Source organism: Lontra canadensis, unplaced genomic scaffold, assembly GCF_010015895.1.
Source record: "Lontra canadensis isolate GAN:19392208 unplaced genomic scaffold, GSC_riverotter_1.0 scaffold22, whole genome shotgun sequence".
Classification (NCBI taxonomy): domain Eukaryota; kingdom Metazoa; phylum Chordata; class Mammalia; order Carnivora; family Mustelidae; genus Lontra; species Lontra canadensis.
The window spans coordinates 7,335,424-7,407,512 of NW_022631016.1; the positions used below are offsets into that span (position 1 = coordinate 7,335,424).

Here is a 72,089-nt window from a genome sequence, read left to right on the forward strand (position 1 = left end):
GTTAGTGATGACTTCATCAAGATAAAAAGCTTCTGCACAGCAAAGAAAACAGTCAACAAAACAAAGAGGCAACCCACAGAATGGGAGAAGATATTTGCCAATGACAGTGCAGACAAAGGGCTGATATCCAAGATCTGTAAAGAACTCCTCAAACTCAACACACACAAAACAGATAATTATGTCAAAAAATGGGCAGAAGACATGAACAGACACTTCTCCAAAGAAGACATACGAATGGTTAACGGATACGTGAAAAAATGTTCATCATCATCAGGGAGATTCAAATCAAAACCACATTGAGATACCACCTTACACCAGTTAGAATCACCAAAATCAACAAGACAGTGTTTTGGAGAGGATGTGGAGAAAGGGGAACCCTCTTACACTGTTGGTGGGAATGCAAGTTGGTGCAGCCACTTTGGAAAACAGTGTGAAGTTTCCTTAAGAAATTAAAAATAGAGCTTCCCTATGACCCTGCAATCACACCACTGGGAATTTACCCCAAAGATACAGATGTAGTGAAAAGAAAGGCCATCTACACCCCAATGTTCATAGCAGCAATTGTCACAGCTGCCAAACTGTGGAAAGAACCAAGATGCCCTTCAACGGATGAATGGATAAGGAAGATGTGGTCCATATACACTATGGAGTATTATGCCTCCATCAGAAAGGATGAATACCCAACTTTTATATCAATATGGACGGGACTGGAAGAGATTATGCTGAGTGAAATCAGTCAAGCAGAGAGAGTCAATTATCACATGGTTTCACTTACTTGTGGAACATAAGGAATAAATAACATGAAGGATATGGGGAGATGGAGAGGAGTAGCTGGGGGAAACTGGAGGGGAAGACAACCCATGAGAGACTGTGGACTCTGAGAAACAAACTGAGGGTTTTGGAGGGGAGGGGATGGGAGGATGGGTGAGCCTGGTGGTGGGTATCATGGAGGGCACGGATTGCATGGAGCACTGGGTGTGGTGCATAAACAATGAATTCTGGAACACTGAAAAGAAAAAAGAAAAAAATAAAAGTTAGGGATGGTTTCCTGTTATTTTAGAGCAACATTGACCCATCCATCCTCAACATCTCACTTGATGGAATGAGCAAGATGATCGTCAATATGTGGGCTCAGTGACCCCTCTGCCAAAAAGTGAAAAGTGTATCATGCTTTGATTTACAGTATATTGAGCCAAATTAACCTTCTTTTTTTCCCTTTTTTCTCACCTTTCATGATGACACCCATGAACCTTGTCTTATAATTTTATGTAATGAAATTGTGTCAAATGTTCTAATGGTGGACTGGTAGATAAAGGAGGAAGGAATGCAGAAGAGGAATTCCTAGGAGAGGAAATTAAGAGTATAAAAATGTATATACCAACTCCTTATTTCTATTTTTTAAAGGCATACTGTGTAATATATCAAGATCAAATCATAGTGTATAGTGGTAATGGCTGCTATTCTTCTGCGTATGTCTTTAGGTATTAATTTTGCAAAATATGGAAGGATGATTTCAATGCATATGGATTCCAAATGTCATAGCAACATGAAGAAGAGGCTCAAAGAAGCCAGAGAAAAATTCTACTTTAGGTTCTTTTATCCAGAGGGGGTTAGGAATAGGGCGGCACCATGGAAATGGGGTGAGGGTGGGGAGGAAATATGTTTCGGAGACAAAGACAGGAGGCTTGGGTACCTTTGAGGATTCCAGTTTTAAGAACTTGTGCACGCTGGTACCATCTACTTAGATGGCAAAGATTGTTAAAAGAATGGATGGGTGGCTGGATGGATGAATAAACAAATAAATATGTAAAGATAATAACTAGTAAAGCAGAATGAGTCTTCAGGGTAAGAAATAATGCAGTAGGCATTTTTCTTTTAGATCATGCAGGGTTCTCCAGAGAAAGAAATCAATAGGAGATATATCTATGAATTAGCTCACATGACTGTGGAGGCTGACAAGCTTGACATCTCTAGGGCAAGCCATTGGCTAGAAACTCAGGCATATATTGCATTGTTGAGGCAAAATTCTTCTTCCTAGAGGGGTCTCAGGGTTTTTCCCCTCTTCTTCTTCTTAAAATCTTCAACTGATTAAATGAGGCCCACCCACATTATTGAAGGTAATCTCCTTTACTAGCAATTAACTGGTCATAGATATTAATCACATAAGACAGACAAAATGCTCTTCCCAGCAAAATTTTATTAGGGTTTGGTTAAATAACTGGGCACAAAAGCCAATCCAGGTCAAAATAATAACCATCTAAGAACCCCTCAAAATAACGATCACAGCCAATAAAGGAAACTCCAAAATCACACTGGTTCCTTCAAATGTTACTTATTGGAATTCTTTCACTGTTCATGTATCTTTATTATAAACTTTATAGCAAATGTAAAAGCAGATAATCTGAACCAAGCATATGTACTGTGTTTGCCTGTCAACTGGACTTAATAGAAAAAATGTTATCATTTTTTAAGCTTCCCATCATTTATGTTACTTTCCTCCCAACGGTGAACCTTAGCAACAAGGAACTTGATGGGCCCAGGCCAGTCACCCTGGTACCAAGGGACAGAAAAAATAAGGGTGATCAACAATGCTTTCTGAGGAAAGATTATCGATCAAAAAAGGGAAATGATAAAGGAAATTTTCAACTTTTTATGTGTGTGGGCTCTACTGTTGGGCTCCCAGGGAAGCTACGCGTCAACACTGACCAAGGTCAGAGTGACTTAACCAAACTTCAAAGCATGGGTTCTATTTCTGCCAAGCACACATTGTACATCTGCTTGGTTAGCAAATAACCTAAAAAAAAAATTTCTAACTAAAGATAAGAATGAAAATATCCCTAGGTTCCATTGCCATACCTCCAAAGCCTGCAACCTCGCACATACTAGAAGCACAAGATAAAGTTTATCATTTTCTGGAATGTGCTTCATCATGATGATTTGTAGCTCTCAGTGTAACGAAAACCATGCATAACCCATATAAAGCATTCCTTCTCTGGGGCTCGCTCTTCTTTGTGAAGATTATGTGTCCCAGACAGCTGTCCTCACGTGAGCTTGAATGAAACTCTCTTCCACTTCTTAGAAATTCTAAGAGTGTCATTCATTTCGCATCCACAGCTCCAAGTAATTGTATGATGGAAACCACTATATTTTACCAACGGTGTAACTCAAAGGTCAACAAACTACAGTCAGTGGGCCAAATCTTGCCCACCACCTACTGCTGCAAATGGAATTTTCTGGAACACAACCATGCCTGTTCACGTGGCCATTGTCTATGGTGGCTTTTGTGTGACCAAGGCGGAGCTGAGTAGTGGTGACTGCGACCAAATGAGGCTCCCAAGGCAAAAATATTTACTATCTGGCCCTTTTATAGAGAATGTCTGTGGAGTTACCCCACCAAAACAGTGGGGCTCAGTGGCAAAGATTCAGGATTCAAAGTTGTAAGCAGGTCTGGGGGCGCCTGGGTGGCTCAGTCAGTTAAGCATCCAACTCTTAATCTCGGCTCATGTCTTGATCTCAGGGTCATGAGTTCAAGCCCCGCACTGGGCTTTGCACTGGGCATGGAGCTTACTTTAAAAAAAAAAAAAAAACCAGTAGGTAGCAGATCTGAACCCAGCGGACATCTGGGAAAACTTTAAAAGAAGAGTGAAACGTGACATCAGGGAGAAGAAACCCAAAACATCTGCATTTGGTTTCAAAGCAGATTAGCCTCAGGCAACTGTTAGCTTGCTGCTCAAAAAAGTCAAGCTTGGGGTCTCTGGACCTAAACCTGACCCGTAATAAAACTCAAAATGAGGATTTGCACATGCACACAAATGGCCGCAGCCCCTCTGCTTTCTCTTGCGAGAAGCAATTGGCCTTGGGTTTTTCACTCCATTTTTAAGCAGCTTATCATCACCTCCAAAAAGGGGAGAAAATAATCGTTAAAAGATTGCATTGCTAAAAACAAAACAAAACACTATCATTAAAAAGAAATTGCCTTGCGGGACACCTTGGGTGGCTCAGTACGTTAAGCGTCTGCCCTCAGCTCGGGTCATGATGCCGGGGTCCTGGGATCGAGTCCTACACTGGGCTCCTTGATCAGCACAGAGCCCACTTCTCCCTGTGCCTGGCACTCCCGCTGCTTGTGCTTTCTCTCTCTCTCTGACAAGTAAATAAATAAAATCTTTTTTTAAAAATTGCATTTTTTTTTTCTGGCAAGAGCATATTATGAAGCTTTTAACTTTAATGAAGTAATTTTGCCACATAATTATTCCTAAGTTTAGTCTGCCACTTGATAACTGGAAACGTTTTGTCATATCTATGGAAACTGCCCACTCCCCCAACCTCCCGCACCTTTCTTTGCTTGGAATAAATTTCACTGAAATGAACTGACTTTAACATCTCAACTCATTACCTTGTATCTGAACCAAAATAGTGCCTGAGGACTTCTGTAAGTATCGAATGAAAGGAAAGTTGATACGATATTTTTTATCTCCAAGGTGTAAGAAAATATAGGACCACAAAGACGTGGGACAAAATAAAATTAATTTTTTCTAAAAGACGAAACCCCCCATGATGCTTGGTCCACTACAATGAACGTTGGTGATTAACTGACCACGTGTGGTGCCTTTATGATCTACGACGTGCTAAGCTGTGTATCCAGCAGAAACAAACTCCAGCCCGATGCTCCCTACTCGAATCCCCGGGTGGAGCGGGGTGGCATATACTTTTATCTCGGGTTTGTAGATGGGAAGCCCGGCCCACCTCCCCCACAGCCCACACCCCGACGACGACACAAAGCCCAGGATGGCACAGATAAACACCGGCACAGGGCACTCTTCACCCCGATCTCCCCACCTAGACCCACGCTGCTCCCGCGGCTCTCATTCTTATGGTGTAGAGAACACCAATCATCCCACCACTCTGCCTGTCTCCTCTTTTCTGTCTCTCCTCCTGCAAGGTATGAGGTTTTTTTCTCTTTGGGATCTGGTCTGACCAGTCCATTTTTCTGCTTGCTGGGAAATGACTGCTTTTCCAGGAGTTACCTCTTCCCCTTGTCAGAGTTTCTAAGTCCAAGGATGAGAGCCTGATCCAAGCAGGGCCAGGCAGGAGTGGTGGCAGGGAATGAGAAGCCAGTCACTGTGTGCCCTGGGCTGGGGGGCAGGCAGCCCTCGACCCCCCAGTAGCTGCCTTGCTCCCTGATAAATGAATCAGAGAAGAGGAGGAGACAAATGGGAGAGAGGAGGTCAGGGGAAGGGACACCCCCCACACACACACCATTCCAGTCCCTGGATCCAAGTTTTCCTGAGGCCAAAGCACATTTCTCACTCTGGGTCCCCTGTGGAATCCACAGTTATTGTAATACTATCACATTTGTTTTGTCTCATTGAGAATGGCTTCCATCACGAGCCCACCTAGCAAAGATTATTACAGTCTTCAAACTTACCATTCATTTCCATTTCTTCAGGGCACTAGCTGGTGACCAGCTCAGGCTAAGGTCACAATGGGGAGTCCTACTTTATGCCCCAGCCCTTGTGATACCGATGTTGCCTTAATATCGCATGTCCTGGTTCAGAGGCGTGACTAACAAGCCAAACGCCAGGGGCAGCAGGGGCCGCAGAGCACGAGTTTCAGGGCAGCTGGGTCTTTGGACCCTCAAATACTCCAACAGGAGACTCACTGTCTCTGTTCGCATATGCCAAGGCTGGCATTTAATTTTTTTTTTTTTTCCTCACGCTATAGCGATAAGCTCCAGCAGTAATTCCCATGTCAAGCTGCTGGAAAAAGCCAATCTAACATCGCCATATTTTTCTGTTTTAACTCAATTCAGAAAAAAAAGAAAAAACACAAATTTTCTTCAACACATTTCTAGATAAAGCTAGAAGTTAGAAACGACAGCAGACTGCCCTCAGCGGCTATGATTCATGAAGCTTGTTCACTTCCATATTCTTCTTTTCCCAAGAGACTGACTCTTATTTGGAGAGCACATACCCCCTTGTCCCTGTGTGTTCAGAACCAGTTGTCTTTCCTCTGGGGCTTTTTCCCGGGGAGGTGGCCGCTCTTGCGGGGAACAGTGAGCGGCCTCCTGGCTCATCTGACTCCAGGCACCTTCTCCAGGTTGGGCGGCTGACGTTCCCTGGGAGGGACATTTGCTAACCTGCCCTAGGAGGGGCCATTTCTTGGACAGTAGGGCATCCAAATTCATGTCCAGAATCCAAACTTAAAGGTGGAATCAGTAAAATTAAGGACTGATACATATTTTTAAGATTTTATTTATTTATTTGAGAGAGAGCATGTGAGAGTGAGCAGGGGGAGGAGCAGAGGGAGAGAAAGAGAGAGACTCTTAAGCAGACACCACACTGAGGGCAGAGTCCGATGCGGGGCTCGATCTCACGACCCTGAGGTCACAACATGAGCTGAAATCAAGAGGCTAACATTCAACTGACTGAACCACCCAGGCGCCCCAATAAATAATATTTTTTTAAATAGTTATGACTATAAAGAGCCACGTCACCACATACCAGCATCCAAAAAACCACTGGAATTCACTCACTCTTGGTGCTACACCACCTTGTTATATCTTAGTGGCTTCATCCCTCAAAGGCCAGGAAGATGTCCGGCGATGCCTTAGGGTTATGGTGAAATTTACTCATGCAAACATTTTAGGTAGGAAATGCGAGCATAGAAGTCTTTCAGTGCATGAATCCCTCCAATGCCCTCGGCATGCTCCTTCTTACAAGCCTGGTGGCAGAAGCTTTCTCCAACTTCGATTCCACGAGCACTCCTTGAATTCAGGTACTTGAAGGTATCTGTAAATCAGGACGAGTCTTATAACCAAAACCATGTCACAGTTTAACTAGCAGCATTTTTTTTCCTTAGAAGTACATAAAATAACTGTGCCTTTTATAACCAGTGACATTTTAGAGTCTATGAAATACAGCAACTCAATGAGTCCTTCCAGAATCCAAGCTCTTTTTTAAAGCAGGTTAACTTTGGTTATTGGATTTAATTCATCTCTCTGTAGCTTTGGTCAAAATGTGCAGAAACCACACCCTCGGGACCCCCCGCATGGCCCTGAGAGGGATGGGACATGTTCCTCAGAGAGGTCCCAAGTTTTATGAAGTTTGGGAAATACATCAGTTTTCTCAGTCACTTCGATTTACTGAAATTAATGAGGAATCTGTCAACAGGGTGTTCTCCCACTCAGGATTTCCCTACCACAAAGCCTTTTTCCTAGGACCGATTTGAAGGTGAAAAGAAATGCTGAGAAAATGAAGCCCTGAGAGATTATGCAATTTGCCCCAAAGACCCAGAAAAGAAGTAATAAAGCCAGCAATGCAGCTGGGGCCTTCACACCGTAGTGCCTCGTTAACACACACTACTACTTCATGCACCATTTTTCATCGCAACTAGGGAGGCACCATGGTATAGACATCTCTTTCCTAATGCACTCTTCCAAGACTCTCAAAACAAACAAGTTAATGGAACCTAGTTAAAGACAAATTTACACTGGAGATCAACAACCACTTAAATTGTGGAATTTTCTAGTGTATGTGATATCTGTGGAATGTGTCACTCCAATGCCTTCCAAGACCCAAGATCAGCTTTTGGAGCATCCACACTTTTTGGAGCAAGTGGAGGTTAAGGGGCAGAAGCTAGAGACCCGTTAGTATGGGTCCCTAATGCTTTGAAACCTGGCAGAACTTTTGAGAAGTAATACCCACCAGCGGCTTACTGCTGCTGGCTTTGCGACTCCTTCACTTCTGATTATGAAAATATCCTTATTACACTGCACTGCACCATAATCATTTGCATTTTTATTGTTTTCACTCAAAAGCTCCTAAGTTATTTAGATAAGCACCATTAAACAAAAATTTGAGTAATTAGTTCTTTTGATGCATCCTGGTGGCAGCAGAGGAACTCAAAGACATTTATTAACAATACAATCTGTCCCAGGTGGGACTTATTATAAACAGAGCTTAGCCCCAAAGCAACCTCTCATTAAATCCTGAGCAGGAATTAGGTATTTGTCTCTTCCCATGCCATTCTTCATCAACCAGCCCCTGCCATTTGGGCAGGATCATTATATCTTTTCCTCCACTGAAATACCAGAAATCACTGCTAATCAGAGTCCCAGAGGGTGGCCGGAAGCCAACCACACACTCTTTCTGCACCCATGAACTCAGAGAACTTTAAAATCGGAAGGAAATCTCAGGGATCATCTTCCTTAATCTCCTCGTTTCACTCATCGGAGATAGAAATCCAAGTAAGTTAGGAGATTCCCCAAAGGGCCACAGATGGTCATTGTGACCCACACTTTCCAGCTCTTGCTCCAGTGAATTTTTCAGCCCACAACTCTCCAAAGTGTCCCACTGAAACCAGTGCCTGCTTGCCAATGGATTTGGGATGTTCCAAGTTGCTGATCTATGACAATACACCCACTCTTTCCCCAGGATGACAAATGTTATTAATGTCAAATCTTGACATACGTGCATTAAAATGAGGGTCTTTGTGGGATCTTAGAAAATCACCAAAAGGAAGATTTACATGAAAAAAGATAGTGGTTTTATTTTGTGTACATTGGAAAACAGATCTATGAGTTGACTGGCTTCTAGGGCAGACAGGAGACCTGTGCTGTCATCTCTCCTTAGCCGGTCCAGGGTACCCAGCGAATGCCACACCTGTCGGCCTCTCTGTCCCACATCTGTGAAACAGGCCAACCAGTTTCTGACTTGAATTGAGAGGGGCAGGGAGGAGGCGAGCCGATCAACTCCTGAAAGTTCCTCTGGCTGCAGGCACTCCTCTCCATCTTCAGATGCTCCCTCCTGTACGTGAGATTTCTCCACAGAGCAAATGTCATCATTAATGAGGCTTTCTGCCCTGTGTCATGTACCATATGGCAGCACAAACAATTTTTCAAAGAAAAGATTTCCTGTTAATTTCTCAGTGTTTTGTGAGCACATGATCTCTGATGAAAAGGCCTGGAAAGGGGGTACTCACTTACTGGCTGAGACTCACCCTCCCAAAATCTGAGCCGGGTGTCATAGAGATAAAGTCTTACCTGCATGCCTACTCCTGAAGCATGCAAAACACAGGCTGCGAGTCCCTCGCCAAACAGTTGTACTCCCCCCAGAAATACTTGTACACTTAACTTCAGTCTCCCTAATGGGACATTTGCCTGCTCTGCCAGCCACATGCTAACCCAGAAGAAAATACCAAGTTGGGGGTGGAGGGCCGATATTTCAGAAGGGACAAATATCTTTTAATTTGACCCTAAGTTCCTAGTTTTTCTCACTTCTATAGCTAAGAAAAACAACACAAGGTTTAGTGTTGATTAACAACAACAACAACAAAATACTTGGGTTGTTCTATTTTCCATACATGGACTTTATTTTCACTCAGATTCCTGCCATGTGACATTAATAACCCTGCAGGCTGAGAATACTTGAAAAGGAAACTTCCATCCATCTGGGGAGGCTTGGCTGACTCTCCCGGATGTCATTCACAGAGGAGCCTAAAACGTTTTATCTGCCTGAAGCTCTAAATGGCAGAGGAGGAGAAAACCCAAAAGATGAATGAAGGATACATGCCTAGATTAGACCCGAGAAGAAGTCGGTGAGGTAGAGTCAGAGAGACAGAGGGAAGAGTGGCCCACTCAACTGTGGGCATGGCCTGGGTGACATGATTAGCAAAAACAGGATCCTGGCAGGGACCAGTCAGAAGGGAGACCTGCAGTCACCGATGTGTGAAGACAACAGGTAATGCAGAGCAACAGCTGAGCTCATCCCACTTCCTTTTTCTCCAGCCAGATAATCCACAGAGGAGACTCCACTTGCAAAAAAGTTCCAGATTAACTTTACGGGCTATGTCATTTGTCTTTACCGTTAATTAGTGCCAGAAGCAACTCCCTGTTGTTCCCTCTTCTCTCTCGCCCTGGATTCCCCCTCTGGATGCTAATGAAGTCAGAGATTTTAAGTTTCACAGTCTCCGTTGAGACTTTTCTACTGGCAATGAGGAGAAAACAAATTAACGTGGAGGATTTCTTGACGGGAACAGTTTACAGTCAAACACCCCACTGTTGACAAAATCATCATAACTGTCACTTCACGCCTCTCTGCCAACTGCATAATCAGTATCATTACCAGGAAGTCATGGAAATATAAATGAGTGTGGATTAGACACCACAAAATTGCATTAATATGAATGTTTTACACGACCTAAGCAGTGTCACAGATCGTACATGACATGGAATTGGCACTTCCTTCCAAAAGGTCCTAAGATCTCTCCTTCAGACCAAGGAAATCCCATCAGTTTAGGGATCTAGACAGATATCCTGGGTGGACGTTACTAGAAGGCAGGTGAGGAGGAGCGCGGGGTGGGGGGGGTGGTGGATGAGAATATTCTCTTTGGAACTGATTTTAAAATACAAAAAATTGTTAGTGTCTTTTTATGTTGAGGATGTGCAATTTCCTTTTTATATTTTCCTAAATGGAATATAATTTCAAAAGAAATCATTGTTAAAATAACAGAGTTTAAAGCCAAATGCATCTAATTTGTTATCCCCTACTCTTCTGGGTCACTTGTGTTTGAATGCTTGGTTGAAAATCTTCCATCAGATGGCCCTGCAACCTGGTTCCACCCGGGATGGTCTTCCCTCTTTCTGTTGACCCAAGACCAGCTCAAGCCACACTGCTTTCTCCCATCTTTGAATTCAGCTTGGATTCTGGAAAGCACAAACTTTGACACTTTTTAGATTCTATAAGATATGATTATTGGACTGGTTTTGTCTGTATCAATTGTGCCTTTGCAATTTCCAGACTTCCACAGACCTTCTCCTTCTCAGTGTCCAGAACGGGGCTCAGAGGTCAGAGGGACTCCTTCAATATGTGTAAAGAAAATTATTAAATTAAATATCAGTTTAGTTTCTAGAAAATAAAATGGGACTAGAAAAATATGGGATAAAGCCTAGGTGTTGTTTTTAGCAGGGTGAATGTATCTGGATACATTCACACACACACACACACACACACACACACTCACACACACACACACAACAGTGTGTTCACTGAAACTTGCTGTTGGGGGTTGGGAAATACCTTCGTAATCAAGGAGATTATTTATTACAAGCTTGGACATACATTGAGGAGCAGCTGAATCTCACAGGGTATCACTAGATTCTCGGCGCCAGAAGGGAAGACAGTTTTACTTGATTGTTCACAGCGATGGTAGGCAGAATAATGATGCCCAACAACGTGCATGTTCTACTCCCTGGATCCTGTGACTGGGTTAGGTTATACCATCGGCAAAAATGAAACCCAAACACAACTTTTACACCCACATCAACATTCAGTGCTTATCATGTTTAAATTCTCCATTTTTGACTCAGTTATCATGTCTTTTAAATACTTGTAAACTGTCATGGTAAAGTTCCAGAGAAACTTTGAAATCTGTGTCTGCACTAGATAAAAGATAAAGCCACTTGTTCCAAGTTCAAAATATAGATTTCTGTCCAAGAGAGGAGACTAGAATGATAGAAGTTGCAAACCTCATCTCACAGGGAATTTTGTCTTGCAAGGTTTAAAGCAACACCGAGTAACCGACAAGATCACATCTGCATTAGTGGAAACTCCTTCCAGATGCAGTACAGAGAACAACTTGGATAAAAAAGGCTGTGAGCGGACCAGGTAGGAACTCTGGTGAGAGAGGCAGTGGCCTGGCCTTGGATCGTGACAGTGGGCATGGAGAAAAGTGGGTGAACTCCAGGAAAGAGTAGAAGGTGGTATTGATAGGAGTTGGCAACTGGAAGAGGAAGGGAAACAGTCAATGAGAATCACAATGGCTTTGGACAACTGGGTGGATGATAGCCATTCAATAAAGTACGGAGTATGAGATACTGTGGTTGAGTGTGAGATATGTCACAGCTGGGCATATAAACTGAGTCCTGATTTGGACATGTTGTATTTGTAATGGGAGGTGATTGTTGTAGATAATCATAAGTAATTAGATATATCAGCCTGCATCTCAAGGGAGAAATTTTGTTGGCAACAAAGATTTGCAGATGGAGGTCAGTAAGTATGATAGTGCCTGAGGTAAGTGCATGGATTGAGAATTTAGTGAAGAACTCCAAGGAACACTATTTTTAAGGAGCAGGTCAGCAGAGGAATCTACACAGAGACTAAGTCCGTAGCCAGAGAGAAAGAAAACCAGGAGAATTCAGTGTTATGATAGCTAACAGGGAAAATTTCAAAATGGTGGGCATAATCCAAAGTTCCAGAGGCTGCTGAGAGGTGCAGCAAGGTAGAAGCATGAGCCTTGGATTTTCCAAAACAGATACCATTGGGGACCTGAGTGAGAATATGTTTAGTGGAATAGTGGGGACAGAGATCAGCCCAAAGTTTGTTGAGGGGTGAGTATAAGGTGAGGATGTAGGGAAAACAAGTGAGACACCCCTCTCAAGAAGCTGGACTAAAACAGAGAAGCAAGAGATGGGATGGTAGGGAATTGTTGGAAAATTTGTTTTAAAGAGAGGAAAGTGTTAATCTGAAGAAGGCAGTGGAGAGGATAAAATTGACCATTCAGATCATCAAGGAGACAACGAGTGTCAGAACAGAGATGGAGAGACATGCTATGGATGGTGATACAAGACATGTCTTCCACTGTAACAGTGGGCAGGGGGAGGAAATGATGGATCTAGACGGTTGCAGGTGAATTTCTAGGTTTGATGAAGGAAAATGGAAGCAGTTGCTATCTGCCAGCTTTTTATTCTTCTGTTAAGTAGACGATAAAATTACCTAAATGGTTAATTTTGAAAAGAGAGGTATTCCAGAATATAAACCAAATTTTCAAAACAAATAAATCCAAGGGTCTCAGGTGATATCATCTCAGCATACATTTGAATTTTCAAAAACCATAATCCAGTGGTCTGATGTAGTTTCAAAGGGGATTCCAAACATATGGGAGATTCAGCATTACGGAAGAGCTCATTCATAACGCTCAGAAAAAAATTCTTAAACTCCTCTACTCCTCTGTAGATCTCTCATGCCCATAGCTTCTCCAGAGCTTCTCAAATATCAGACACTAAAAATGCCTCCCCTAATCCAGCCTGGGGCAACTTTCCTTAGCCTCCTCCCATTTCCTGCTTTTTAGCTTTCAATTATGAAAATAAACTGAAGCTCTTGAATGAAATCTTTCTTTCTCTCCCTTACTTCTCAAGCTTTCTTCTTTCTATCCATTCTCCAGATTCCAAGATCTGTATCATGGAAGGTTCAGGCACAGGTCTGACAGGTATAGAGTTTTTCCCGGAAGACTAGGATATGAATGCAAAAAGAATGAACAGAGAGAAAGAGCTCACACATTATTAAATTGTGGCCCACCGTCTGATCAATAGGACAATAGCTGCTCTTGTAAAATGTGATGTTAATGTTGGAGAACGGCCCAGCACGTTCATTCTCACTGGAGTGTAGACCCCAGTGCTGAAGGCTTCCTCCAAAGAAGGACCCAGGTTAAGTGGATAAAAGGGTGATCAATAACTCTGAAAAATTGACCATGGCACAGTGCTGTGGCTGACACTCGACAAAATTTGAATTATTGATCGTGCACAGAATATGCATATTTTAGGCATTAAATCTTCAGGTACTGAAAGGTTCCAAAAGGCATGAATGAGAACATTGACTGCATGACTCATTGGAGACTTGAGGTGTCATCGAGCCAGTAACAATAGCCCCGTGTGGGCTAATGAAGCTTTCGTAAATCCACAGAGAAACAAGGAGATGCATTTCACTCCTCCACCCAGGCACTGAAGGAATTCTTGTCTTTGCACATTAACAAGAAGAACATCAAAACTCCTCCCCAGTGAAGCACCGATTTGGAGAGGTTGGCTTAACAGTCAAGTGCAAACAACAACAAAATCTCGTTTGTTGAACATGACAAGAGCATTTCCTGCTCATGCAATGACATTGGTGGAGCCAGCAACCCTTCAGGACCCCTGTCCTGCACAGCGGGGAGTGGGGGGTGCTCAGCATTCCAGCTGCTGTGAACCTGAGTCCCCCTAATGGCTGCTGCAGGGGAAGAGGGCACCAAGGGTTTCTCTGCTGGGCATCTCCCTTTGCCCTTCCAGACCCCTATCCCAGAACCCTCTAGCCTGTTCTGAGTCACAGAAGTCTGCTCTGTGGGATCATGTCCTCATCAAACTTGACCAATGGGGAATGCCAGCAGCATATCCAAGGGCAAAACTTGAGAGACAGCAGGTGTAATTCCTCTACTTCCTCTCCATGGCGTCATAGTAGCCTTCTGCATCCCTCTTCCAACCACCAGACCTTGCTCTCTCTTTCCCTCTCTATGTTCTGGTAACTGCCCCCTTCTCTTGCCTCTTTAAGCCTACATGCTGTAATGCCTCCCCAACGTCACCAGACCCAGAGTGTACCACCATCCCTTGTTGCTTTCCTAAAACCCAGCCCGCACCTTTGCAAACACCATTGCAAACTTAAAATCCAGCCCACCCTTTATGGAACTCTTTTCCATTACCCAGATTTTAAATGCTTTGTTCTGAAAATGACCCTCGTCACTTTCTCTTGAAATCATGGACCAGACATGTCCTGCTTAACCCCTACAGGACTGGGAAGTTTCTTCTTCTCAATAACCAAGAGAAAAAAAGAACCTAATATTGGTGAAGACCAGAAGTCTCTACCACAGAGGCCCGGCAATAGATGTAACATAATTTACGTGATAATTAGGGAGAAAATGGTCACTTTGCCACTTTCATCATTAGAAACAACATATAACTTAACTCATCATAATTCCTTTTCGGTGTGACTGCAGACAGTTGGAGCACTTCCAAAAGCAGTGATCAAACACAAAATTACCAAATTAACCCCCTAACTGGCAATCAGATTGAGATAGTTGTTTCCTCTCAGGTTAGAGAAGATTGCCCATTAGCTCTTCAGAAGCATAAGCAGGACAAGTCACAGGCCTTATGCAATATTGATAGGATGTATCCTCCCATATAAAATGCCATAGCATAGCTTTCAATGAGCTATTATACAACTGTCACAGACAGCCAGAAATACATGCTATCTTTTTTTTTTATTATTCATTTTTAAAAATTTCTTTTCAGTGTTCCAGAATTCATTGTTTATGCACCACATGCTATCTTTAAAATATTTTGTCTGCTGATTCATCAAAACAACCCAACACCCAACACCAAATGGTCCAGAAATGCCGAGTGTGTGCTGGGTGACAAGAGTTGTGCTGGACTCCGGAACCCAGTCCATGCTCTTCAGGAACTGGCTGGGTGCCCGGGACCATATTGAGCTGTTTTCTTACATATAAGTTGAGGCAACTAGCTTAAGGGCTTTTTAAACCAAGATCTAGGAATATATCTCATGAGTTCTGGTAAAACTTGGCAAATTTTGGAATATGTTTGCATATGTATTTTTTTTTACATTAAAGATTCACAGTTTTCATAAGACGCCAAAATATTCCTTACCTCTCCCTCAAGAAAAAGCTTACAAAGTGGGATAGATGGTTTTCAATGATTTTTCCAGACCTAACGTTTGGTAATCCTGTGGTCATCTCTGGTCAATATATTTGTCCAATGAGAACACATAATACATTCTCCGGAAACAATGAAATTGTCTTAGTATGGAGACTCAGCATACAGTTGGTGCTCAGTAGAGGTGTGTAAATCTGAATCTGGATCTTGTTTCTCCTAATTTTTGAGTGTGTCATTTTAGAAGGTTATAGAAACATCCAATATAAATGGTCTTTTCTTGTTTTTTTTCAATTATTTACTCAATAACGAGCCCCTCACTTGTTCTACATTCTGCATTTTCATTTTATCCCTGTGCCTCTATACAAGTTAAGAAGTTCACAGTAATTTCCTACACATGAAGGTAGAGGACACATTCTAGTTAAGCAGCTCAATTTTGAGCCAAGATCCTAAAATGCGTATTTTAATAACTAGTCATTGTTCTGCCCAAACTCTTCTCCAAAGAACAAACTTTACAATGGTTATGAGCAACACTTAATGGACTAAATTTTCTAACTTCAGTGTCCTGCGGTCCCTAAGCCACCAGCTCTCAGTGTCACTGTCCAGTTGCTTTAATTAACCATAGGTTCAGTTTTGCTTACATTCTAATTGGGTCCTTGACTAATTGTGCATTAAATACTTGGCAGAACACCGCAGACAATCTTAGAAAGCCTTCATTCCTCCCAATGTCAATCTGGGAAAACTTCAGATGTCAGAATATAACAGTTTGTAGTTTCCCATGGAAACAAAGGAAAGAGGGTAAGATTTTAGGAGACTCCCACACAGGATCAGGACCCATGGGCATACATTCGAGACTGGAAATGCTTTCTTTACAGTCTCTCCTCTCTGGCTCGATTTTCCTCTTCCCTGTTTCTCTACTCACCACATGAATGTTGACCTTCCTGTCACAGCTTCAAGCCTTTCGTTTAATACCCTTTTGGAGGTTTTCTGCTTTGTTTTACTTTTTGCTTGAACACAGAACTCCCATTGGGGATTCTTCGTTAAAATATCATCTATAAAATCGTGTCCAGTATCGTCTTCCTGTAACTTCCACTTTATGTTTTAAAGTGGATCTGGATGAGCCATTGGACTGGTCAGGTGTGTTAATTCCAAAGCTGATAACTCCTTACCCCAATCCTGCAAGCCTCAAACCAGAATTATTGACAGAGTGCTCAAAGCATGGACTAACATGCAAATTCCCTGAGCTGGTTGGGATTGGGTGAGCGATATGAACCAGACAGAATCACCATCTTATGATTTAGGACACCAGACTCCTCCAGGCTGGCCTCTGATTCCCTGTACAAACAGCCCATTACCTGTAGGCCCCTGTTTACTTATAAAGGGCCAAAGGATCATCTTTCAAAAGGATCACTTTCAAATTCAAGAAGTCATAACTGTTGCATGAATATTAAATGGACAGGGTGTGCCTGGGTGGCTCAGTTGGTTAAGCATCTGCGTTCATCTCAGGTCACGATCTGCAGGTCCTGAGATCAAGCCCCACATCGGGCTCCCCACTCAGCGGGGAATCTGCTTCTCCCTCTGCCTCTCACACCACCCTCATGCTCTCTCTCAAACAAATAAATAAAATCTTTAAAAAAAATATGAAGGGATATATTTATCGGACTCAAAGAAGAATGTGAAAAACGGATCTATCTGAAACATCCAAAATACTGAAATGAATTTCTGATAGATGCAAAATGAGGCATAAAACGTAATCTTTGTAATGATGTTTGGATCATTTCTTTTCTCAGGGTAGAAATCAATTGTCTCACCATCAGACAAAATTAATTTGCATTTCTTGTAGTTTGGTGCAAGTAACAGAGCTGCGGTATAAGCTAGTAAAAAGGCAATAAAGGGACAGCCCCCTATAGAATGACATAACCCTGGAGGATCTGCCAGACAATTTCCAGAATTCTGTTAAAATGACAATCTGTAATGTACTGCCCATTTCAAAGGCTTTCAAAAATTTTCCCAATCAGCTTGCCCTGGAGATCATAAACACTGTCTCCTAGAATCACGCTCCATCACAAAAATGCTGGTCTCATTAGGTTTGGCCTGCTTATTTCCATGGCTGTTGTGGGAATGCTAATTAACCATATATTTGCTTTGTAAATTGAGACCCATGCCATTCTGAGTTATTACCAAGGCCACAGAATTAAATCCTGTGTGGACATTTTCATAAGGAGATGGAATTTTATCTTTTAAAGATGGAATTTATCTTTTGCTATCCTGAAGTCAGGAAACCAGGTCCAAGAAACTGTCCACCGGATGTCACTTACGGCACCTGCAAACTTGGGTGATTTCTGCCCTTCAAGGTCCCTCAGACTTGCCGGGGTTCTTGGCCTGACAGGACCTGACATTCCTCACCATCAGTGAGGCCTGGACCTTAAGCTACATTAACCCTGAAAAATATACTTTTTTCTTGAGAGTTAGTTGTTATTCCCAATTAAATCAGAATTCTTTTCAAACATGACACTCCTTCAGTGGCCTTTCTTGCCCGTTCAATTATTCCAGTCAGATGGTAGATAGCTTTATATTAAATCCAGCTAAATAACTATTTTTCCATGAGAAGTAAAGGGAGCTGATAAGAGATGGCAAATTTGGAGGGAGAAGTGGGAATCGGATATCATTTAAAAATGTCTCCCTTCCCTTTCCAAAAGAAGAGAGTTCTTAACTAAATGTCCTTAGGAATGATTCAGAAAGAAAGAGAAAGTGCTTCCTAATATACATACATAAAAAGAGCATTGAACAAAACATCAACAAAATTCTGAGCAACTCATCACAACAAAATTTTTGTCATTGGTTCCTTCGTCTTCTGGTTCTGTTGAATCAAGGCTGGCCAGCCTGTTTTCAGGAAGCCATCTGCTTCTAGACCAGGAAGAAACCAGGAGCCCCTGCCTCAATCTGGTGGTACAGTTCGATGATATCTAAACAATATCTGCTCAGAAACCTCTTCCTAGGTGTCTCTACTTAGAAGCATCCATAGTTCAAAGTACCTGCTATCCTCCTTTCCTCCAAAGATCTAAAACTAAAGACAAAACTGCTGGCCTGTACCTTATGAGAAGGCCTTCAAGCAGGCAAGCGCTGGAATAAAGCAAAAATTATCTACATTTAACAAATACTTAATGATTGTGGTTCATTTATTATTGTCATCAATAATACCAGAATATGGCAGGATAAACTCCCTATCGGAGTACAATGCATAATTAGTTCAGAAGGGTTTGATCAATGTGTCCCCTGAGAGTAAAACCAGCCCCGAGAGTCTTCTCATAAGGCACAGACTTTCTGAAATATTTATATTAATAACATCACACATCAACAAACGCAAGCAAAGGCTACACATCTCTTCTAATTTGACGAGTTTTTCCCTGTAGCTCTTGTAATAGCGTTGAACTAATTTAAGAGAGACCTAACACATTAAACAAACTTAATTATTTCTAGTATTTCTCTTTTTATATGGTAAAAACTAAATCTTCGTGATTGCTCTGAGCTTTTGGGAAATCTCAAAGATAGTTTTAGGTGTAAAAGATATCCTGAAATTTTCTTTTATTTTTTTTCTAAATATAGGATCCAGGCTTGGTGAAGGAAAGTCAAAAGAGTTGTCAGAGGAGAGCCGGGGCACTTGATTTTGGTTGAATCATTGGTGTCTGAGAACCAACTGGATGGTGACCTATTTAATCAAAGTGACAACAAAATATTTTGAAATACACATAAAAGGTAATACACTCATAAAAACCTTAGCTCTTTCACAAGTGAGAGAACTTTGTTCTTTGGATTCTTCTTTTTAAACAATCAAGGACATAATAAAGTCAACATAAAGCACAGAAAATTGTTCTAGTAGGCCCAGGTTCTCTGCTACGTAGACAGATTTTACAGAAAGTAAAGAATACTCTTTCATCTTGTAAATAACGGTATTAATCAGCAAACCGTGAAACAAACCCATCAAAAATGAGCCAACTTAGCTAAAATTTTAACTTATTTTAAGCCTTCTTTTCAGATTCAGCTGTTATAAATCAAGACGAATAAAATTTATTTTCCAGGCCTTGTCTTTCGCAAAGCTCTTCTGTGTTCTAGAACAAACAGACTCTATAGTAGAACAAAATTATTTTTTTCCTGATAAAACAAAGCCACATATCCACTTGCATTTTTCTATCCTTATTGCTTATAGTGTAGTCTCAACCATGTAAATTAATTATAATTTGGACCAATGTGAAAATTTCCTTCTTTCACAGAGAAAATTAGGGGGTATATGATTGAGAGCCGACTGTCATTTTGCAGTGTTTAAGCAGAATAACACAGCTTGTGAATATGTTTAAAACACTTTCTACACCCACACCCAACCCTTTTATACCCTCTTAAAGTGGTAAAAGTGAACCTGTTTAGTAACATGACCCAAAGATAGTATAGAGAAATGTGAAGCTTGAAGTTATGCTTAAACATTAATATTTCAGGATTCCATATTACATAGAAAATATCAAGGTATCCAAGAATTATCCATTAATTAGCTCAATTTAATATTAGCTTAAGACTTTAAATTACCTGAAGACCTTGGAAATTATGTTTAAGCTGACACACTACAAAACATAATTACTATTGATATAAAAAGTTTGTTAGAATAATGACTCAATTTAGTTAAGCACAAATTATTTTTTGTAATCTTTAACAATGTGTAGGAGTATTTTTAGCTTATTTGATCATGAAACCTTCAGAATTTAAGGAAGTTCAGACTGACTATTCTCCTCATGAATGAAAACCAACCAAGTAAAGTAACACATGTGCTTACATACCGTTAATACCAACAAATCAGACAAAACATAGATTTATTTTTGAAAACCATAACAAGTAAACCAGTCCAGTTCACCAAAGCTTTATCTTACTTATGTAAACATGGGTTCTTAAAATGTTTCTGATGCAGCAGAATAATCATTTTAGCTGTAACTCTTTTAAATTATTAGAAATTCAATTTCATTACTTTGGGGGAAGATTCAGGAATATTTTATCTATATAAGTGTATACTTATTTCAATAAATGATCAGAAGAGAGCTCTTTTAAGACATGGAAACAACCTAATTTGTTAATATCCTCTGGAGACAGGTGGTGGGGGGCGGGGAATCCTACTAACACAAGAGGAAGAAGCCCTTCTCAATTACATACTTGGGCACATAAACATACAAGAAACATCGAGAAGGTGTAACTTCGGTTCTACAATATCAGCCTCAGGTCTAAAGTAAACACAGCCACACAAAACCTCTGTGGCCTCAATCTCAAAGAGTTGTTCTCCTTCCCAGAAAGTCTTAACTGGTTAGAGCTCAGAATAGACAAACACGAAGGGTGAAAAAATGAAATCTCTGATTGTCTGTCACCCAGCAGAGAGAGATCCCTACCCTCTACCTGTAGAAATCAACAAACTGTAGATGGTAGAACCAAATTTCTGTCACTGCTGTCTCTCCAGTGGGGAGTAACTTAGCACCCACCTGGCCATCTGTGTGCCAGAAACGAAAACCAAACACTGCATCAGGGAAAAGGGATAAAATAAAACAGAACATCCACAATGGTAAAGTTTAAGTCACTTTGAACTCAGACAGGAAACGAAGAACAAATCCATACAGGTTTGAATGGGCCATGACGTTCACCACTCCACCAACAGAGTTTGTCAGGTAATCCTCATATCTAAATGGCACCTCCAGGAGCACCTGGGTGGCTCAGTCGTTAAGCGTCTGTCTTCAGCTCCGGTCATGATCCCGGGTGCTGGGATCAATACCCACATTGGGCTCCCTGCTGAGCGGGAAGCCTGCTTCTCCCTCTCCCACTCCCCCTGCTTATGTTCCCTTTCTGATTGTCTCTCTCTCTCAAATAAATAAATAAAATATTTAAAAAAATAAAAATAAAAAAATAAATGGCACCTCCAAACTAGTAAAGAATAATCCAAATGGTAAAATCATGACTCTCGTACAAACATAAACAGGAGTGAAAGAGTTGGTTTTTCTCATCAATTAACAAGGGAACTCTGAGAGTAAGTACCTATGCCTTGAATGTTCAGCCAGATTGGTGAGCCACAAAATTTTGCACAGTTTCATCTAGTTGTAGCTACTGGGAATGAAGATGTCAAAGCAGGCAGGGATAACCACATTCCCTTACCCTACCGATGAAACATCATATCTATTACACACTCTTTGCAATTTCAACAGTCATTGAAAACATTCATTATATAAAATTTGACTTGTACAATTGTCAAAATACATTCAAAACTTGACTAATAAGTTGGATGATCCAGCTGAACCATCATCACCAGTGATCTGAAGTAATGCGCCACTGTACTGGGGGGCTGAAATCCCAGGCTTGGTTTCCAGCACTGACATGGACCAACTCTGCATGGCCAACTCTAGACGTCCAGTATCTCATTCATAAAATGAAGGGTCAGGATGGATGGCCTCTGAGGGTCTTTCTGGCTCCAAGGTCAATGGCAATGTTGTCAGCGAAAGATCATTAGGCAACTGCATTGTATTCGTCTGGGCGCCTCTACAATTAATAAATTTCTGGCCTCCGCCACAGACACAAACAGAATTTGGGTGGGAACCAGGAATCTGTGTTTTAATCATCTCCACATTATTTTTACACAACTGAAGTTTGAAAATCTCTAGTGTATAGGGTTTTTTCCTGGGAAGAAAACAGCTATGACTAAAAAATAGTTATCGAATTGTTCTGGTAAATAGTACACTACCCACTGCCTTTAGAACAAAGGTCATCCACACTGAAATTTGTCTGAAATAATGTTGAGAATAAACCAAGTTGTCGCTATTTTAATAGTGGAAGTTTGGGGGGCACCTGGATGGCTCATTTGTTTAAGTGTCCAACTCTTGATTTTAGCTCAGGTCATGATGTCAGGGTGATGAGATCGAGCCCGTGTCAAGCTCTGTGCTGAGCATGGAGCCTGCTTAAGATTCTCTCCCTCCCTCTGCCCATCCCCTCCAACTCATGCTCACTCTCTCTCATAAAAAATCAACAAAAATGGTAGTTTTCTATGATACATGGCTCACTATACCTGTCATAAGATTTGGACTGTATGCTCGGCCCCACTAAAGAACAGTTGTGAATAAATGTGCAGTTCCCTGTGCTCAGCCACAGTGCCTTTTGCTTCCTTCTTTCTTAGAAATGGTTTTAAGACAATCAATAAAAACAAGTGCTGTTTTTTTTGAAAAGACCAATAAATTGGATAAGCCCCTCACCACACTAACCAACTCAAAGAGAAGACATAAATTGTCTATACAGAAATGAAAGAGGGGCCATCACTACTGATCCCGTGGATGTTAAAAAGCTAATAAAATCATGTTATGAATAATTGTATGCCCACATATTTTATAACTTAGGTGAAAGGGAGCAATTCCTTAAAAAACACAAACTACTAATACATATATGAGAAGTAGTTTGGGTAAGCCTATATTTGTTCTTAAAAGTTAGATTAATCATTAATAACCTTCCAAAACAGAAAGCACCAGACCTAGATTGGTTCACTGGTGAATTACACCAAGCACTTAAGGAAGAAATAATGCTAATTCTCTGAAAACTCCTCCAGAAGATAAAAGTCAAGGGAATACTTATTAACCCACGCTATGAGTCCAGCATTATCATGATAGCAAAACCAGACAAAGACGTTACAAGAAAAGAATACCACAGACCAATATCTCTCATGAACACAGGCTGAAAAATCCTCAACAAAATATTACCAAATAAAATCCAAAATTGTGTAAAAAGAATTGTACTCTACAACCAAGTGGAAATATTTCCATTATGCAATGCTGCTTTAACATTAAAAAAGCAATCACTGGAGAACTGGGTGTGATGCATAAACAATGAATCTTGGAAAACTGAAAAAATAATGTTTAAAAAAAAAAAGGAATCATTGTAATCCACCACATCAACAGGTGAAAGAAGAAAAATCATGTCAGTTGATACAAAAAAGCATGTGACAAAATTCAACATCCAATCATGATAAAAACTCTCAGCACACTGAAAAGAAAGAGGAACTTCCTCAACTTTATTTTAGGACATTTCCAAGTCAACAATACAACAAACCAGTAGCTAACATCATACTTAATGGTGAGAGACAGGATGCTTTTCCCTTGAGATCAGGGAAAAGGCAAGATGTTCTTTTGTACCGTTCTTATTCAACACTATACTAGAAATCCTAACAGTGCAATAAGACAAGAAAGAGAAATAATAGTTATATATATATATATATAACTATTATTTCTCTCTCTATATATATAATATATATATATATATATAATTCCATATATATATATGGAAGAAAGAAAACTGTCTTTATTCACAATATGATCGTCTAAATAGAAAATTCCAAAGAATGTACAAAATAACTCCTGGAGCTAATAAGAGAAGATAACAACGTCATGGGATAGAAGGTTAATACACAAAAGGCAATTGCTTTCTTTTAACTGGTTTCTCTTTCACTAGGGAAAAATGTTGACCCAAAAAAGTGGGCACTGCTCCTCTGAGAAGGCTGTGGCCAAACTGAGGAGAAAATAAACCGACAAAATCAACAAGACAGTAAACAACGTGTGTTGGAGGGGATGTGGAGAAAGGGGAACCCTCTTACACTGTTGGTGGGAATGCAAGTTGGTGCAGCCACTTTGGAAAACAGTGTGGAGATTCCTTAAGAAATTAAAAATAGAGCTTCCCTACGATCCTGCCATTGCACTACTGGGTATTTACCCCAAAGATACAGATGTAGTGAAAAGAAGGGCCATCTGTAGCCCAATGTTCATAGCAGCAATGGCCACAGTCGCCAAACTGTGGAAAGAACCAAGATGCCCTTCAAGGGACGAATGGATAAGGAAGATGTGGTCCATATACACTATGGAGTATGATGCCTCCATCAGAAAGGATGAACACCCAACTTTTGTAGCAACATGGACGGGACTGGAAGAGATTATGCTGAGTGAAATCAGTCAAGCAGAGAGAGTCAATTATCATATGGTTTTGCTTATTTGTGGAGCATAAAAAATAACACAGAGGACATGGGGAGATGGAGAGGAGAAGGGCATTGGGGGAAATTGGAGAGGAAGATGAACCATGAGAGACTGTGGACTCAGAAACAATCTGAGGGTTTTGAAGGGGTGGGGGGTAGGAGGTTGGGGGAGCCTGGTGGTGGGTATTAAGGAGGGCACATATTGCATGGAGCACTGGGTGTGGTACATAAACAATGAATTCTGAAACACTGAAAAGATATTTAAAAAATAAATTATAAAAAAATACACTGACAAATTAATAATCCTCTGAGCGAAGTGGCACAACATATGCTTTTTCTTTTTATATTCCTTATTTTAGAATTTTTTTTTAATTGGATGAGAGGAAGGATGCTGGCTACGAGTCTGATTCAAAGGGAAAATGGCCTAACTAAACTAATTAACTAAAAGTGACAGTCTTAATGGTTTTACTTTAGTATCAGAAAAAAAAAAAAAAAACCACCCACTTTGATACAGGAAAATAGGAACTTACCCTTCCTTTATACAAATGGTAGACTCTCTTTGCCACTTGAAAATTTCAGGGCAGAAGATATTGTGTTAGTACCTTTGCAAAATAATTCTGATAATTTTCTTCGTCCTTATGTATTCACTTTATTTTTTTTTTCAATTTGAAAGTGTTCTTTTATTAACTGACCAGATTACAAAAATAATCCTAGTAGACACCTTAGTTCATCCTAATAACCTATTGATCCGGTCTTCCCCGTTGCCAGCATCTTCACCTTCTGCAAAGCAGGTGGTCTTCTACTTCATTCCCCCACCGTGGAGAAGATAATTGAAGGTCTGTAAAAAGTTGCTTCTTTGAAATATCTTCCAATGGTATAGATTTCGGGAATCAGATCCTCTATGCAGATGACGCCCCATTTACTAAGGGATGGAATGATCAATGTGTTATCTGTCAGGGCAATCTGCTTCTTGTTGATTTTGCCATAATCACGTTTGTAGATCAATTCATTCATCAACTGCAGGGTTGGGTCCCCCATGCTCTACATGGTTCCACAGTCCTCAGCCTGTTAACTGTGGCCTTGCTGAGCTTAACAAAGTTGCCACTGAAGATCTAGCGAGGCGTAGAAGCTCCGGCACCTGCCGAACCCTGCGGCTCACACCACTGATACCTCTGATCCTGATGATACATGTTGATTTGGGTTCCACAGATCCGGAGAAGTTGCCAGCCCCTCTCACTAGCCATTTGAATCTCAGTCCCACCCACCTGCCTATACTCCTTACGGCAATGCTTAGCTTTTTCACAGATAGGCTTCTTATGTACTCACTTTAAAGGAGAACCATTTGTCATTTTCCCTAAACTCCTTCTGCCCTTTGAAATATTTTTATGTAGCCTTTTAGGGCCTTCCGTCTGTTATGCAGCAGGCTGTGATTCTCTGTGCCCACTCTCTGACTATGCATGTATGTCCTCGAACACAGGGTTGCGAGGGTCGCAGTAGTAATTGTTACCCTGTTACTAGACAGCCAGTAATTGCTGCAATAAAATGAGGCATAAACGTTCAGACAGCACCTTGTTTTGGCTCCGTAGTTAACGTTCCTGAAGGATCCTTCACCCAGCTTTCCGTGGAGCTCCACTGAACCGTCTTCCAGAACCCTGAACTCTGACAACATTTCTAAACCTTGGGGCTAGTCCTTTGGGCTCCACTGGAGGGACAGAGCTATGTGAACTGGAAAGACTTTAAATAACAAAATAAATAAATAAATAAATAAATAAATAAAAATAACACAGTTTTTGAGCTGGGTTACGTGGGTCCCCGTGAGTCCTGCACCACTCCCCATCGTTCTCCTGGATGCTCAGAGCCCTGGACAAAGGAAAAGTGTGCAGCAGAGCATGACAGCCTGCCCTTGCATCATGGGAATGTGGGAGCCTTTCCCCAGCCCCACCTTGACAACAATAGAACATTTTGTCTGAACTCCTTCCACCTCCACCAAGCATGTGGAGCCTTCCAGGGGTATGTCTTCAGCCTGCCCAATGCTCGGCTCACCGTTCCCACGTCCACCAACACAGCCCCCCAGATAAAAGAACCCTAAGAAACAAAACACCTATCCAAAGGATTTATCCATATAAAGGCACAAAACAGGATCTTGTACCTTTTATATCTTCCAGGAGAGTCAAAGTACCCCGATTTTAGTTATTAATATTACTAAAACCTGGTTCGTATTACCAGCTTCCAAGGGGGAAAAGAAAATTAGATTTTACAGCATTTCAAACTTAACTATCTTGCTAGTGATGCATCCTTTCCCAACCAGAACTAAGACCCCATTTATGGGAGTACATGCTTGAGGTCTGAGTACATCACAACCCAGAACCAGTAAGTTGTCCTGAAAACCTTCATTTTTCCAAAATGGATTTCTGTGTGAAAGTTTGCAATGATCTGAATTTTTTCCTTTTGTCCCTCCTTTTTTAAAAGATAGCACCAGAGCCGCTGATAGACCTAGGCCTGACACCTACTTGTTGGAATCTGGGAAAGAAAGAGTGACAAACTTCACACCACTCCGGGAGATGATCTCTTTCCAAAAAAACGTTCTCCTTCTGGGAACAGAGAATAATTCACATTTTGTGAGAGTTCCTTGTCTCTAACCTTACACAGGAACTATCTCCTCAGGGATGAGTCTGAATTGGAAACAAAGAATTCTCTTCGGGGAATTCCTATCAAAAACAAAGAAAAAAAGAAAAAACATGTCCTATTGCCTTTTCTCACTGGAATCCTCTAATAGAAATTTACACCACGATCAAAAAAGAGAATATTCCAGAAAACTTCTTTATACATAACCATATCATAGAAAAAAAATAGATGAACTTGTAAAAATAGAAATACTTGGGGGCAAGTATGCATTCCCTGGGTTCATATCGAAATCTCGCTTAAGCTTACCCTTTGGAGGATTTGTTTTGTGGGGTTTTAAATGAAACCGAAGAAGTAGACTCAGGCAAATCACTGAAGAAGTGGTGTGAGAGATATTATGGATGAGGGAAAACAGCAATGCCAGCATTCACTCTAGGACTCCATGAATGCCAACAAAAACCGAGAGAAGGAAGCAAACAGTCAGAAGTTATTGTCTATAAATGGACCAGATGTGCAAGAACATCTGAGCACAGACTCTGCCAAGGGGCAGAGCGGGAAGAGAAGCAGAGGCGAGAATCAGAACAAAGGGAAGCATGGGGAAGAGCAAAGCCCTGAGAACCCCAGCATACGACAAGGAATGAAAGTCATGAACACCACGATGACGGGGCATTAGACTCTGCAAGGAAGAAAGGAGGAGGAAATAAACATAAAACAGACCATTTTCACACGAATTGCTGCGCGTTCCTAACCTATCGAGAGGAGCATTGTGTAGCTACTAAAACAATATGGAAAATAAAAGTGAATGTTTGTAGAAGTTCAAAAAGTAAAATAATGCAAGAATCTAATTACTTTACAGTTTAGGGAGGATAAAAGGGAAGGCACAAAAGATTAAAGAGAAAAATGAAATGACCTCCTAGCCTTTTTCCTTCCTCGATTTCCGTAGGGATGCTAGTCAAAATAAATTAAACGGTTATGTGTTTAACCAGTCAGACAGGAAGGGTGACAAGGGACCTTGGGAACAGAGGGAGTGGAGAAAATGAATGGAAGACAAAGTTGGGTTTTGGAAAATTCATCATGTTTCCCCCTAATTCCAGAAGGATTATAAATCACTTATGTATTTGAAGTCTTCACAAAAGTATGTCAATGTGGCAGTCAGTCTTCTGTCCCCTTTTGGACTGCCTTCTCATATTTGCCACAGGCTTTCTTTGCTTTTTAGGAGAATACTCCGGTCTATAGAAGCTTCAAAGATCACCTTCAAAAGTATCTTTCAGATTAAAATGTCCTGGTTAGATTGGGGTTTTCAAGATTAACATAATTTCTGGCTAGCATTTTTGAACTGCTCCCAACAATCTTAGGAAAATACCTGTGAAGGCCATCTAAAGAGACAAAACTTGCATTTCCAACAAAAGTAAGGCTCAGTCAGCTTATGACTTGGGTCTAGGAAGAATTTCTGCTAAGAAAAAGGCAAATCTGAGAATTACCATTCTTCACTAATATGTATGTCCCCTACGCCTATATACAAATACACAAACATTGTCAACCTCCAAGAAGACAGGAAAGACCAGATCATTCACACCCATTCTGTCCTAACTCAGAGAAGTATCTTGCATGATAAAAAAATTTTCAAGATGTCTCAAACAAGAGCACGTGGCACAGGATCCAGTAATCCCAGTTTTAGAAACCATGCCTAGAGAAGGAATCAGAAATTTCAACCGAGATGTATGGGTAGATGTGCTTATGGAACCTTTTCAAAATCAAAAGAGAAACTGACAGCCACCAGCAATGGAAAATGTTAAATAAGTCATGATGCAGCCATGAAGTTCCTTAAAATAGCCATGCTTTGGAAAAATTTAACAACAGGAAAATATGCTCACAATACAGTATCAAGTGATTAAAGAGTAGAATATAAAATTTATTTGTGGTTTGAACCTGATTACGTTAAAATCACACACGCACACACCCTAGAAAAAGCAATGAGTTAGCAGTGCTTGTCTCTGGGTGGCAGAAATACAACTTTAATTTTACTCTTTATACCATTAAAATTTCTCTACAAGGAGCCTATGTAGCTTTTATAATAATAAAAATGGTATTCAGTTATTTAAATAAAACATAACTGAAGTGCCCATCACGAGGCTTGGACCAACACTGAACTTGGACTGAAACCATCACGTACTCCTGCCTCGACAGAGACAAGTTCATCGCTCTTCTCTGCATCTCAAACAAGAACACATGCTGTCTGGGTTGGGATGAGACTGCATGGAATAATTCAACTAAAATGACATATTTTAAGGGCCAAATACAACGCCAACACAAAGTAGGTGTGAATACACGCTAGCCAAAGCTAGACGCTTACAACGGAAGTAGCCAGTGATCTGTCAAAAAGAAAGAAAGAAAGAAAGAAAGAAAGGAAGGAAGGAAGGAAGGAAGGAAGGAAGGAAGGAGGGAGGGAGGGAGAGAGGAAGGGAAGAAGGGAAGGAAGGAATAAAGGAAGGAAGGAAAGAAACAGTGGCTTCTTCTCCACCAGAGCGGGACTATCACACCCACTCGGGTGATCTCTAGTTTCCCCTCCAACTGGAAGGTGCTTCCAAATGCAGGAAACCACCCTCCTTTCTGATGGATGTCAGTGGCACACAGCACTGAAGAGATCCTTCATGGCAGGGGCAGAAACGTGACAGCAAGACAAACAGACAGGAACATAATGGAAGACCCAGTGCAAGAAGAAATGATCCAGCACCTCATTCAATAGCAAATTATCCCACCAGTATAATAAATAAATTTAAAGCTTGTCATTACACCCACAGTTTCACGTCCCACAAGGACACAGACTAGGTTACCCTAAGACAGAAGCATCCGCGTGTCAAATGCACACGGAGGTGGCCTAAGGGAAGGAGAAATATGTTTTCATTTCGTTCTATTAATATTTAACTGAATGCGTTCCTTGTTGTCTGGGTTCTGTGATCACCCAGGGCTGAGCTGCTCACAGCCAGAATGCGACTTGGCCTTTCAGATTTATTCTCCAGCGTTTCCAAATAACATAGTTAAGCGTTATGCAGGAACGCTGCACAGAAGCCAAAGATCTTGTTTTTTCGAGTCAATCACTATCATCCACCCAGAAAAGCAACATAATGGAATACTTCGATTTTGTCAGTGAAAACCTTCAACAAGCCTAGATAATCTTGACTATGTAGGTGTTTAATATTTTTAATGCCAAAGGATGTTAAATAAATGTTCACAAATGCTTCCTCTAAATTCAAAATCAGCTTCAATGTGAAGCCAAAACATGCAGGGAAGAGTGGTCTAGAATATTGTGGAACATCTGGAGCAGGCTGGGGACCAAGATGGGAGAGGACTTGAGGCCTCCTCGCTGGGGATCTGCTCATGGGAAACACAACAGAGAGGTTGAAACAAGGTAGAAGGCAGAACAATAAACACGAGGCAGCCCACAATGTAGGATTCTTTTTCCAGACAGATCTGCTTAGGGCAGCTCTGAATCCCCCAAAGGACACCAGGGTCTACCTTGGTGGGATGAGTCTCATGACCCCTGATAAGACTGTGATCAAGGATCAGTATCCATCCTGCAGCCTATGGGGTCCCTGTAGCACAGCCGGCAGCTAAATACAAAATCAGAGGGGCCTCCCCCATGTGGGCTAGACCTGGCATGCTGTGGCTGATGTCTTCATCTGGGCTTCGTTGCCCTTCTGGCAGACCTGGCAGACCCTGACCCTGGAGGATAGACTCGGATCCACGGTCCTTGCTGTCTGTTCCCAGAAGGCAGTGGGGCAGCTGAGTGGCTCAGGGGCCTGCTCTGGGCAGAGGTGAGAGCACAGTGACACAGGGAGTTAGCAAGTCCCCAGGGCTGGGGTGGACTGATCAGAGCCAAAAGTTCACATAGTCCGCTCTTGGTTTCTTCCCATGGCCTGGACAGCCCTCCTTATGTCTTTGACTGAAATCCCCTCTTGTTGAGGGCCCAGATTGGTGCCACTCAGGCTCAGTCCCCACCTCCCCTCTCTTGCACCGCCAGCCTCTCCTTTCTCTCCCCTCCTTACTCAGCTCCCATTCCTTAGGCACTCACTGCTATTTTTCTTTGCCCCTTAGACTCTCTTGCCCTCCTGCTTTGTCATACCTGCTCACACTCACTCAGCAAAACAACTACTCTGAAATCCAGCCCTCTGCCCACTGAATAGAGCTGGGATAAAACACAGCATGTTGCCTGAGCTTCCTTGAAATTCGTGATGGAGAAACTCCAGTGGACTGCGGTGATTGATGTCATGCCCATGATCTCTCCGCGTGAGTTTACTCTCTTTCCCATCTTCTCTCAATGACTATTTCCCCAGCCTTTCCTCTCTCCTCAGGTGCCCACAGCCTTCTCTTCTCTCCTCCATTTCAGCAAGGAGCCTGGCTTCCTACTTGACCGGGAAATCAGAAGCACCGGAGGGCATGGTCAGCCCCCCCACCACGCCTCTCTTCTGTCGAGCACCTGGGTTCACATATTCTCCCTCCCACTGGCTCACTCTAAGTCTGTGGTTCTCAGAGTGTGGTCCTGGACCAGCAGCATCAGGGGCCCCTGGGAACTGGGAAAAAATGCAAATTCACAGGTCAGATTGCAGGCCTGGATACTCTGGGGTGGAGTCCAGAATTCTGAGTTTTAACAAGCCCTTTGGTCAATTCTGATGCACTTGCAAATCTGACAACTCCTGCTGGAGACAAATCCACATTTCCATCAAAGGCCGACCTACACCCCTCTGGAGCCCTGTCCTGCAAAGCCTCCTTCCTCTCCTGTATCATCAACTTCACCATCTCTGGGAGCTCATTCCCAACAGCATGGAAACCTGCTGTTAGTCATCTCATCTTACCAAAAAGAAAGAAAGAAAGAAAGAAAGAAAGAAAGAAAGAAAGAAAGAAAGAAAGAAAGAAAGAAAGAGAAAGAAAAAGAAAGAAAGAAGGAAGAAAAAAAGAAAATCAATTGGCCTTCAGGCAGGAGGGGATGCTGCAGTCTGGAGACAGAATTTCTCTGAAAAACCTCAGTTTTTGCTCTGAAGACCTTCAACTGATCAGACAAGGCCCACCCCCACAGTATCAAGGGTAACCTCCGTTCCTTAAGGTTAATTAATTTGACCACATCTACATCTAACTCTATCTACAAAATACTTTTGTAGCCACAGCTGGTAAGTGTTAGATTAAATAACTGGATCCTGCAGGGCAGCCAAGGGAACGTGTAAAATAACCATCACACCATCCATGTGCCAGGACCCCCACATTCTTATTTTTCATCCAGGTCACTTTTCTGAGCCCTAGACTAGTGTGGCCACCTGCTTGCTTGGCATCCCCACTTGGCTACCCACAAGGATCTGTTCGAGGCTGAATCTTCCCGGCAGATTTCTCCACCTCATTTGGCAGCAACTCCATCCTTCCAGTCCCTCATTCTTGAAGCCTCTGAGTCATATTTAACGCTTCTCTTTTGCACCCCATAATCAAGTCCCGTTGGCTTTCCCTTCCCTCTGTCTTCCTCGGCTTCCACCTCTGCCCCAGCCCTATCACCTCTTCCCTGGGTTGCTGCAACAGCTTCTGAATCAGGGCCTCCCACCTTTGTTCCCCATCTCAACCCAGCAGCCAGTGAGCCTCTGCGTACACAAGCCGGGCCACCATTCCTTTGCCATGGACCACACTGCATGTCCATGTTGGGCCCAGAATAAGAGCCGAAGGCCTCAATGTGCTCCACTGGGGGTCTTCAGAGATGAAAGGGGGTCGGTTCCTGCCACTTAGACTACCACATCACCTTCTTCCCACACCCAATCCTGGCACAGTGGGGGCTGGGCTTGGCTGGTTTCCAGAAGAGTTTGAAATGACCGGTTTTTAACAACACAGTGACCAGTTTACAGATGTCCCCTGCCCTGTCCTTTCTCCTTCAAAACTGAATGCTAATATTAAACTAATTTCTCCCGGGCGGGCATCCTGGAGGAGGTGGGAAGAGGTCCCACCTGCATAGTAATGCCTTATCTTGCTGAGACTGACCCGAACACTCGGACCTCACAGCACATCAGAGAAGCCACGCTGAGCCAAGCTGGGTGTCCTTCTAGAACCATGGATCTGGCTTCTGCTCCATCTCCAGTCCCCGGGACCTTGGCTTTCTGTCAGCAACGCACACATTACCCGGAGACTAATGTTACGTGTAACAGAATTCACACCCACATCCGCCGTGACTTCCAAACACGCTGAAAGGCAATCAGCTTTTTCTCTCCGTCATAATGCCAGAACTCAGTGTTGCATTATCCAGGAAAAAAGACTCCTGCTTATTTAAAAAAAAAAAAAATCCTCTGGGGAGAGAGGGAGAGATTTTTATCTGGAAACCAATGGGACAAAGGGGTTAGCATTTTACAAGCTGCGATAAAAGCTGGGACATCGTCTCAGAACGAGGCCAGCTGGGAGACAGGAGCTTCTAAACAAGGAGGTCACCGTCCAGACCGCCTCTCCGAGGGGTGCTGCTGGAGCTGATAGAAGTCTGGAGGGCGGTAGTACGGTTTGCAGACTGCTCTATCTCCCCTGCTGGCTGCACAGGGTTGGGGGAGGTGGCGCTGTCTCATCCCTGTCAAATCCCTTTCCTCTAGCCCCACTGCCTCCTCCTCTCCACACTATTGGCTTCTGAGCACTTCATTAAGCCGATTAAATGCTCACATTAGCCCAGCGCCCTTTTACCTAGAGGAACCACTAGGACATTGTGTCGCTCCTCATTCGCTTGTATCATCTCACGCAGGCGTCTGGAGAGGCCATCTCCGTGATGCTGCTTGAACTCCTTAGCTAGCAAGAAAGGCAATAACGTAACTGGCCAAAATGGCTCTTGAAACAGTAGCTGCTCCTAAGAGCATCTGGTCAGTTTCACGGAGGCTGGAGGACGCCCCAGCCAGCCTCGTCCTTCCAGAACCAGATGGCCTCAAGCTTGTCCATCTGAGCTCAGTTGGGGGTGGGGGGATGAGGTTTACTTAATCACCTTTGGCCCCGGCCCACTGGGAAGTCCTTCCTCGTGTCTGACCTGAACTCCTCAAGGCCATACCCTCCCCTCTGCAAGAATGCACTTCCAATTACCGAACAAGATTTTGGCCTGATTTCCTCTAGAGTAAAAGTATTTTGTAGCTTTTTGATGAAATGAGATTGTTCCACATTTATTTTCTTTTTCTTCCCCCTCTTGGTTATTTCTACCACTTGAAAATGTGAAGATCAAAACTGTATGTTATTGTATCAGAAAGCCCAGAATATTGTTAAAAGTATGGAGAGCCACATGGTTTCAAACAGAGTCCCTGAAGCTGGACTGCCTCCTCCCTTCAAATTCCAGCTCTACTTATTAGCTTTGTGACCTCAGGAATTGGCTTAACCTCTCTGTGTTTCGGCTTCTCAGCTGTAAAATGAGGATGATAGCCGTATGTAGGGCATTAGCGTATCATGAGGTTAAATAAGTTCATAAATATAAGAATATAGTGGTACTAAACATTTTGTGCCATAGAAAAGTCTGCTATGAATATTAGTTCTTAATTTTCTTTTTTTTTTAATAGTTTATTCATTTATTTGAGAGAGAGGGAGAGAGAACCTGAAGCTTGACATGGGGCTTGATCCCACGACCCTGACATCATGACCTGAGCTGAAAATCAGGAGCTGGGTGCTTAACTCACTGAGCCACCCCGGTGCCCCTAGTTCTTCATTTTCTATAAATAAATATGATTTTCATTCTGAGCATCTCTCCAAACAAGCTAGCAGAAACGTACTTGCTCTGGTCTTCAGGGGTTCGTCTGGGGAAGGGAGAGCCCTTGACCCGCCGGGCTGTCCATGAGTCCAGCTCTGTCCAGCCAGACCCCTGCTGGGCCCCAAGAGCTGCAGGTCCAGGGCTCCTGTGACGGCTTGGGCCTGGGGCGCTGGCTGGGTTTCCCAAGAAGCCACCTGCCAGGACCCACGTCGGACACTGTGGCATGTGTGGTAGCCCCAGTATCACGCACGAGGCCTGGAGAGTGACCAGCACTCAATACAGGTAAAGCAGAGACGAGAACTCAGGCACGGGTTTGCGCATCCAAGAAAAGGCCCAACCCCAAATCTCCAGGTTGGCAAGGTCGGGTTTCCTTTATCAGGTCAGTTTACAGGATTCAAAATGCACTCATCCTTTCAGAGGTGAAAGAAAATTGAATCCTGACTATCGTAGCTGTAGCTTTAATGACACGGAAAGATGTTCACAATATTTTGTTAAATGAAAAAAAGCCAGGTTATAAAACAGAATCAAGAATGATGGCCCGTGGGTCTCTCTGGGCTGCTGTAGGAAAATGCCACAAACTTTGTGGTTTACAACAATGGAAATGTATTTACTCAGAGTTCTGGAGGCTGGAAGTCCAAAATCAAGGTGTCGGCAGGGCCACATTTCCTCTGAAGGCACTGGGGGTGGGTTCTTCTTGCTCCTTTTGTCTCTGGGGGCATCAGCGCCTGGTATCCCCTCACTGGCCAGCATCACTGTTATCCTTGCCTTCATGTGGCATCTCTCTGTGAACATCTGTCTTCACAGGGCCACCATCATTCTCCATGTAGGGACATCAGTCACGTTACCTCGTTACATCTGCGATGACCCTATTTTCAAATAAGGTTGCAATCTGGGGGGTACTGGTGGCTAGGACTTTAGTGTGTCTTTTTTGAGATGTAACTGTCTCTTGTCTTAAAGAGTCTACAACTTTTTCAACAATAACAAAAGACTGCATCTCTTTTTTTTTTCTAATTTATTTTTTTGAATGATGTTCAGTTAGCCAGCATTTAGTACATCATTCATTTGACTGCATCTCTTTCTGAAACCACATGCACACACACACACATACACACACTCACACAACACAACCCTTGACCTGAATGAGATCTTATTCTCCACACCTGTGTCACCTGCACTAACACCTGTTGTCACATTGTCCCCATCCCTGCCCCACCAGGTGAGCTGTGCTGACACCTGGATGTGGGTTTCCTTCAGTCTGCCTCTATTTACTCACAGGCTCCCACACACGTCTTTGTAGGTGTACACTCATTATGTGAAGGTACATCTCTGGGGGAGGGTTTTGTCACTGTTTTTGTTTTTTTTAAAAAACAGTATTTTATGTGCCTCTTCAGAATCCTGCTTTTCTCATGCAGTAACATCTGGCAGAAGTTATCCCAGTAAGTAATAAGCCTCTAAATCACTATTTTCCAATGATTGTATAGTATATTCTGCAAGTGGGTATCAGCTGGAAATGAACAGTGATTACCTCAAGAGACTTGGAGACAGGGGCTCTTGTCCACCACCTCCATGCGTGTGAGGCGAGCACAGAACCTGAGATAGGACAGCTCTTCAATTAGCATATGTATCTCTTCTCGTAGTTGACACATTCTCCAGAAGCTCTATCATTAGCAGTACTGGTACCACCTGCATCGCCTTATTCCTGCTTAAGCTAATGTTCAGTGTTCTACATGAGCCTCACATCGTGTCATCATAGTAGCCCAATGGCGTTAAAATGCTCCCACAGGTAAGGACGGGGCTATGAGGAGTAAGCACTGCTCGCTGGTCAGACTGAGGATTCAAACCCAGATCCATTTATCCCCCCAGGATCCTCTCTCTCCTCCACATCTGCTTTCATAAAAGAAACGACATCTCCTTCGCCAGAAATGGCTCGGAAAGTCTAGATGCGCTTGTACCCGAATCCACCCTCCAAACTGTCATTGAAAATAGACAAAGAAATGAAGCAGACCAAAAAATTAAAGAATTTTAGCAACCCACGACCCCAGCCATCCTGCAAAGAACCGTCATAACTTCCCTCTGCTTATTTACAATCGGTGACTTAACTTTTGAGTCTGATGTGTCACACATAAATGCCTAATTTCTAAGGACAGAAGAGAAAACATTAGCTCACACAGGACCACACAGGGAGTCATCAGGAAGTGGTGACAGAGGTGGAAGCCTCGGGTGGCAGGCCCTGAACTGGGGGAGGACAGCAGTGACCTCTGAAATTACACCAGGACCTCCCTCTGCGGGCCCACCCTTTCTAGGAGTGTGGTTCCTAGAAAGATCATTGAGAGCCTTTGGTAAAATCCCCATATGAAAGTTCCATTGCAGCCCATGTTATCTTTAATTGTCAGTAAGTTCATGGGTAAGTGTGACAGGTGCTGACTGACCACGGAACATCCCAGTAAGGAAGGGGTGTGAATTTCAAAGGAAAGTAAGTGGTGCCTGGAATTTACCTTTCTTACCTTCATTAAAGAGCAGATAGTGATGTGCTTCTCAGCCCGGGCTAAGCATCGCAACCACCTGGGAAGCTGTCAGAGGACCGATGCCTGCATCTCAACTAATTGGTACTAGATGCACCTGAGCATTGAGCATCTCTGAAGCCCTCCATGTGACTCTCATGCACAGCAGAGGCTGAGACCCATGCCCCTAGAAGATTCAACAACAACAAAAAAAGGGATTAAATTTGCTACAAATTAGAAGGGCTGTCTGCAAAACAAGATAAAATTGAGAATGAGAAATAACTTCCTTTGTGTGGCAACACAGCCTTCTGTGGTCTGCTCCCAGCCTTGCTCCTCGGCCTTCCCTCCAGTCCTTTCCTGTAGCTGCTTGCTGCAGGGGAAGTGAACTTGCCCCACATAAACTCCCCTGCTTTTCTCCTCCTTTGCTTTACTAATGCATTCTGTCTTCCAGGAAACTTCCCTTAAATGACTCCTGCTCATTCTTGGCCACTCAACCTAGGAGGTCCATCTCCGTGAAGCATCCCTATGATTCCCTAAGGTATGGACCCACTGGATTGCATTTAATGATCTGTTTGGTGTGTGTTTCTCCACTTGACCTTGGAGAACAGAATAAAAGCAGAGACGGCGGGGAGCCTGGTGGCTCAGTCCATTAAACAGCTGACTCTTGGTTTCAGCTCAGGTCATGATCTCAGAGTCCTGGAATTAAGCCCTGCATCAGGCTCTGTCCTCCATGGGCAACCCACTTGAGATTTTCTCTCCCTCTCCCACTGCCATTCCCCGCACTTGCAGGCATGCCTGTGCTCTCTTTCTCTCACTCTAATAAATCTTAAAAAAAAAAAAAAAAGGCAAGAGACTGCCCATTCATTTTGGGTCCCCATCACCTAGGCCAATAGCTGGTGATCACAGACAATCAGGAAATGAGTATGAGATGAACCCAGGAAGCAGGACAAGGGTAGTAGGAAGCATGCATCAGTTACTCATTTAGTATACTAGTGAGAAATGTATAGTCTTGGCAGGCATACACAGTCAAGAAAAAAATTGTTTTGCTGATGATAGCACCAGAAGCTTGAAAGAGAACACTGTGGGGAAAGGGGCAATGTAGAGTTAGTTGCTTCTTACGTGGTGTTTATAAATCCGTTTGCATTTTTCCCCTTTGTCCTTATAGGAAGCCAAGTAACATAAAGATATTCTAGCAGCTACCTTATTTTTTTCCAGCCTCATGGAAATATAAGATACTTCGTTTCCACGCGCTGCTGCAAAAGAAACCCCTTTCCTTGGGGGGATTGCGAAGCCCTTGTAACAGGCAGCTGCAAATGTTTGCTTCCCACCCTAATCAATTTCTTGCAAGTGACACTTCAGAAATACCAGAACCTGGTCATTTATTCCTTGACTGTCTTCCCAGACAATTAAGGACCTAGCATCTCCTGTGTGCTAAGCCACCCAGGGGCTCCTCTTTCCAGCAACTTCACAATAGACACTGTCAGAACTCCTTACAAACAATCAAGTGTGAAGGAGGCCCCCACAGAGTGTGCGTGCCAGTGCAAAAGGGCTCGTGCCAAAGCAAAGGGCACACTTCTGCAACATGTTGCATACGTTGTTCAAGACGGTGTTCTTGTCCGGGCTTCCTTGTGACCGAGCAGTTGGACTTTGCAGGATGACAGTGATTCAACCAAGTGAACCTGGATGACAGATGTTATGTACACTGTCAAGTTTAATGTGGTACCATCCAGGCGATTCTGCTGTACCAGCACGTGGTAAGCCTGCTGCAGGCTGCCAACAGCCACACCTGGTGAGGAGGGAGCGGAACTGTGGGGCGGTCAGCATTCAGAAGGAGAGGAGGGATCATCGGGGTCAGCCTCTTCTGACTGCAGGGGAGCTGCAGCGGGAGAGCAGAATGGCCTCTTGCTGAGAATCACATGGATAGTCATACGTATGTCCAATCCAAATGTGGGGACTTAAACTGGAGTCCTTTCCCTGCATAATCTAGATTAGCTGCTTGTTTTGTTTTGTTTAAGCTTTTATTTGTCAGAGGCAGAGACAGCACAAGCAGAGGGAGCTGCAGACAGAGGGAGAAGCAGGCCTCCTGCTGAACAAGGAGCCTGATGCTGGGCTCGATCCCAGGACCCTGGGATCACAAGGAAGGCAGATGCTTAACTAACTGAGCCACCCAGGCATCCCTAGGTAAGCTACTTACACTATCCAAACACACCAGCCAATTTTCTGAGCTTCATTTGACTCTTCACCTGTAGGCAGCTTAAGGATGACCGATTGTTATCAGCTTGGGCAAATCAAGTCGGAGCTCTCCAAGTGGTCCATATCCAGTTGCTCCCGCTATACCTCCCTAATAGGGCTCAACACCACGAAGTAATCCCTGCTGGTACCCAGTCATTTTGTTGTGGCTCGCCATGTCTGGCTGCCTCTAATCTTTGACCTAAAAATTCTCCGGAGTCAGATTTTAGAATCTGAAGAGTTTCCAACAGTATGTGAGAGAAGCACTTCTCCTAAGACCTTCATCTCTTTAAAAAAAAAAAAAAATAGGAATAAACGAGGAGCTAGAAACCAAAAGGAGACATCATCATAGCTCTTTTGTCTTGCCTTACATCTAAAGGGAAGCGCGAGTCTTGTAGAGTAGTGGCTTAATTTCAGCTGAGCATCATTCAAAGCGTTCAAAGCTACTAGCGTATTTTAGAGAAGAATACAGTGGGAATTTTAAGTAAAAAACAAAAATATTTTGGGTTCTAAAACTAGAATAAACTTTCACTGTAAGTTTTTTTCATCAAATAGAGACAAAATAAAGAGGAAAAGAAAGACGGAAGTATGGTTCCATTAATGATTACCTCCCCCACCCATACACAAGGGCCATGTGTGGACAACACATGCATTCAAACACACACCTGTGTACCCTAAATCTCGATGTCTTGTAGGTATGATCTCATAGTGATACTACTTGTTCTCTTCTAGTCTCAAGTAACTAGAGCAATAACGCGTTGGTAGACAGTACCCTCCTGCCTAACTTTCCCCACCCTCCATCCACTGTCTAAAAAGAGTTGCCATCCATGAATACTGTCTTGTCATCTGCACATAGTGAGATCTTGACTTTTTCTTTGCCAGTCTGGATGTCTTTTATTTCTTTTTCTTCTCTGATTATTGTGGCTAGGACTGCCACTACTATACTGAGGACAATGGTGAGAGTGGACATCCCTGACTTGTTCCTGGCCTTAGGGGAAAAGCTCTCAGAAAACCCTAAAGATGTCACCCAAACACTCTATAACTGATCAGTGAATTCAGTAAAGTCACAGGATATAAGATCAATGTACAGAAATCTGTTGCATTTCTATATGCCAATAATGAAGCAGCAGGAAGAGAAATTAAGAAAACAATCCCATTTACAATTGCACCAAAGATAATAAAATATCTAAGAATAAGTTTAACCAAAGTGGTGAAGGACCTGTACTCTGAAAACTACAAAACACTGATGAAAGAAATTGAAGATGACACAAAGAAATGGAAAAACATCCCATGCTCATGGATTGGAGTAACAAATACTATTAAAATATCTATACTAGACATTTGTACATCTTCATTGGAGAAGTGTCTGTTCACGTCTTCTGTCCATTCTTTGACATGACTATCTGTTTTTTGGGTGTTGAGTTTGAGAAGTTCTTAATAGATCTTGGATATCAGCCCTTTGTCTGTAGTGTCATTTGTGAATATCTTCTCCCATCCCGTGAGTTGCTTCTTTGTTTTGCTGACTGTTTCCTTTTCTGTACAGAAGCTTTTTATCTTGATGAAGTCCCAAAAATAATTATCAGGGAAGTTCAAATTAAAACCACATTGGGATACCACTCTACGCCACTTAGAATGACAAAAATTAACAAGGTGGGAAACAACAAATATTGGAGAGGGTGGGGAGAAAGGCAAACCCTCTTACACCATTGGTGGGAATGCAAACTGGTGCAGCCACTTTGGAAACAATGTGGAGATTCCTCAGAAAATTAAATATAGAGCTGCCCTATGACCCTGCAATTGCACTACTGGGTATTTACCCCAAAGATACAGATGTAGTGAAAAGAAGGGCCATATGTACCCCAATGTTCTTAGCAACAATGTCCACAATAGCCAAAATGTGGAAAGAACCGAGATGCCCTTCAACAGACGAATGGATAAAGAAAATGTGGTCCATATATACTATGGAGTATTACACAGCCATCAGAAAGGATGAAGACCCAACTTTTACATCAACTTGCATGGGCCTGGAGAAGATTATGCTGAGTGAAATAAGTCAAGCAGAGAGAGTCAATTACCATATGGTTTCACTTATTTGTGGAACATAAGGAATAACATGGAGGACATTAGGAGAAGGGGAAAATGAAGGGGAGAAATCAGAGAGGGAGACAAACCATGAGAGACTGTGGACTCCTGGAAACAAACTGAGGGTTTTAGAAGGGAGGGGGGGTGATGGGTTGGCCCTGTGATGGGTATTAATGAGGGCATGTATTGTATGGAGCACTGGGTGTTATACGCAAACGATGGATCATGGAACACGACATCAAAAACTAATGAGGTACTGTATGGTGACTAACATAACACAATATAAAAATAGATGACTGGATAAACTAGTTATGGCATATCTACAATGGAATATTATTTAACCATAAAAAGGATGGAATCTTGTCATTGCTACAATATGGGTGGAGCTAGAGAGTATAATGCTAAGTGAAATAAGTCAGACAGAGAAAGACAAATACTATAGGGTTTCACGCATATGTGGAATTTAAGAAACAAAACAAATGAACAAAGGGGAAAAAAAGAGAGAGAGAGAGAGGCAAACCAAGAAAAAGGCTCTTAAGTAGAGACAGAGCAAACTGCAGGTTACCAGAGGGGAGGGAGCTCAAGTGAAGGACGAAATAGGGGATGGCAATTAAGGAGCACACTTAGTGTGATGAACCCTAGGTAACGTTTGAAATTGTTGAATCACTCTATTGTACACCTGAAACTCGTATCACACTGTATTTAACTGGAATTTAAATAAAAACTTTTAAAACACTCAATATAAGTAAATGTTTAAAACTACAATTAGTAACTTAAAAAAGAAAAAAAAAGAGTTGTCCTCCAAATAAGTAAAGAGCATGGACCCATGAGCCAGGAGAGCTTCCCCGGGGTCGGGGGCGGGGGGTGGGGGAGCATTTGACACAAAGTAATTTTCAAAGTAAGAAAACCATGAAGGCCTCAGATTTTCCCCTTCAGGAAGAATTTGACCTGATTTATTCCTTATTTGCAGGATGTACCTACACATAGTCCTTTTCTTCATTAAATAGCCTTGAAATGAACAAATCCTTTGACAGACTTCCAACCGAAATGTTTGAGAAAGGGTCCCCAGCGATGAGCCCATGAAGAGGACAGGACCCCACACACCCCAAAACACAATATGGTGTCCCTGCTGGGACCCAGTGACTGTGTCATGACCCCCAGACAACACACTGACTGCAAGACACGCTTTTCGTTTTCAAGTGACTAAGAGAAATACCGTGTCGATGAAGACACCTGGTCCCACCGGTCCCTCCTTACTCTGAACACCTTGATTCCTCCTCGGGGTTTGGCTGTTCCTTGCCGGCCTCATTCGCCCAGTGCTAGGAGTCCTTCTGCATGTGTTTCCATACTAATTCCTACTCACCCATCTCCTTTCTTAGGTCCTCATGTCCGTGAGCTTTCCGCAAATTGTGCCATGCTGACAAACACCACCTAGACAGCAGCAAAAGACTCGTTCTCACTCGTGGTAACTGCGGCTCTGCTCCCCACGCCCTCACCCGGGGCCCAGGCTGAGGGAAGAGCCCCTATCAGAGGCTCCCCACCCTCGGGTCAGAGGGACAGAGAAAGAACAGACGGCTGTGACCCTCCTGTGGCTTTGGCTCAGGAGTCCAGATGTCACTCACTCACAGGCCAGGGACTCGTGCTCACAGCGGTCAAGTGTGACATGATTGGCGTGGACTATTCTCCTCCCACGGGGGGGGTTCAGGAGGGAGGGGCCCTGCAGGGAGACAGGGGTCCAGTTGGGGGGAGCAGTGAATATTCTGGACAAACACTGCAATCTGTCATTAAGCCTTTAGTGGTCACTTTGCAAGAAATTAGAGAATACGATCGTTCTTCCAAAGAGCCGTATTTGCTCTCCCAGGAACACATTTATTCCCTGCGGCTCCATTTGCGTGCCTTTCTGTGTATTTCACAACTTTTCCCTTAAGTGTAAAATTAGATGTAATTTCTGGAGAGATCTTTAAGTGTCAGTTAAACTCGGTCATGTAGCTACTGACACACTCGTGATTCATGCAAACACCATCGGTGTGACAGCAGACCGAGTCCACTCACACACAGGCAATGGGGACCGTGTGGGCTGCTTCCGGTCACAGCAAGCGTGAGACATCATTGTCTGGAAGATGCATTTTGACTGCACACTTGTTGAAATGTGGAAAAAAAAGGTAGATGAAAATCAATGAAATATGATACTTGTGGGTACGTGTGTGGGAAATGAGATGGGCCGATCAGTTCTTAAAAGTTCTGCATCTTTGCTCTTCTAAGTGTAGGCTGTGATTCGGAGCTATTCCTGCCCCTGGGAGCTGGTTAGGAGCGCAGAATTGCCCACCCCAGCCAAGACCCACTGACTTGGAACATGAACGACACCTGCTGATATATCCTCATGCCCATTTAAGTCTGATAAGTAGCATTCTAAATGACATCAGTGTCCTGGCTGGTCAGAGCGCCATACCAGAGTGAACACATACACACACACGCAGGGAAGCAGGTCATGGAGACAGTCGCCATCCCTCCCTGGCTCCAGCGTCTAGGGCAAGAGGAAAGGGCGCCAGAGGTTATCCCATTCAGCAAGATGAGAAGGGTGATAAGGACAGACGGGATAGCTCAACCCCAGCCACGTGTGAAAATCACCTGGAGATGTTTCCTTAGAAGTACTGAAGCCTGAGTCTCATTCTCGGACATTCACTGGGTTTGGGGTACCCACGGTTGTTGAACACGTGCCTGACCGGCCGTGTGGGTGGGACCTCCTGTTCAGAGGGCTGCGAGCCGCGAGGCACAGAAAGGTCACTGTGAGCTGGGAGCAGAGCTGTCCAGCTCTCTTGTGAGCACCTGTGTCCTCCCCTTCACTGGGATCACCGTGTACACAGGCCCCAAATTAGGGACAGGAAGGAGACATATGGTTGCATAGGGTTTAGAGCTGACTGGAGTTGGAATCAGAGTAGCATAATGACTCTGGATTTGACTTGATTGCGAGTCACGTGGACATAGCCCACGCACACCTGATGGAGCACACCACACTAACTTTTGGACCATCTCTTCTTTAACCGTAATGAAACCAGCTAAATGCCCCAAGCTTCAGTGCTCTGGTCTGTTAAATGGGCTTAGAAGTAGTAACAGCCACCTGCCTCCTCCATCCACACTGGGATCCTGAGGTTTACAGACAGACTTTTTGTGAAACGAGTCTTCCTAAGGTGCCATGCAGGTGTGTTATTTTTTGTACACATTTTTAGAATGGTCTTCAGTTCACTTTATCTCTCTAGAGAGCTACTGATTATTCGTGTGAAAAAGAGGTTGATTTGAGGACGCCTGGGTGGCCCAGTGAGTTACGTGTCTGCCTTTGGCTCAGGTCATGATTTCAGAGTCCTAGGATCGAGCCCCATGTTAGGCTCTGCACTCAGCAGGGATCTGCTTCTTCCTCTCTCTCTGCCTGCCGCTCCCCCTGCTCATGTTCTCTCTCTCTCTCAAATAAATAAAAATCTTAAAAAAAAAAAAGAGGTTACCTTTTACTTCAGATCATTTGAGTATAAGTGAGCCAAAATTAGGAGTTTCAAAACTGAATTCCTTAAGGCGCTGGGGTTGACTAAATTTGGCTCCCACAAAGTATTTTTCAAGTACATCTAGGGTTGTTGGTGGTGGTTATTTTGTTGTTTTGGTGATTTTGTATTTCCACACTTTAGCTAACTTACAAGAGGATATATTATCTCAATTTACTTTGTCTCCTTCAACTTCCAAATTATGTCTCCATCTTATGGTGACGTATGTGGTTCTATGTAAGGGAAGCCTTAAATTACATCAGAAAATAAGCAGTAAAAATATTGCCACCAGGGGCGCCTGGGTGGCTCAGGAAGTTAAGCCTCTGCCTTCAGCTCAGGTCATGATCTCAGGATCCTGGGATCGAGTCCCGCGTCGGGTTCTCTGCTCAGCGGGGAGCCTGCTTCCCCCCCCTTTCTCTGCCTGCCCCTCTGCCTACTTGTGATCTCTCTGTCTGTCAAATAAATAAATAAAATATTAAAAAAATATATTGCCACCGATGGGAAGACTATTTGGAATGTTATTTGTTTTGGTATTATCGTTCTTTCTCTCCGAGTTCATTTAAGGACTTTTTACTACCTATACAAAATTGGTAACATTTGCTTTTGCAGGCGGTTAAAGCCGTGTAGTTGAAGAGAGTTTCATATATGTGCGTGTATACACACGTATACCTCTACAGAGATACATTTATATACGCATGAAGACTCGTATTCACAAGTAGTAATTTTCAGGAGATGGTGAACCTCTGGCATTTCTCAAAGCCTCTTGGGTTGTGAAGGTCACAGACATAGAATGAACCCACCTGTCCTATCTGGGCGTCCATCAGTATAAACACCGGGGAGGACGGCATTATCACTGGAACAAGTGGACTTTCTTCATGTCTTCTCTCTTTGAAATGTCTAACCATTTTGAGTTGGGTTACAAATGTTGGCAAGAATCACCCAGACTTTCGAAGTGAAAAAAATCACTTTCACTGAAGCCACTGATGACAGGATAAAAAATTCATCCAAAATTTCATCCAAAAGGATAAAGAATTCAAAAGGGAGGATGAATGTTGGCTCGCCCATATTTCTTTGCTCAGGTGTCAACATTACATCTCGGGGACGTTCCCAAACGACAACGGAGGAAGAAGCGTGGCCGCCATCAATCATCTCATGGGGAAGGTGGTACGTCCACTGAAAAAGCCCATCTGTCCATGAATCTTGAGTTCTTCTTTGGGAGATGAAAAATGGGATTCACGGGGAGTGAGAAGATGAAGGCCCGTCTGTGATCCTTCTCCCTTGCCCAGTTCCACTTTTCACCTTTAAACTAGTGAGATTCTGATCAAAAAAAGCCATTTTACCTGCAATCTCACTGGAGGTTCTTGGTAGTGAGTGACGATCCCAGCTCTTCCCAGTGAAAGATGATCCCAGAGTTAAAAGCAAGACATCCCCTCCTCAAAGCACACTTTCCTCTGTCCTGTCTATGGGTAGAGCGTAGAGGCAAGCAAGAGACTTGCAGAGGACCATGCTCAGCAGACGAAAATCCTGAAAACAGAGACAACAGAAAGTAGAACTAATCATAGGAATGAAAAGTTTGTTTTTTTTTTCCTTTGTAGGTTTTTGGGGGGGGGTGGTAGGGGTAAGGGGCTCAGGAGAGATGAAACCTGTCTTGGGCTACATTGTCGAAATTAAGAGTTACATAAGGTAAGTAAAGATAAAACGGAATAAAACATTCGTGTCAGGGAATCTTTGTTTTCAAAACAACTCAATGCTATCTATGGTGTGAAGGGATAATCAGTAAAAGGTAGCTCTTTCAACTCAAGTAACAAAGAGAAAACTCAGCTTTGATCACTTCAAAGGAAACCAAATACTGCAAATGGGAAAACCTTAAGGACAGATGGAGGAGAGTATGAGTTTGTGAGACCACAGTAGTCAAGTAAAACAGCCCTTGGAAGACACGATAAAATGAGCCCAAGTCCTGTATGTGAACTTGCGGCTCTCGGTCCAGGACGTCAGCGAGCCCACAGTCTGGGGTGAGGAGCCCTTTGGCCTCGGCTGCACCATGTGATCAGAGAGAAGAGAAACCAGATGCCAGCCTGAAGGGGAGCAGGGGCTCATCAATTTAAGTCACAGAATTAAAGGTAGTGAATCACTAGGTTGCTATTTTTAGAAACCAGGGAGGAAGATAGCGTAACACAGCAGGAGGCGTGAAAAGTGAGGCTTGGAGACTGCTATCGCCCTGAGGGCTCATCGCTCTAAACATGGTGGCCAGATGCTGGGTCTGGGTCCACACCCTGGGAACACAACCTGGATCTTGAGCCACATCCCCAAACTGAGCCTGAGGTTTGCTCACAGGTTGGCTCCCTGTGTCTCCCACGAGGACAGAGCGACATTGTCATCAGGAACGTGAACCAAACACATCGAGACAACGAAGCAACTCGAACCCACAGCGTTAATACTTCGGTGTAGAATTTCAGAATAAACTACATAAGCATCGTTTCTAACAAAATATGTGTTATTTAAGTCATTAGAAACATACACAGAATTTCAGCCTATTAGAGCACGTGTCCTATTTGCCCCGGGGTATTATTTGATAGACTCGTGGTTTGAGATTGAAAGGAGTAAGAGAATTTGATTAAGTTGGCAAAGAGCATGTGACAGTGTAAGACAACTTGATTTAGCCACCTATACATTTAGGAGCTCAGTGCTTAGAAGGAATTTGCTCCTTGGGTTTGTAAGTCTGTCCTGAAAGAAATACAAAGTGCTATGGACAGACTAAATTTTGAGAATAAAGCTTTAAACTGCTTAAGGGAATGTAACTAAGTAAGTTTCTAAGTTTGGTTGGCTATTTAAGTGGACCTCGTTTGTTTAACTTACGAGTTAATCACACAAATATTTTAAAAATTGATTTTCAACTTTAAAAACTGAGCACTGATTCACACAAAAGTTATACTAAATAGCCTTTCCCGAGACAAAACCCTTACCAAAATTTTTTTAATCTAAGTTACTCTACCCCTCAAAGAGACTCAGAGAGGGGTCACATTTCACTCTGAAATAAAAGAAGGATTGTCTTATTTTCTCGACAAGCCCTTTGAAGGGAGACAGAATGATCGCAATACTGCAGCTAATTTGGAAGCCCCGACTCCACTGAAGATTGTCTTTTCCAGGATAGGATCTAGGTTGTAATCATGCAACTTTCACTCCATAATAATGCAACAGTGATACTGTCAGCCTCTGGGTTGTTCAAAGCGCATCTGCTAGCATGTCTAATCAGTGTTTTCTGCACAACAACCAAAAGCAATTTCTACTCTGGCTCTTCTCTATGTCCACTTGAAATCCGAAGGCACAACGCTTTACTTACATCATTGTTGAGTGTCCTTGGACTTGACAGCGAAGACCACTCCATTTCTAGGAGATTTCTCCCCCGTGGGGCCAGAGAGAAAAGTAATGGCTTCAAAGCTAGAAGCTTTTTAACGTGAGAAGGGCTTAGCACCCTGTGCACATGACGTAGGATTCCCACATCCATGGAACCCTATTCTTAGCACCCTAGCATCAAGTTTTCCTTGCCTTAGTCCTCGGAGAGAAAAGACATGGCCAAGACTGGGAGGCAGGAGCTCTGGGAGAACTTCGGACGGCATCCCCAGGGCTTAGAAGATGCAGCCGCTCTAGGGGTTGAGGCATGACCTGCTTCCCCCACTGGAGGACCCACCCCGGGCACAGTGGGAACCCGTTTCAGTAGGGACTCACTGCCCCTGCCCGCCCTCATGCTTGCCCACGTGGCTGCCCCAGCAGGGACACGGATGTGTCACCAGGCCCACCCTCCCTGAGAAGAGCCTGGGGCTTCCAGGGTAAGGAGGGGACTCCTCAAGGAGACAGGGCCAGCCAGGCTCATAGGTAGGCCACGATGCAGCACGCTGTCTCTCCTGAGCGAGGTGACCACCTGTGGGGTTCCGCGCTGCAAGTCCTGTGTCCCGGGACACCCCTCAAACCCCGAAAATCGGGACAGTTGTTTGCCCTACAAGTAAAAATCCCCGCATTCCCCTGTTCATCGGAGCATTTAGAGCTCCTCGACCAAAAGAAGGGAGTGGCCCCAAAGTCCTTGAAAAACGTGTCATTGGAAAACACAAAAACCTCTGTGTGCAGTAAACTGTTCTTTGCAGAAAAGGGAAGCGTCCCTCCCCCGAGGCGCACAGCAGCCAGCCCCGGCTCGGTGGCGGATTCCGTCTTCTGGCGGGTGGCTGCTCTGACTCTAGCAGTATTTGACTTCAGATCAGTGAAAGGAAAAGTTATTTCCCCTTCAGGCTGTGAAGTTTTCATCCCCTTGTTTCCCATAACAACCTCCCCCAGCTTAAACATGTGTCCCTTCCCAAAACTCTCCTTCTGGCAGACATTGTATTTTAAATAAAGCGCATGTTGTCACAGTCATGGGCAAACATGGTTCCATTTATAGATGGCTTATCTAGGAGTCCTCCGCACCCCCAGATCCTCCTGCGGGACCAGGAGAGGCTGGGCTGGCTCACACTCCCCAGCCCTGCAAGACGAAGAGCAGTGTTCAAGTGGGCCTCACACCTGTCCCTTAATCTGTGCTTCTGGCCAGGCCCCTTGCCCAGGAACAATGCTGGGAGACACAGCTGTCACTGAGGTTCACTACTGGCACCTAGTGGGTGGGGGTCAGGAATGCTGCTAACAGACCCAGATACCTAGGACAGGCCCCCGTAACAAATAGTCCAACGGCAGAAGTGCCGAGGGTAAGGAAGGCATTCGCAGGGACTGGTCCTGTAGCCCTTAGGGGGTTTGAAGACAGCATGGCCCAAAGCTTGCACATTTATCACGTTCTCTAATAAAGATTCTTGCTGTTTCTGAGGCTGAGAAAACCACCTTCATTTTGGAGAGAGACAGAAGAGCATCAGACTTAAAAGCAAAACATTCTCATCCATGGAGGACAAAAAGGATCTCCCGCCCATCCCAGGTATGAGGAGGAACGAGCACCCAGTAAAGTCTGTTGACAGCAGTGCCGAGGGTGTTAGCGAGGTCGCTGATGATTTGCCATAACTGTACGTTACCCAGTGACTAAAAGAGAAACAAGCAAACAGGACATTGTGCAGGGCAGTGTTTAGCACAATACTGAACTCTGGGTTTTCTGGTTTTGTTTCATTTTAAAGATCTTATGTGTTTATTTGCAAGAGAGGGAGAGACAGCATGAGCAGGGGGACGAGCAGAAGGAGAGGGAGAGAGAATCCTCAAGCAGACTCCCCACTGAGCAGGGAGCCCAGCGCGGGGCTCTGTTCCAGGACCCTGAGATCATGATCTGAGCCGAAGGCAGACGCTTAACCAACGGAGCCCCAGACGTCCCCCGAAATCTTGTCAGAACACTTCGCAAATTCGCCGTAAAAAAAAGCTGTTACATCCACACAGTGACCTGTACATAAATGTTCAAAGCAGTATTATTCATAATAGCCAGAAAGTGGAAACCATCCAAATGCCCACCAGCTGAGGAATGGACAAACAAAATGCGGTCTGTCCGCACACGGGAGCACGACTGGGTGATAAGCGGGGATGGAGTCCCGTCACAAACTACAATGGGCATGGACCCTGCAAACGTCACAGGAAGTGGAAAAACCACACAGGAAGGACCACGTATGGTAGGATTCATCTAACATGAAAACTATTTTCTTTTTTTTAACAAAAGACAAACCTATAAAAATAGCAGATTAGTGGTTGCCTGGAGTTAAGGAAGGAAACAGGAACAGAGATTTACTGCAAATGGGCATGCAGGGTCTTTCCGGGGTTGTGGAAATGTTCTAAAATTGGATTTGGGGACACATGCCCAGCTCTGTAAATTTACTAAAACCCACCAAGCTGTACACCGAAAGTCTGAATTTTATGGTATGTAGACTATACCTCACTAAAGCTCTTACCAAAAAATCTATTAGATTGGAAGGATTTTTTTTCCTGGTATTTGGTAGAGAATGTTATAGGAAGAACACTTCCCTGGGTGGGCATGGGGAGGGGTGTTCTATCCTAGTCTACCTGGAATTACCTGCATTACTGAAGACAAGACACCAATGTGCTCTTCCACTGCTTCCCAAACTGTAAAGTGACTGAGAGGCCTCAGGTCCTGTCTCTCTTGCTGTGAGATTTGGTTAAGTGACTACTTGTGCACGTTTCAGTAGAAGAGCCGACAGCTACAGCTTGACTCAGGGGCCAGAGTCGTTACTTTATAAAAACCAAATCACATTTGAAGTTCACTTTGGCTTATGGAGTAACTGGGACAATAGAAGTCAAGTCCGGGATCACATCTGTAACTGATGTATTCTCTCTCCCAAGTTCACCCTGGTAGCCTTCAGGAGGGGCTCTCCTTCCAAGTAGTATCTCACGGAGTCACAGAGGATGTCTGCAACCAACCAGGGAAGGGCCAAGGCGGGGCCTCTCCAAGAACTCCTACCTTTCCAAAGGACCAAGGAATATAGCTGTTTGCTCAAGGAGGAAACAGGAAATGTCCACACTGTGTATCTGGGGGAATCTCTAGGCAGCACTGCTCCCACGCACCACTATGTCTCATCAGGTGGGCTAGGACACTAGAGCATCCATATGCAGCCGCACAGGTTGTTGACTGCACAAGGAAACCCAGTCAAGGGGATGGAAGTAGGAGCTGAGTTCTATTCCATGCTCTGCTTGCTAAGTTCAGTGTAGGATGATGGCCATGCAGAGAAGGGGCACATTTTGAACAAAGGCATTATATAGATCAGGGGGACCCCTGGACATTGCTATGGGGCATCAGACCTTCCTCCCCAATGTCCTCTGACCCTCATGAAGAACTGTTCCTGCTCTCTGCCCAAAGTTTCCTCTCCCACTGCTTCAGGATCGATGGTTGGGCAGAGCCCTGACCACTCCTTGCTGATCCAGTTCCCTTTCCAACCTCCTCCCCTGCCCCAAACTACCGTCTTTCTCCTGCACTCAAATACAGAAGTCCTCATGTGAATGTTTCAAATAAACCATGCCTCTTAGTCCTGCTGAGATCTCCTCTACTACAGAGGGACACAAAACCAGGTCCCCTGTGACTGGAGGACAGGGCACCTCGCCAGGCCTCGAAACACATCACCAATTCATGAGAGCCTCACAGGACCTCATGGGACAGGTCTTACTCTCTCGATTTCACAGATGAGGAAACTGAAGCTCCCTACGAAGTAGAAACACTCACCAAAGCCTCCCAGAACTCAGGGCAGTGTTAGATCTGACTCTGCCTCTCTTTTAGGCTCCCTAACATGCTCTGGAATTTGCTCCCCTCTCCCTTGGCCTTTCAGAACCCACTCATGCACATTCCCTGCTCAGATGATGTCTCACCGGTATTGACCTTCACTGTCAGACCGGGTACAGGGGGACCTCTCCTGCTAAGCCTGCTTTCGCCTTCCCTCCGCCATGCATGTGCTTCTCATAGGGCTCCACTTGCTTCTTTAAAAAGATTTTATTTACTTACAGATTTTAGGGGAGGGGGACAGAGAGGGAGGGAGAGGGAGAAGCAGAATCCGTCCTGAGCAGGGAATTCAACTTGGGGCTCGATCCCACAACCCTGAGGTCACGACCTAAGCCTCAATCAAGAGTCAGACCTCAAGCAACTGTGCCCCCACATGCCCCACACTCAAGTTACTTCCAGTGGACATCCTTACAATGCTTTCAAAGGATCCCAAAGACAAAATCCTTTCATAAGAAATTTTGGAAATCCAATTTTGTTTTGCTGGCCATTATGTAGGAGCCGTCAGGAGAGCCCCATACATCTGATTTTTTCAAACCTACGGAAAAGTACCTTCTCACTACATAGAGAGAAGAGCATTGGTCTTCCTTCTTATCTCTTTTAGGTCCTTAAAAAAAAAGTGGGGGTCATCCACACTCAATATTTCCCAAAATACAGTCACTTCCATTCCCAAACTCTTCTTCATATCACACATAGCTTAAACTCCTTCAGCTTCAGTGACAGTCACGTACCTCCATTTGTCTAACATAATAACCTTCCCAGGAGAGCTCCCCAGCAAGGACAGACACCTGATCGGGCTGCGCCAAATTGGGATGACGAGCTAAGAAGGCCCAGACTAAGGGCATCATCAGGCAGAAGGTCCAGACTTTGTACCAGCAGGTGGCCCACGCTGAGTACCAAGCGGATTGTTTGAACAAAAGCAGCAGACTCAGAAGACATGCCGGCCGGAAACAACTAATTATTTCTTCTGCTGAAACAATCCAGCTGGGTCTTTTTATACCACGTGACTTCACAATTCCTCTGAAATAATTTGTGACTGTCACTGCCTTACTAAATCAGGGGGCATAATTCTCCCAATTACACATTTTTGTGAAAAAAGAAGAGGAGGAAAGAAAGACACATCTCACGGCATCTTTTGCTAAACTTCAAAGAAACCGAAGACCTGTTCTTGCCAGACCCTGAGGGCCGTCCCAGCTTCAAACAGGCTAACAGATGTTTGTTCTCAAGCACATTTTCCTCTCAGTGGCATTTTGAGGATATTATAAACTTCCTGACACAGTATTTCAGTGAAAATGGCTTTTTTTTTCTTTTTTGAGATTATATTGTTATCATAAAAAAATCCAGCAAGTGTTTGAATACAGGTTGGCCTGTGTGAGACAAAGGGGATTTAGCTCCTCACCCCCCGCCCCTGGGGAAAGGCAGAAACTGCCCCAGCAGGGCACGTGCACACTAACCTGCTTTTAGTCCTCCTCCGGCCAGCCCCCTTCTGAATATGCCTGGTGTAGACCAGAGGTTTGAGCTGGGGTGATTCTGTCTGTCTCCAAAAGGATAGTTGGCAATGGCTGTAGACACTGTTGGTTGTCCCAACTAGGGATGCTAATGGCATCTTTTCTAGTGAATGACATCTAGGGATGCTAGTCAACGTCCTCCAATGCACAGGACAGCCCCAACAACAGAAATATCCAGCCCCAGTAGTAGCAGCAAGGCTCATTATAGATGAGACATGTTTTCTGCCTGTACCGAGCTTATGGTCTACTTAGGACAGACATGTGAACACACCTTTCCAGTGTAATACAGAAGTGTTCTCCAAAACAGGGAGCAATGTACCAAAGACTCTAATCTTGTCAAGAACAAGGGAGAATGTACTTGACATGGTCAAGGACGAAGAAAGGGCTTGGCAGAGAGCTTGCACATGCAGGGGAGGAGTAAGAACAGGCCAAACAGAGGAGAAAGGGAAGGGATCAGCCTATGTGTGGGCACCTCCAAGCAGCTCTGCTTTTCCAAATGGGGAGCAAGGGAAGGGAGGGCCAGCTCCTGCTGTACTTTGGATGGATGCCAAGTGTGGGTTTTGTCAAGCAGGTCACCGTTGTGAGGTTTGCAAGTTGAAGGTCATCACCCTGATGCCTGGGTAGAGAAGGAATGTAAGAGGAAGCTTGGAGCTAAGGAGACCAGGTGTGCAGTTACTGTAGGGGAGAGAGAAACTGGTCACAGTTGGTGGGTATGGAGAGAATGGCTCAGAAACAAGAAGCAGGAGGGTAAAATCTTGATGAATTTGCACATAGGAAATAAAGAAAAGGAAGGTTCCAGAATGACCTCCAAAATTCTGGCTCGGGTGGCTACAGCTCCCTGTAGATGACTCCGGAGACTTCCGTGCCTGTTGGCCCCTTGACCTCCTCACCTCCAGTGACTTTTCTCCCCTCCGGCTTGGCCACCTACGCAACAGTCATGCTTTGTCATGGCTAGAAATTTGAATCAGAATTTCTGATTTCAATCATCCATAATTTGACTTCCTCTTCCTCAGCTTCTAGAATATTTGCTCAGCACTCTTGATGTTCCAACGCATCCAGTCTTTCTCATGCCATCTCATGCACTGACCTTCTACACTGACCACTTCTCTGCATGTCTGGCTTAGAGTCCTTAATCCACTAATAAAAACCACCACCTTGATCTCATCCTCCAGTCTTTCTTCTCTCTCCCTTTGTTACCAATGTCTATCAGGACCTTCATCCTTACCCAGGATCTCTCTGTATTCCTTCCTACAGCTGTATGTGAACCTATAATTGTCTCAAAATAAAAGATCTGATTAAAAACACACAAACACTTTAATATTGGGTGATGCCAGCTATCTGGCAAGCCCACAGTTGAAAAGCTAGAGTTACTGGATATACAATCAGCCTGGTTCATGATCTCAAAACTTCCAAGGAGCTTCTCTTAATCACCCTTTCCCTCTCCTTCACTCATCCCCAATCTTTATTATTGATTCACATGTGTGCAGAACCCATATGGACCACAGGTTGATTTTCCCTCGGTCTCTGCAACAGAATCAGCCCACTTTCAGCATGTGTGCTGAAGGAAGCTGAACTCCCACCAAACGTCAAAGGACCCCAATCTGTCTTCTGCTTCCACCAGCCAAAGAAACTTCTCTCAACAAGTTCACCAAAAGGCCTTCATCTGCCAAATCCAGAGGAAGTGCATAAGACTATTACTTGACCTCCCATTATCATTGGACACATCCCCATCTCTGAAAACGTTCTGTTCTCTCAGCTGCTGTGAGTGTACCATGGCAGGTTATGCGAGTTTCTGCCTATGTGAATACAGAAACTGAACCATTCTTTTCCGCTTGTTTTACACTGCAGGAAAAGGAGGAAATACAAAGGTTTCCCTTCCCTCCCTGGGGAGGTTGGAAGTGTAGGCTTCCCTGTTCTCCATGGAAAGGCAAACCATCTATACCTTCACTTGCTCTGGTTCTGAGTTTAATGGGCCACGAAGAATAAGAAGAAAGTAGGTTTCCAGGTGTTAGGGGGTGTAGGGAGGGTGGGGGAGGAGGAAGCACAGGGAACTGGTGGAGGGTTAAGGAAGCAATGTAGAGATTGCTACCAGATGGCACCTATAGTCGGAAGGAGTTGATATCTAAGAACTCCTGAGAAGGGGTAAGAACCATAATCCAGGCAGCATTGGGAGAGTAAACTCATCAGAGCCCACAGCAAGGAGCTTTGCTTGAGTGCCCCTGGCATCAGCAAGAGCTGAACCTTGCCCGACAGTCATCCAGGCTTTTTTGTACAGAGAACTTTCCATTATCAGCACATGGACATCTTCCATTTGTCTATACCCACACCAGAGAGAATTTCTCTCTGTCCACACCAGCACCTTATGTGCTGACTCACCCAGTCATGCCCCAAGACTGTGTCTGTTTTCCACCCCATGACTCCATGTTTTAAAAAGCCCGACCTGTAAACCCAAAGCAGGGGGTCTGGTCACAAAGTGGGTGTCCTCCTCCTAAACATTAAAAGGAAGAGGGACAAAATATATAAGCTCAAAGGCCACAAGTTAGGACAGGTGTTAGTGTCCCTTGTAGTTTGGTGTGGACCCAGGCTAAGTTTTAATAAATAAGGACAAAAGTGATGAATGCTATTGTAGGCCAGATTGTATCACTCCCAAAATTCTTACGTTGAAGTCCTAATCCCCCCACCCCCATACCTCGGAATGTGAGCTTATTTGGAGACAGGATCTTTATGAAGGTAATCAAGTTAAAATGAAGTCATTAGGGTAGGTGCTTATCCAATATGTCTGGTGTTTCATGAAAGGAGGAGACTTGGACATAGAAGCATGGAGGGAAAATGATGAAGAGATATAAGAGAAGATGTGCATCTACAAGCTGAGGAGAGAGTTCTGTAGCTGATCACTTGCTCACAGCCCTGTACAGGAACCAACCATGCTTTGACTTGGGACATCTGGTCTCCAGAAATGAGAAATGGCACTTTGTTATAGCAGCTCTAGCAAACTTAGTACCACTTCCAGGTCATGACCCCAAAAAGGAATGTGGGTGAACCTCCTGGCCCATTTTCTGCCCTGCACATCTGGAGCAGTGATCTTGGATCCAGAGGTAGAAGCTACATGTTATATGGCAGAGCCATACCAGTGTTGACAGAACACCCAAGACTGATACCGTCTGGACAGTTACAGAAGAGAATCTATTGTGTCCAAGCCACTGTGTTTGGGGTCTCTTTGTTACAGCAGTTTAACCTACATCCTAACTTACACATGTTGCACACAGGCCATGGCTAGCAATAAATAGACTTGCACACTACTGCCAAGGAATGCTTAAAAGGGAATTACACTTGACCTCTCATGATTATACACTATACATCATATTTATAGAGTTTAAAGTGCATCCTGTCCTATCTCTCTCTGCCTCCTAAATCTCCAGGCTCATTGATTTTATCAACTATGACTTGGTTTTCATTGTCAACAGCATGACCCTTCCCATTGGCAGACCACTCAAAACATCCCTTCCAAGATATTTCCTTCTAATCCCTCAACCACAATGTTCCTTTTATTTCACTCCAATCTGGTTTTCGAGTTCAAAATGCTTCCTGGAACACAAGCCTGCCACTGCACTATTTTTCTTTTATTTTTAACCCAGGCACAGCTGGATGTGACTCAGCCAAACTCATTACAGGTAAGTGCTTTCCTGAAACACTTGTCTACCTCTACTCTTGTGTCTTTTGCTTTGCAGTAAGATCCCCTTGAAACTGGAGGGACTTCTTCCTGAGGTAGGATTCAGAGACCATGGGATTTAACTACACATTTTTGGCCCTTTTTTTAGTGTTGTCATTAAAATTCAGATCCATTGTTAATTGGTATCTATGTACTTGATTTTTCTTAATCAATAGCAGTAATAGAAAAAAAGGCAAAAAAAAATACAAGTACAAAGTACTAATTAAATTCTATCTTCCTTTAGGGAAACTCTATGGCAAGGATTTTCTCTTATCTAAGCTGGGATAGATCAGTGAAAATCCTGAACTAAAAAACATGGGTTTCTTCAGGGTTTTTTTTAATGACCCATTCCACTGTTCCTGAGCTCTTTCTCAAGCAGATATGCCATGAAAGTTCAAATAGAGGATCCGTTCTACATTCCAGATAAAAATTAGTACTCACCAAAAAAAATTAATACTCACCAAAGCATTTGTCTACAAATGCAAACTAATCAGTCAGTACTACATTCTGTTTTATTCTAGAATCAAGGGTAACGTGGTTACATTTGAATCATTCAATCATGACATAATTTACCTTCTCTATGATCCATTTTTACTTGGAATATTTTAGTTTATCAATGGACTAAGCAGAAGAGAAAATATGGACAAAATCATACTCCTTTCCCTGGCTTTAGTCTGAGAAAGAGCGTGTGACCTTGGGAAAAGAAAATATCCTTTCTGTGACTTTGCTTCCTCATTTGCAAAACAGGGAAAGCAAAGTCCCATAACTTACTAATAAATTATCTCATTACTGAGTGTAAACACTGTTATTGTTTAGCATTTATTTCTGCAATCTGTCAGGACATTTTGAAATTTCTGCATGAAATATACAACTTAATGCAGTGTTTCTCCTTCTCCCTTTTACATGGCGTGTCAGAGGAAGCGAGGCAAAATGGGGAACACATGGGCGATGTAAATGAAAGGCCCTTTATTTTGAAATGAAAAAAGGAAAGGTAATTAAGCTTCCTAAAAGCCTTCCAAATAAACTTCCCTTAAAGAAGGAGTAGAAAAAGAGGTGGGAACTAGTCTATCACATTCCTTGATGCTGGGGATGAAGGGCACATTAGGATTCTACCAAAGAGTTAATGCAATGTAATCCAAAGACATTATAGGATGGAGAAGAAGCACCAGAAGTATGGATAAGAAGCTTGTCAACAACCAGGAAACAAACTCCATGGCCAAAGCCTTGAGATGCAATGACAATTGGTACAAGTGACTTCTCTTTCTCTCCCCCTCCCTCTTTCTCTTCTTCACACACGTAGAATTAAATATACATACAGCTTATTTTCTGTTTAATGGTAAAAGACCAAGATGTCAGTTTAAAACCACAAATGCAGGGGCGCCTGGGTGGCTCAGTGGGTTAAAGCCTCTGCCTTCGGCTTGGGTCACGATCCCGGGGTCCTGGGATCGAGCCCTGCATCGGGCTCTCTGCTCCGTGGAGGGCCTGCTTCCTCTTCTCTCTCTGCCTGCCTCCCTGCCTACTTGTGATCTCTCTGTCAAATGAATAAATAAAATCTTTAAAAAAAAAAAAACACAAATGCAGGGCACCTGTGTGGCTTAGTTCGTTAAGCATCTGGCTCTTGGTTTCAGTTCAGATCATGATTTCAGGGTTATGAGATGGAGGAGCCCCAAATCACATGGGCTCTGTGCTCAGTGGGGAGTCAGAGGTTCTCTCTCTCCCTCTCCCTCAGTTCCTCCCCCTTTTCATGTGCCCTCTCTGTCTCTCTCTCTCTCTAATAAGATAAAAAGACACAAAAAGGAAAACGAAAGCTATGCATATCTGCACACCCCTAGGGAAAGATTTCCTCTGCTACTTATGGCTACAAGCAAGGATAACAGAGGATCCACAGCAATTAATAATGACTCAAGAAGTCTGTATGGTTCATTGCTCCCTGGTAAAAACAAACAAACAAACAAATAAACGAACAAAACTTAGCAGAACAAGGACAACCATAAATATGACTACTCAACATCCCACATAGATTGTTAGCCTGTTGTCGGTATTTATTTCCCAGCACTCCATAATTCCACTTCCTTTGAAATTACACGTATGAGAAATGGTCAACCCTCTTTGGATCATTAATGTTCTTAAAGTCCATCCATCGTAGACAGTGGCATTTTTATCATATATATATTTTTTAACATATATATCATATATATGCACATATGTATGTATGTATGCATATATATATATATGTATGTATATATATATATAATATATATATATAGGCTCCAACTAAGAAAAGTAGAGGAATCTTACTTTAAGTTGATCAAAAAATTAACTCTTATGTGTCAACAGAGATGAACTGATCAGGGTGTAAATTTCCTCTCTTAAGGATTATATGTCTTTACCGTAAAACAAAATAACAAGTTTCCATAGAGTGAATATTTTGTAATCTATAATTTATCAGTTGTCACTTCTACCCTGTTTTGATTATTTGCTTTCCTCTTTTTCAACACGATCAATTATGAATGTGTTGTCTTACTCAAGCATATTACTTTTGAAAAGATACTATATACTATACCACATTAATCTGCCCATGAAATAATAGATTACTATGCAGAATGATCAATTACAGTTGTTTTTTTTTTGCTCATGGTCTTTCAAACAAAGACGGTAAGAATCTGAACCATTCTATTGTTAAAATAAGGTTTTGAAAACCAAAATAAGCATGAAACAACAATGGAGCAGAATTAAAACACAATATAAAACCCCTGTAATAAAAACAGCCTAGAGTCACAAATAAGCATAAATTGAAAGATCTATTGCTTTTCTCTGTAGACATTTCTCAAGATAGTGTCATACTACCGTTCATGAGAGATGCTTATCAGAAATAGTCAGAAATAATTCATCTCAGGGAGAAACATTTCATTATTGGGTGATGAAAAGCAGTATAACTAGATGCATTCTAATTGAGTTTTCTTGGTCTGTTGAAAAGTTTTTAGTAAAAGGTATCCACAAGTATGCATGAGAACCAAGAAACAACAAAGCAGTTCATGATTTTAACAATAATATAATTGATAATTTATAAATTTTAAATATAGTTTTCTACTAGGTCCATCGTAATTCTTAAGGTTGAAGTTTAAATTAAAATATGCAAAAGAAATACTTAAATTGAAATACACCAAGATAATAACAGTGGTTAACTTAGGGCAGGTCTGAATAAGGGTCATTTTTATTTTTTTTCTCCAGAGCTTCCAAATTCTCTATAAACTATAGTTAATATTTTTATAATAAAAAATTCAACATCATATTTAATTTTTCCAAACTTACTAATATTTTCACTATCTGAAGAGTGTTGCCCTAATATGGCACTTTATCTACGTGAGCCTAAGTCTTCAATAAGATTCTGAGGTTTACAAAAGCAAGCAGAACATCACGAAAATTGCTTTCAACCCTCAGCTCCCAAACCAAAGGAACATGTCCTATTAAAACTCGCTGTGGATGAGCTTTAATATCTGTAAAAACATCCTCTTCTCCTGGAAAAATATACCCCAAACTGAAAACAGCAGTTGTCTCCATGGAGATGGGAGTGAGAGTGGATTTTACTTTCTCCTTTACACATACCTATTTTTTTGTTTGTTTCTGCATTGCTTTTATTTCTGTATTTCTTCTATTAAAAAAAAAAAAAGCTTTCTGTTTTCCTCCAAAAAGTTCGACTTTTTAATGAAAATCCTACATGATTCACAAATGCATACATTGTCCAACTGCACCATGGGAACCGATGCAGAAAAAAATTAATCTTTGAAACCCTGTGAATGGAAAAAAAACTTTAAGAAGTCATTGAGGTAATGAATTGAGGTTTGTTTTTGGAGTGAGGGGATGTTCCAGGATTAGAGAGTGGTGATGGTTGCACAGCCGTGTGAATTTACTATGAATTTTATCCTATGTGAATTGTATCTCAATAAATAAACAGAAACAAAAGAAAACCAAAAAGCACCGAGCAAGGAGCATTGATTTAGGGCTGAATTACCTGGAACTGCTCCCCTATAATCACTCTGTCTCCTCCCAGCCCAGAAGTGGGAAAAGAGGGACAGACACAGGATGCTTGGAACAACCAGCAGAGACCCTTGGTCCCCTAAGGCTGTCTTACCCATGAGTAGGACTTTTCTTTAAATCAAACTGCATTGTACAGGGAGACACCTTTGGCCATACTGAGGGGAGACTCTTAGGGAGGACATAGTCTTACCTCACCAGGACAAGAAACGTCCTCACTGGCTTGGAGTTGGAGACATTTGTGAAATTACCCCTGAGGCATGGTCACTCCAAGCGTTTCATCACTCTCTGTAGACACGCTGATGCCTTGCGCCAGCTGGCTTTTGTTGGATAATGAACCATCCCCAAATGTAGTGACTTAAAACAATCATTTATGTAGCTCATGACTCCACAGGTCAGCCATTTGGGTTGAGACTCAGCTGGGCTCATTCAGTGTCCACATTCAGCGGCCAATCTGGAGGGTTAGCTGGCTGTGGGCTGGGCTGAGCGGGCCACATGTCTTCCTTCATCCAGCGGGCTAGCCCAGGCTTGTTCACACAGGGCAGCCTTCTGAGAGAACAAGACAAGCATGCAAGGCCACTTCTCCTGTTCACAGTGAATCCCAAGGGCCCCCCAGACCCAAGGGGTAGGGAAACAGTCTCTTCCTCTTATGGGAGGAATTGTGGAGTGAACGATGTGGGATACAGGGAGGGGAAAAATGGCGGCCACTTTTCAAGAACAACCTACTCCACAGCCCTAGCAACAGAGACTCCAAAGTTGTGAGCACAAGGAAATAAATATTCAAGGGCTCTCAAATCACAGAGCTAATTTTCCCAGAGGGACAGGAGGACCTGGATGATTTAATGACTTCCAAGCCATGTATGATTTAGAGAGAACATGTTTTCATTAGAGAAAGCATCCCCACGTGGGCAGAACTGCATCCGAATCCCTTCCCACTGTGCCACCCACTTCTCTTCGGAGCACCTCAGTTGCTGTTTCGGGTGGATAGAAGGGAGTCTGATCCAGCAGAAAAGGGACTGTCCTTATATGACCTTAAATAAGGGTTGCAGAGACAGAGGTCTGGAGTCAAAGGAAAGGGCGGGGTTGATGGCTCTTCATGCAAACAATGATTTCTGTGCTTGCATTCTCTGTCCTTCAAAGATAAGACTAGGTCATATGTTTTCTCAGGTCCAGTTAGTGTTGCTTAATTTTATAGAGGAAAGGCAAATAACTGAGAAAACAAGAAGATAATCTCAAAACGAAGAAGACTTGAAGTCACCAGGTGACTGACTGCATATCAGAATGGCTCAGCAAACTAATTACAGATACGACTTCTTGGGTTCCACTCTCAGACATTGTGACTCGGGGAGCTCAGAGGGTCAGTGGGGAAATCTGTAATCTTAGCGAGTGTTCCACTTTGTCTGGGGGAGTTTGGTTCTATTAAGTAAGAAATGGGGATAATTCTATCTGCTCCATCTGGCTTGAAGGGATGTCCCAGAAGACATGGATGGGTGTACCATGTTGGTCTAAGGTGGATTGAAGCAGATCCCACGAGCCCAGCCAGTCACAGACGGAAAAACAGGAAGCAGGCAAGCATATATTGGGCACATTCCTACCTTACTTTCCAGGATCCCTACTTTGAACCTTTTTGCCATTTATTGATCACATATTAAAATCTAGGACCCTCGTGTTAGCCCAAGTGTACTGCAGGATTGCATACAGCTGCAAAAAGCACAAAACAGAATACTTACAGATAGAAAGTTCTTTGTTTTCATGTAAGCAGCCCAATACTGTCATGATACATGAGCACCAAGGAACCTTAAAGGATCCCATTTCTCCCACCTCACCACTCTGCCATTGTGAAACCTCATAGTGTAAGGGTAGAGCTAGAGCTCCAGCCATCACATCCCAGACAGAAACTGGGGGAATGGAAAAGAGAAAGCAGATAGCCCCCCCCCCTTTAAAGAAACTTCACAGTACACTACACTTCACACACACACTTTACTACATTTCACTACACACACGACACTACACTTTCACCCATATTCCGTTGGCCAGAACTTAATCACATGGAAACAAAGTCACTAGAAAGCAAGATATAATCTCTATTCTAGACCAACATGGGAGCTAAATTTCTGTAAAAAAGGAGAAAGAGAGATTGTAGGATGTTTCTCATCCTCCATTAAAAAAGCCCTAAAAAAGCCCTAAAAAGCCCTGCCATAACCAGACCTGTGTTTGCGGCCTAGAAGAAATTTTATGCACAAAAGTGTTTATTGTACAACTGTTGATGATACAATTCACCCTTGAACAATACGAGGGAAGAGAAAATACAATAATGTACTGTATTTGTTTAAAAAAAAATATATATATATATATAAACCCCTACAGTTCAAACCTGTATTGTTCAAAGGTCAATTGTAATAGTAAGTATTTGGGAAAACATTAAATGGTTAACACTGGGGAAGTCATTATGGTATATCATTTTAATAAAGTAATATACAATCATCAAAAAGGGTGGTTACCGAGATTACATAATCATTTTTAGTCCGAGACAATGTCTAGCCTCTTCTTCCTTCTCTCTTAAATACCCATAAAGCACAAAAACTCAAAGCACTAAGAATTTGGGCTGAGAGACCAATTCCCCAATCTTGAAGGAAATAACCATAGGTGGCCCAAAGAATGATTAAGATAAATCCATCTAGGGGCGCCTGGGTGGCTCAGTGGTTTAAAGCCTCTGCCTTCGGCTCAGGTCATGATCTCAGGATCCTGGGATTGAGCCCCACACCGGGCTCTCTGCCCAGTGGGGAGCCTGCTTCCCCCACCCCCTCTCTGCCTGCTTGTGATCTCTGACAAATAAATAAATAAAATCTTTTTTTAAGTTTTTTTTTTTAATTTATTTATTTTGACAGATCGCAAGTAGGCAGAGAGGCAGGCAGAGAGAGAGGAAGGGAAGCAGGCTCCCTGCTGAGCAGAGAGCCTGATGCGGGGCTCAATCCCAGGACCCTGGGATCATGACCTGAGCCGAAGGCAGAGGCTTTAACCCCACTGAGCCACCCAGGCGCCCCTAAATAAAGAAAATCTTAAAAAAAAAAAGATATATCCATCTAGGCTGGAGTTCATGTCAAATTCAAACTGTACCTTATGAAATGAATTCCTCCTAAAAATAAAAACAGAAGAGCAAAATAAGAAGTCATTTTCCATCCTTCAAACCTGTGTCCCAAAACACTGAACTAATTAGCATCTGGGCCCATAATCCCAGCCCATTCTGGAAAGCCCCGGGAGATGAACGAACTTTCCTTCCCACCAACATTACTATACCCTCCTGCCACTGTCAACTTCTATCTACACAGAAAAGTAAGTCCAGGGAACCACTTGGCAGGAAGTAAGCAGGAGGGGATGCCAGCAGAATCTTGGTGCTTCCTGGCTCATGATGTCTTGGGGGTAAAGATTTCTAGGTGGAGAGAGGGGGTCCCAACAGCAGCATAGGCCAAGAATCATAGTTTTTCATGTACTTCGTTGAGTCTGACTATAAGAAAACAACAAGGAAGGGTGTCTTGTGGGAGAACAGATGTACATTAGGTGAAAGACTTAGAGCCTGGGAATCCTAGCGGGGACCTGCACATCTGTGGATTGGAGGAAGGAACAGTTCACCTCACAAGGAGGCAGAGAAGTCTGACGGGCACCCTCCCCCCACCCCCTCACTCCCCACCTCCCCACCTTGCCTTCTCTCCTCACAAGCACGGAATAGGAACAGGTGCTTCCTTGTTTGATCGTTGAGTATTAATGAAAAAAACCACTTCAAATCTAGAAAGATCAATACAGGAATAGATCTTTGATGAATCTTCTGCATTAGGCAGACAAACCTTGCCGTTATGATTCTTCCATAGAATGAAGGAAAGCTTGGCTCTTTTGCAACACCTGCAGAATATCCAGAAGGCAAAACTGATCTGAGATGAGAAAACAAGAGCCTGATAATAAACAGGAGACGGCTGAGGAGGCTTGCGGGAGACTCAGGGTTCTAGGCAAAGTTCAGGCGAAGCTAAAACTGCAAGGCAGGGAAACACCATCTACCTAATCATACAGCAACGAGTCCACCCCAACCAGACTCCTCTCTCAAAATAGAAGCACCCCCTCCACCCCTCAAAGACACGAATTTGGAAACACAGAGCAGGAACAGCACAGGACTTGTGCTTTTTAAAAATAACAATAAAAGATCACAAAGAAAAAGAAAAGTTTAAAAAAAAAAAAAAGCGAACAGGACAGATTTTCCATCTTTCTGGCTTAGAGGACCTGCTAGAAAGGAAAGGAGTCTCCCTCTGTTGGTGGGAGTCCAGAATTCCGCATGTTTGCCAGAAGGAGGCCAATTGGCAGTATGTCACCGTGCCTCCCAACGTACCCCCTTGTTTTCATCATCATCCCCATAGGGAGCCATTTTAGACATTTAAGACATTTCCTCCTAATCTCCCCTCCTCGAGAAATTTGAAATTCCCGGGTGTGCTGAGGACCTGTTCATGGACTGTGTATGTGTACGTCGCCGTCCACTACCCCGAGGCGAGACTCTTCTCACCCACTCCCACACAAACATTATTAGAGACGCACGGATTTTCACGTGGGCATTCTGAAGAAATCAGCTAAAATCACTTTCAGGCTCAAGCTGTTATAACTTTGGCCAGTGGGCGCACTTTAGAGCTGAATCCTCCGCTGTTTTGGTCCCCTAATCTGAGAACCCTCCCCGCTTTCCAGAATCACCAGAAGTTCCAGCCTCGGCTTGTACCTTTCCTGGCCTGAAAGAAGTCATTCTCTAAGGAGCCATGATTACTTCCAGAGGTGAGTGGTATTAAAGGCCAAGAGCTGGTTGGGAGGGGTGCTCATTGCTGCTGAGTTGCTACTGTTTCTAGGCCATTTCAGTGGTCAGAGATGGAAAAATGTACTTTAAAAACAGAGATGGAAAGTACAGCAAAGGGAATTCAGTCAATAATATTGTCATAACATTGTACAGTGTGACACGTGACAACTATTTTTACCATGGTAAGCGCTGCATATGTTATAGAATTGTCAGGTCACTGTGTTGTGCACCCCAAACTAATGTAACACTGTATGTCAACAATTTTGCAAAAAAAACCTTAAAAACAATAAAATAAAATAGTGAAGATGTAAGACGTTTTCGATTTAATTTTACCATTATAGCCTTCTTAGCTTTTTCCTACGATATTTATAAAATAATTTTTAGATAATAATAAGTGACATTTAATAATAAAACCAGTAACTGAAGTTTACAATTTTTAGGATTCTTTTTCTTTAGATGCATCATATTAAAGATTTGCATTTAGGACTACATATTAAAGTCCCTTGAAAAGATCCACTTTCCGTCATGTTGCCGGTTGGACATACAGTTTTAGCTGTTTCAATCTGCATTAAAATGACTAATGCCTCCATGGGGTCAAATGTTAAAACAATGCTAAAGGAACACACTGAAATGTCTCAACAGGTAACTATTTCATGGGTTTCATGGGTTTCTTCCACTGTTTGTTTTTTTGAATATGTACATAAGAATATCTCTTACTTATTCTGGCAAAGATAAGTTAGCATCTCTTTAAAACCTATACGAGGTGTTTTATAGACAGATATGCATCGTTTGGGTTTTATTTTATATTTTTTTTTAGTGATGATGTACTACTTTTGACCTTAAAACATACTTAAGATTTCATTTTATTAAGAGACACATGGGCCACGTTTGGCTTTTCCCTCGTTTTGGAAACACTTTTGTTTTCATTTCCATGGAACACACCCCTTGAATTTCCTGCCCCCGCTACTCAGGTTCCTTTGAAGGCTCTCTTCTCACCATCTCTTAATCCCTACAATCCCTCCCTGGAGATCTCTACAATCCCTCCCTCAACAATCTAATCCACTCTCTTGGTTTCATTCTCCACCTCTATATTAGTGAATCTAAATTCTAGAACTTTATCCATGACCTAACTTTTGGGCCCCAGACAAATGTATCCAACTGCTCACAGGCTGCCTCCATTCCACATCCACAAGCACCAGGTATCCAGCATGCACCAGTCCTTCATCATCATCCTGCCCCTTTCCTCTGTTCCTGAGTCTTCTTGGTGTCAGACATGGCACCAATCTAATGGCCCAGGCATCAGCCTCCCCCTCTCTTACCCACCACCCAGATATACCAATCCCAAATGCTCTCAGTCCCACCTGCTACGCAGCATCCCAGCCCATCCATTTGTCCTGACCCAACCCCTCTCCTCGGGCAGGTGGGCATCAGCTCTTGTCCGGGTCCCCCAGTACCTCCTCACTGGACTCCCAGCTTCCAGGTCTCATCCTCTCTGACTCAGTCTCCACACCGTACTCAGAATCATCATTTTAGCACAAATATAAAATTTCAGCATTTTTCTGATCAAAATCCAATAACTTATCCTTACAATAAAACCCAAACCTCACCTATTTACACCCTAATCTAATTTATCCACTTACAAACCTTGTTAATATAGTCCCTCTACTAAATTCAACTTTGCTAAACTTTCATTTCTAGAATTCCACATATTTTCTAGTGCTTTTATATTTTTGCTGTTGCCTCTACCTAGAGTATAGTATTTCCCCCTCTATCTCTGTCTCAAATGCTTGGCTCATACTCGTTCTTTAGGTCTCATCCTAATTACTACAGCTGGGGCCTGGGGATTATGTTTTATGAGTATTATGTTAAATGTCCCCCAAAGCACCACGTCGATGGGCCGACATGAGGTAGGCTCTTAATAACTCTTAGCTATTAATATTATTTAGGTAGTTCATGGGTAACAAGGTATTCTCCAAACAAAATTTATCCTTAAGATCGATTACTTTGCATTTGATTGATCAACCACTTTTCATTTAATTTGATTCATACCCTCCTTCTTATGTACTTGCTGCTGAAACACATGTGAGTTCCCACCTTGCAAAGTCATGTAGAGATAAGTGGGGGTAACTCATTCGGAATGATGCGGTGGGATTCCAGACCATTGTAAACAGCTGTCCATTCTTAATTAAATGCTATAAATCACATTTTATCATATGCTCATATTCCCCAGCTGCTGTAAATCAGAGAGATGAGGTATCAGCCTTGAAACATCATTCTTAATAACAACGAGACCCCCAAATAAGCCACAGCCTTTTGTTTCCCTTCAGGTTGGTGGAGAACAGTTTTATCACACCTACCTGGTATGTCGGAACATTCACTGTGGGGCTGATATTCTAGAAGTGCTATGTCATGAATGCAGAGGAAATGTGTTTCTGCATAGTGTGAGTGATAATTAGCCACTGATGAAGAGCCTCAGCGGTGTGAAGAACTTGAAATAAATGGATTTACGTTGGAAGATAAGCCAGCGAATATAAGGCTATATACTGCAGGGGAAAAAATCACCGCAAAGTAATGATTGTTTAGCTAGAGGCTAAAATTTCTGCAAAAGCTATGAAATAGAAATTCTTGAATAATCAAAAGCATTAAAATTTTAACCTCACTAGCTCTTGTTTTATTAATCCAGAGGTCTAATAATTCTTACTGAAAACAAAAAAATACCAGACCTTCACCCTGCCCTGGCAAGTGGGTAAAAGAGAGATAAGAATTATGGAATGGGGAAGAGACCCGGAGATACCACCTCGTTGTTCCTCTGAGAACATCTCAGGGTGTCAAGACTATCCTATCTTTGCAATCACAAACAAGGGAAGTTCTCATCCTCTAAAATCATTTATGTGATTCTAAATAAAAATCTTTTGCTGAACAATTAAGTTCACTGATTGTTGCAATTAGAATCCAGATCTATTTCTTCTCTGGCTCACAGTTGCAAGGGAGAACAGTGACCACCAGTCATTTCTGCCTCAGTGCCCTGCTGAGAAGACAGAAGCCTAGTTCTGCTGAATCTCGGCAGAGGGGGCAAGCCGTGGGCCCAGGAGTGACAGAGAATCACCCCCGTTCCCCTCCAGAATGGTCCAACTAGCTCAGGCAAGATGTTCTTCAGAGATCAGGACAGAGCGGTGTCGTTGAAGTGTAAGTCAAATCCAGAGGGAGCACATCAGAAGGGAAAAGGGGGTTCAGAAGAGGAGACAGAGATAGGGGAGCTTGCCTGAGCCACGAGCGTGAGGGCACAAGGGCTGTTATGAAGACCACCTACAGCTTTGGCTATGGGGGTAGCACGAAGTGAGTGCACCTTCGATCTGCTCCAAGAGTTCTTGGGTGAAGACAGAGGGGATTGGAGAGATGATGACAGATGATGGATGATAGACAGATGAATAGGTAGATGGTAGATAGGTGAGAGGGGTAGGCAAGATACACATATTATTATCAAACTATTGAATTTTTGCTGGAAAATTCCTTTGCAGAAAACTTGCTGGAAGGGATCTGGAGATGCCTGTCTGACACCACAGTAAGGTCATTGGTTTGGTGTTTCTGACCAACAGGACACTAGATCTGAGGTCTCCTTCCTCCTTCTTCTTGAGAGCATATTTTCATGGTCATAAAGATAATTACATTTGATGCCTGTGTAACAGAGTTGAACACAGATGTAGAAAAGCAAAGTGACTCACTCAAGCTGTGGCATTTTCCCCCGAGGCTGCATTCACTCAGAGGTATAAGTCTTTCTGACATATTTCAATGCGGGTGGATTTTCTAAAAAATCATGCCATGCTTGCATGTCCTTGGAAAAATCTAAGTTCATCTGGTAATTGGTCAAAATCACTAAGGCTTCACAAATTGATGGACTAAGGTCATGAAGAGACATTTGCAAAAAGAAGAAACAAACCTTATTAACAAGCACATGGCGAAGTATTTGTGTGTGAGAGAGAGAGAATTGCAGCAAGTGATAGTTTTCTCTATCCAATTAGCCTGTAATTATAACAAAATTATATCATTAAAATATAATACAAAATTATATCATATCTGCTGCAGAGTACATTGGTGAGGCAGGAAGCAAACTGACGCTGGGAATGCGACCAGACGGAATTCTTTGGAAAAGCAACTGCACAATATTATCGACAAACTCGAACATGTGCCTTTCCATTGATCTGGGAAGCTCAGGAATCGTACTCTGTTATGGAGAAATAGTGAAAATATAGAGCAAAGTGTTATGTAAGTTGTTGTCTACAGGTTCTGACTAGAAGCAAACGCTTATATAACTCCATAAACTATGGAACAATCTCATGAAAGAATAGCAAGAAGCCATAAAATGTTTACAAAAAGTGATAACATTTAGAAATGCTTATCTTAGTATACATTTAAAATAACAAGAAACTGAATTGTATAACACACAACATTGTTCATATAACATTGATCAGACTTTTAAACTAGAGAACAATCCTAAGAGAAAATCCAAAGAAGAATTAAAAGGTGATTTTGAGGGATATAATTACGTTTTTGCCTTTCTGTGTGTGCATTCTTTGGCAATTTATAGTTCTCTCTAATGAGCATATGCCTTTGTTTTTTCAAGTCACAATACATTAACTTTAAAGAACAGTGAGGCTTCTTACTGGATTCATTTTTTTTTTTTTTTAGATCACTGTATTAGCTTAAAATTACTATCAACCTCTCATCTTTCCTCTGCCGAGGCAAAATGATTCTTGCTCCTTAAACCTTTTCTTCCCAGTCTTACCAAATCAACTGTTTAGTTACAATTGCTACCCTTCTCTGAAAAGGTCTCTAGGTCCTTCTTTAAGAAATTTCTGAAGAAAATTCTGGCATATTATGAGAGAGCTCAAAGGATCTCTAAGATGCTAGGAAGTTCTTAGAGTTATTTCCATTTAACTCCGACGTGTGTGTGTGTGTGTGTGTGTGTGTGTGTGTGTGTGTGTGTGTGAGAAAAATGGAGGCTGGGAGAAACAGAGTGCCTTTCGAGTTTTCCCAGAGCCAGTGAGCACCGTGGCCAGCCTCTCCTCTCACTCTGTTGCCTACATGACCCGTTAGCATGCTCAGAGCACCCACGCCGGACTCTCCTTCTCTCCCTCTGATGTACAACCCACTCTGGGTCTCATGCTCAGCATTCACGTATCTGTGAAACAGAAGGATAAAGCAAATGGGCGTATCTTGCAGTCCACTGGTTCTCGATAATCATGAGCACCGTTTCCCTCCCAGTTTTGGAGGACACACTCGCACCCTCCTTATTCACGTACTGCAGAGGAGCAGAGATGAGGCTTGGCAGAACCCAGGAGGTAGGTGACTCATCTTGGAGGATAACCGTGCTTGTCCTGAAACACGGTCTCAGACTCATGACTGAAAAGAGCTATGTACTGATGTTAACAACTTTGCTCAAAGGACACATTATGAATTGAAGCAAAAAGGAAAACTTTTGAGAAAGTAGAAGACTGGCCATTTCTGCCAACACCTGCTCTTAGCCAAGGTGCTCCCTGAAGCTGGTTCTCTCCAGGCCTTAATCTGCACAAACCCCCCCTTCTCAAGCAGTTCTG

General features: G+C 43.1%; 1 pseudogene; it reads right to left on the reverse strand.

Moving 5' to 3' along the window:
- Positions 1–25,218: 25,218 nt before the first annotated feature.
- Positions 25,219–46,035, reverse strand: LOC116870288 (annotated as a pseudogene).
- Positions 46,036–72,089: the final 26,054 nt, after the last annotated feature.